General features: G+C 38.2%; 1 protein-coding gene across 3 annotated transcripts; it reads right to left on the reverse strand.

The window, feature by feature from the left end:
• Nucleotides 1-1,494: 1,494 nt before the first annotated feature.
• ST8SIA4 (ST8 alpha-N-acetyl-neuraminide alpha-2,8-sialyltransferase 4) lies at nt 1,495-52,488 on the reverse strand. Of its 3 annotated transcripts, none has more exons than XM_080362644.1 (5): nt 51,289-52,488; nt 44,789-44,920; nt 34,164-34,421; nt 22,425-22,718; nt 1,495-2,396 (listed from the first exon to the last, which is right to left on the reverse strand). In XM_080362644.1, exons 1-5 carry the CDS (start codon nt 51,399-51,401, stop codon nt 2,114-2,116), a joined length of 1,080 nt encoding a protein of 359 aa, XP_080218770.1. In that variant the 5' UTR covers nt 51,402-52,488; the 3' UTR covers nt 1,495-2,113. The 3 variants fall into 3 exon arrangements, with proteins under 3 accessions (XP_080218770.1, XP_080218772.1, XP_080218771.1); XM_080362646.1 differs by lacking the exon at nt 51,289-52,488 and adding an exon at nt 51,124-51,243; XM_080362645.1 differs by lacking the exon at nt 44,789-44,920.
• Between the last annotated feature and the right edge of the window lie 19,601 nt (nt 52,489-72,089).

Below are 72,089 nucleotides of genomic sequence, written 5' to 3' on the forward strand. Positions count from 1 at the left end.
GGGAGTAAAGGAGTATCCGGAGAGAGGAGAGATGTACCTGTGAGAGAGAAGGGGATAGAAGAATAACATGGATGATAGAAAAATTAACCAATGAGATGTTAGTGCTGTAACTTGTGAAAAGCCACATGAACTGGTAGAATTGTATAAAAATGCACTTGTAGCAATAAATGGCACTCTACTACTTTCATCTTGAAAGAACTTGGTCCATGTCGTTTGTCCATCTCAACCGCGACACACTCTCTACGAAGAATTTTTTCCTAATATCCAATCTAAACCTCCCCTGGTGCAGCTTGAGGCCATTTCCTCTTGTCATAATCACAGACATCTAGTTAGGCATAATGAAATACATGTGAACTCAGAGGAAAAACGGCTAATAAATGGCACTTTTAACTAGTAAATATTTGTGAGTGCTTTGCTACTTATGAAATTGGTTCAAGGTAGTTCAAAATATAATAGATATATCTAATATCATATTTGGAGATGACGACCTAACCTAGAGCTGAAAACATAACAAGAAAATAGCCATGCATTGTATCTGCATGTCTCCTTCTAAGCCTAGACTGACATGAAAATGGTGGAAGCACGGTATTCTTCATTTACCTGCTCCATTAGTGCTACAACATATCATATGCAGATAGGTTTTGTATCTTAGAATATGCTGTACTGTAATTCCACCTTCTCCTACCCTCCTGTAATTTCTTATTCTCTTTTTTGAAAGACGAGAGTGAAAGAATTCTTGGTTTTGTGGATAAACAAGAGCGATGCTCAGAAAAGCCACTGTGAGATAATGCAGCTCTGTTATTCAGTTGATTACACATAAGACCATCAAGCTGATACAAAAGAGGTATATTAGAGAAAGATATCCAACGCCATTAAAAAATTAAGCTTTAAAAGAACTGTTTGATGTACAGTGTCACAATTTTCCGTTTAATTGGTTAGCTTTTTTTTCTTTAGATGTGTTCCAATGTCACCTGAGTTCCTTTAGCTTTTGTGTTTTCTTTTTGAACAGGAATAAAAATTGTGTACATACATATGCTTGAGTGTATGAAATAATTTTACTCCTGCAAATTTTTCTGAGGAGTAAAATTCTATATGCAGTCAGTAAAAAGGCTTTGCTTTGAGATGCTTAATTCAAAAATTTAAATAACATACAGAATATGTTCTCTTCAGCAGCAGAGAAACATCATAATAAATCTAAATTATTTCTCCAAGGAAAAGAAAAAATGTGTATAAAAGTAATCTTTGGTACAAAAAATAAGGGGACTTTCTCATATGTCTTCAAATCTGAACACAACAGAAAAACGTGTCTTTAAAAATGGATCGAAATGACCGCTGAGTGGTTCCATTTAGTGGGAATTGACAGTGGTAGCTGGAAAAACAATTGGGATGGTAATGGTTGTGTGACAGCAAGATACAACACAATAACAATTGATAAAATATTTGATGTTTCCCTCCACCCTCACAAATTTTTTTTCTAAGACAATTCAGTAAGATACATACTTTCAATTACTCATAACATCCTCAAAATCCTTTAAGGGCTCCCATAAGGATTGGAACCCAACCAACAGCAATAAGAAAAACAGCAACAAAAGCTGAAGTTATTGTACAAGATCAGAAAAGTCCTCTGACTGAAGGCATTTACTGATTTGTTTGATCTTGCAGGCTTCAGTCTCTCTACACAATTCTGATAATGATTCAAATCATGATCTTTTTCTGCCAAGGTCTGGTTTATTTGCTCAAGAAAATACTCCATCCATTGAGGATTTCTTCTGTGGGCTGTCTGACCACAGTGCAAGTCAGCAGTAATTACGCTATATTTTTCTTCTTTAATTCATGACGACTGTGTCACTGGAACCTGAGTATACACTACTGAGTATACATTCAAGCTCTGTTCTTAGTGAAAGTGGCACTTACTTGAACCCTTGCAGTCAAGATAGCTTAGTTATATAGCACTTTACAGGTATAATAGCTGGTTACGTACTTCTGATAAAATTATTTTTTTCCAATGGCTTAGTGGATATTGAAACATATCCTCACAGGGATTGCGTTGCCATTCCACAACACCTTTATGATGAAGTGTGTATTCTATTCTTCTTCTTTTTTCACATATGCTTTATTGCTGTACACATTTCCCTGTTGTTAATTTAAGTGCTCCTCTGTTATGTAATACATACAATGTTTTGAACTCTAATGGCATCCTGTGAGGACTGGCATTAGAAAAGTATCGATACTTCAGATCATCATAATAATGATACTTTACTGGTTTTCCATGTAAATCCTTTGGGAATGGCCAAAATCCGTATAGGTGAATTTCGTCACAAAACCTGGTGGCAAGCGTATACATGAGCAGACCAGTGCTGGGTCGTTTAATGTGGACCTTGTTTGTCAGCCAATAGCTGCAAAGAAGGAAAAAGTACATTAGGAAACCCTCACACAACTTCATGTGAATAAATCCTGCAAACTTATAAGGGAGGTAAGCAAGTTGTTAAACAGCTTTACTACACAAACCTGGATCATTGCTTTGTATTATTATATTATCTGTTAGTTATAGGCTGTGAATTGTTTCTACCATAGCCTAGACAGGGGATCAAGGGACACAAGCTTCATCAAAACAGAGTTAGCTTTGTGTTAAACAGGTTTACACTAACGTTGGAACTCTGAGTATACAACCAGACTGCTTTAAAGGCATTTAGCAGTGTAGCAGGAGAAACATTCCACCCACCGCTATCAGACAGGATTACAAAAATATGTCTTTAATTAAAGCTAAAAGTGTCTTAAAAGCATCAGATGCTGTACAACATTAAAAACAACCACCTCACTGAAACTGTCCTTTTCAATTCCACTCTTTGCCAAAAGCACAGGGCCTAAAGGGTGATGTTGTTGAATCACAGATACATACGCACGTGAAAGATAATTTTTTTTTTCCTTAACTGTACTTAGTTTCATTTTTGAAAGCTGAAGGACTCTGCAAACAGAAAGCAGTTCTAGGCTGAGCGATTGCTTCTCCATAGCCAACAGAGGCAATGACTCAGAATTTTGTTTGGCTGTTAAAAAAAAAGGATGGTAAAAAGCATATTTAAGGAGCAAATGCAATGGAGAATGGCTACATGTACAAAAGACAAATGTATTGCACATAATTTTTTCATTGTTTTAATGAACCTGGATTTTCAGACAGAGGTTTCTGAGATAAGACACTAAGTAGTTTGCTTCCTACCCTGAGAATCTGCAACTTCTTAAACAAAACAAGCCAAAGGAGAGACTTCAAATCCAGAAGATTTTAAAAAAAAATGTTTGCTTACAGAAAACTTACAGAAGACACTAATCTGACATCTTTTGGCACTTCATATCACAGATACAGTGAAACAGATTAAAAGGGAAAGCTAATGATTTAATTTTTGTAGAAGCTGGTATTTGTCTCTTCAGAAGTCAGTACTCACTCTAATCACATGCAATCAGCAATCTACATGAGTGTCTCTAGCCAACCAGCAACCAAATCTGATGCATCTGGTACTACAGGGCACAACTGCTATCATGCCAGCTGAATCTCACCCTTCCATGAATAGGATGATCATGGCAGAGAATGAAATTAATAGTAAACAGGTGGATCTAAGTATTTGAAAAGGACACTACATGTTCTTAGGAGTTTCTGTACAGGAATAAAGATGTAATGAGGAATAAGATATAATAAAGAGCCTCTCACAATTTCAGAATAAAAAATAAAATATTTTCTTCTGCTTGTCATATTCAGATATCTCACAAAAAGCAAGTTTATCTGTTTGGTTTCTCTTAAAAATGAAAAATATATCCAAACTCTGTACACAAAATATGGTACTTTGCAACTTGTGATCAAGTCTACTTCAAATGAAAAGAACATAAGTAATGCAATGAATGAAACAGTTAGAGGCATTCATCACACTAGTCTGAAGATTCCTATAGATCATTTGATATCCGCAAATCTCTGGCTCCCAACCTTTGCTTGAATTCATAAAAGTGGTTGTCTGGTGTTAGTAGCCTTTGTGATTTTGGTCATGAAATATATGTGTCATCACCTTAGTCAGTCAAGTAGCTACTCTAATACGAAACTTAGTTAAGGGTGACTTTAGAGATTCATTGATGCAGTAAATGTTTTAAATAATAAGCATTTTTGCACCTTCTTTCAGTTTCTGGAGTCTTGTTATATCTTCAGTTTTAAGCCTAAAGATACCCTTCTTAACTATTTATCTGGCATGCAATATGAGGGAAGCAACTTATCAGACATACAAAAGGTATTATATTTTTTCTCATAACCAATATTTAGATCTTCACCCATGACCTAACACTGCTAAGTCCAACTCTAAATCACGTCCCTGTCATGTCCCTGAGAACCACATCTATGCGGCTTTTAAACACCTCCAGCGATGGTGACTCAACCACTTCCATGAGCAGCCTGTTCCAATGCCTGACAACCCGTTCAATGAAGTCTTTCTTAATACCCAATCTAAACCTCCACTAGCACAACTTGAGGCTACTTCCTGTTGTCCTATCACTTGCTACTTGGGAAAAGAGACCAACATCCTCCCTGCTACAACCTTCATTTAAGTAGTTGTAAAAAGTGACTGGGACTCCCCTCAGCCTCTGTTTTTCCAGACTATTTTTTCTCCTGCATCCACTAGAAGGCAGAGATTCTCCTTTGCCCTCCTTTTGTTGCTCATGTACTCTTTTGTTGCCTTTTACAGCAGTAGTCAGATTCAGCTCTATTTGGGCCTTCGTCCTTCTACTTTTCTTCCTGCATAACTTCACAGCATCCTTGTATTCCTCTTGAATAACCTGGCCTTCTTCCAAAGGTTAAAAATTCTCCTTTTATACCTGAATTCTAGCCAAAGCTCTCTATTGAGCCAGGTCTTCTTCCCTGCTGGCTCGTCTTTCAGCACATGTGGACAGCCTGCTCCTGTGCCTCTAAGATTTCCTTCTTGAAGAGCTACCAGTCTTCCTGGACTCCTTTGTCCTTCAGGACTCTGTCAACCAGTGTGTAAAGAAGTCCAATGGGGATTTAATTACTACTTTAACACAAGCACTGTAGCATAAAAAATACGGACACAGTGGAGTTATTCAGCGGTAGGTCTAAAACAAACAGATAAAAGTGGAATTCATTGCAACAGGATGTTTTGGATGCCTACGACTAAAAAGATACAAATTGTTAAAGTTCACAAACACAGTGGTGCAGATGAAGTTCCTTCTCAAGGTTTTGCCCAGCTGTTACCATGGCAGCACACATCACAGAGTAAACGCTTGACCTTTCCTCTGTTTCTAACTTTCCTCCTAAGCCTCTGTGTTGGCCCCTGGCACTGCTAAGACCACAGGTTAGAGAGTGTACTAGCCACTTTCATGTTCTTGAACCCAGTGTCTGCTTTGTCTAGAAAGTGTTAGCTAAAGTAACTTCCTCAAACTTAATAAAGCCTTTGCTGGTGCTTTCATGTTTTCAGTGGGGTTAATCACAACAACTATATGAACAACCATTCAACTGACCCTCTTAATTTATGTAAATATGTTAATTAAAAATGCATTATTTGTCCTCTTCTTAATGACATATGCCATGGGCAGGGGGCTGCACACAAGTGATCTAGAGTGTGAAAGAATTAAAGTGTGAACAATAACACCGAGAGTGTGACAGCCAGAACAGAAACACTGATGAGTGTATTCTAAGATCTACTTTACAGTTTTCAATGTACAATATTTTGAAATAGGATACAAAAAACCCCAGTTAATTAAAAGGAACAATGCACTTTGTGGAGAGCTGAAACATGGCCCAAAATTCTAATTTGCTTTTCGACAAACTTACTTCACTACTTTAATGTTAATAGCTGTTTTTTTGTTTGGGGTTTTTTCCTTTACCCATTCATCTAATGCTGTCAAGCAAATTCAAATTCTTGCATACAAAGCAGATTTCAAGGATCACCTGAGTAGTTTCACTCTGCCTAGAAATCTTCCTTGGCAAGAGAAGAAAAAGACCAGTGGTGTCAACAGTGAACACAGTCATGTTACATTTCTTATATTGCCATAGCTCAACAAGAGCATGGCCAGCAGGCTGCCATTCAGTGCCAATGTCATTGCAGAGAATTTTAATGACTCTGAGCATAGTCTTCACTGGCTATGGGAAAATAATTAAGAATATATTAACGCTCACCTTTACCTGTCTTCAAATAAAATTATTCAGCTTCCCTGGTGTATGAGACTATTCTGCTAGATGTCCAAAATTCTAAATTTTGGAAAAATCCAAGCTGATTCCCATAAAAACTTATGCCTGTATACAAAACTGCTTGTACAAAATGTGTTTCAACTGATGCCAGATCACTGTCTTCAATTAGCCATGACACTTTGGTAAATGCTCTTTCATTTTCATGCTATTATGAGGCACACTGTATCTGTGAAATTGGTTAATGCCTATGTGCCCATATGGATAAAGCCATTCAAAACTCAGTAGAGTAAGTAGATTGGTGACTCTTTGTCAAAAAATAGCAACTTTCATAAAGATGCTATAAAATGTCATAATTCCTTGTTTTAAGGTGAGCCTCACTTGGTTTGTTACAGTAGCACATAGTAAACCCCCACAGAACTGACTTCAAGCAACAGGAGCGGCAAATCTTACAGGAAAAAAAAAAAAGAAATTAAAATGAACACAAATTTAAGCAATAAACAAAGCACATTTATTGCTGTCCAAGACCACACAATCTGGTTAATTTTGCATTAATCCACAGAAACAGTTGGAATACTTATCTATGCATATTTTTAAAAAGCAATTTAAATTATCTTGTAAAAGACTGTATGTGGGAAAGTTAATGATTTAACAGCTAGTTCACTGATGAAAATAGCTGCCATCAGTGTAAATAGTAATAATGCACTAACCTTTTCTAGAAGGTCCATAATGAACCAGGCTGTAAAGTAATATCTTACATTAAATTTCAATCTTTATGCTAAATGAAAGCAACAGGAGTGCAGATGCTAGCCTAGGCCTATGTATCTTTTCTTTTGCAAGTTACAGATAGCACTAAAATGAAATGTCTCCAAGTGCTTCTGTGAAAAGAGAACTGATGCAGCTTCCAAAACACTAAAACATGTCAAGTTAAGAATGTATGTCTTTTTTTCAAAAAAGACAGTAATGATGTGATTGAGGGTTATTTGATTCCCTGAGCAATATACTAATGATCACACTGTCTACACATTTCTCAGGTTTTAAGCTTTGGTCCTTTCAACATTCCCTTAGTAGCTTCCAAAAGCCAAGGTCACTTTTGTTATTTATTTTTGGTAGAAGAGCTTTTTTCCTGATTATAATTTGTCTTCTAGACAAGCTATTGACTGTCATGTGTGATTAGCCACACAATATTTTTTCAGTGGTGAGGGAAGGGGCATCTTCTCTTACTTTATTTTCATGGTTTTCTCACAATGCAAGTAACATTCATAACAACCTTTTGTTGACATCTGTGGGATACTTCAGTCTTCAGGCTGTGTTTAAATGCTCAGCATTTTCAAGGGAAAAACCTGAACCGAGCTCTTCACAGCTCCTTTTCACCTTCTCCTTTCTGAAAGTGTTCAAGCACTTAGATCACTTATTATTGTGACTTTTAAGACACAGCAATGACTCACTGCCACTTGTTACTTCTGTGAAAAGCCACAATCTCTATACCAGCCCACCAGTCAGTATTCCCTACTGCTCCAATAAGCATGCTGAGTTTGCCCAGACTGTTGTCTTTCTCCCTCTCTCAAAACACCTTGGAAACACTGATCTGCTGCTTAGGCAGTTAGAAATATTTTTTTTCCGTACATCACACTACAGGAGAGAACGGGAGAGTAGAGACTACTTACTTATGTAGCTAGTTAAAATCACAAAGAATATCCATAAATATGTTTTTTGAAGTAGTAGGTGCAGAAACTTTGACAGTAAACATGGTTAGTCCTGTATTGCATAGCATAGTTCCCCAGGGGTCAGCATTAGGTACAGCCCTATTCAATCTGTTCATCAATGACCTGGATGAAGAGACTGAGTGCACCCTCAGGCAGTTTGCTGATGATACCAAACTGGGAGGAAGGGCTGACAGACCAGAAGGCTGTGCTGCCATTCAGTGAGAACTTCTTTCTGTGCAGCTTAGGATATGACTGGCTTTCTGGGCTTCAGGCATAAATTGCCAACTCATATACAAAGATACGAAGATATGTTAATGTTTCCTTCAGGCTAACAAATTCTGACCTGCTCAAATAAACCTTTTTTTCTTTTTCCTTTTTCCAATTTCTGGCCGTAAACGAGAACCTACCACTGATAAAAAATAGAACTGCATCAATTTATTTTTGTTTTACGCCATCCTGTCATTATAAATGAATGCACTACCTTCACACTTAAAATATAAAAGTCCGTGTGTCAGTCTGTGAGTTCAAATCAACCTGTTTTTGATTAATATAGACAGAACCTGCATCAAGTACATTGTTTTGTATTACACATGGGTTATAAGCTGCAGCATTAATGGGCTTTTTTTACCCTTAACTTCCAACAAAGACTACCTTTTCATATATTTTATTCTTGCCCCATGGAACTCCTTAACACATGCATATATTAAGTGCTAAGATAAAATCGTAAAAAAATTACAGAGAACACTTGAACAGAGTGACCCTTAGGTGTAAAATTCACAATCAAAAAGCATCTATGAGAATTTATGAGGATTTGAAATGGAAGGTGTGAGATGTGTTTATACGGTTCATAAACAGCCAAATGTAAGAAAATACAAAATAAATGTCTGTAGCAAGGCAGAATAGCACTGATGAGAAAACAGCACAAAAGCAAAAGCACCTGACTAACTATGAAAAAAAACAGAACCGACAAGTTGAATAACAAATCCAAGCAACTATTTGCCATAATTTGATAGTCCTCCTTTTTCCTTTGTTTCATTCTTTCTGTGTGAATTCACAGAAGAGAAACTATTTTCCTACGTCTAGAGCTACAAAGCACAGCTACAAACTGACTGAGGGATGTTCCCATTAAAAACTTTTCTGTGACTTGTCAGTGTACTAATTTAGCAAGCTTTTTCTTTCTTCTCAGCTTTCATCCTGCTCCACATGCTAGCGCTGCAAAGGTCAGGTTAGAGCAAAAGGTGTAATCTCAGTTATATGGAAGTTCATAGGTGTATTGTGATTTGTTTCAGTAGGGCTTGGGTTTCATCCACATAATTTAACAGCAATATTTCCTCATTACACCTTTTCATTAATGCTATTCTCTCTGTTACACAAGTATCTCCCAATTTCCTACAACACATTTGGAAAGACATACCTGGTTGGAACGTCATAAACAATCTAGAAGACAGTTCAGCTGAGTCCCTTCTATGGTCTGCAGGTTTTTGTGAAAGTCCAAGCTTTCACTACTTGGCTGTCTTTTATGACCACAGAGGAAGGTGCAAAGCATGCAGGAAATATTTTCTGAGTTTGTTGACTGGAAGGATGCTCCTAGCATAGAGTTTTACAGAGCTACATAACAGCTAGTGATAATAGCAACAGTCCTCTGTCACTCATCATTGGAGACAGCAAGACATTCAGAGAATTTGAGTTAATGCTAATGCTCATGACCAGTGAATATGCCAAGCATAACAGGAGAAAGATGCTGTGCTGCTTTGCTTATGCAATTGTGCTAATGTGTTTCAATTAGAGCATGTCTCTGCTATTCCAGATGAACACACTTCTTCTGACCAGTGACTTCAAGTAGTGCTGAGCAGCGCAGTTTTCCTTTGTGATTAGACATACACTAGGGAATATGTAAACACCTCTAAACCCCTTTTAATGGGTTATCAAGTCAGACTTCTATACAAATCTTTAGAGACTAAAGATTAGAGCACCACTATGTCTCCATTCCCCAATCAACAGTTCAATACAAGCAAATAATGCTTACAGAAGTTAAGCATACTGATAGTGCCAACGGAATACTTTGGCAGGAAAAACAGATGTTGGATTACTATTCTGGAAAAGCACAATTGGCCCAGTCCTAACAAAACAGTTATAAAATTAAGAAAAAGAAAGCAAATTTATTTTAAGTAAATGGTGCTGACAATGCAGGTATGTTGAAGAGGGAGTCAATTGCTTTTTTTCCTCTCATATATATTGTAAATATTACTCATTTCCTTCTCTAAAAAGAGCATTGGCATAAGCTTGGATTAAACAGAAGTGATGAAGCAATGGGCTGCATGGAAGGAAGAGAAAAATGATAATTAGATTGGAGATGGCACAAGAATATTTTGTTGTAGAGAAGGATCTGCCTTTGCATTCACAACTGATTTTCTATTCAGTAAAAACAAGACTACCTACCAAACTCTTTCACACAGAGAAACATACATAGAGGCAGCGGAAATAAGGCAAAACAGAGCGTCAAATCATGGAAAAGTGACAGACAAAAGAAGTCTGTAGTGTATAGAAAAAAACACATTTCCTAACAGCAAATGAGAAGGCAGTCTTAGAAGACAGGTATTTTACTTCACTGGGATTTTCAAGTTTTTAGGACACTTATAGCCTAAGCTTATATTTTGATTGATAATTACACTGTCTCTGTTTCTGAAGCAGAACTCCCTCCTCCACTAAAGGAAAAGCTCTGCCTTGAGTGGTCACCACTGCTGAAAAACCTTCCTTTCCTCTTACTGCCTTACTGTTACTTACTGTTAGGCTAAAAGTCATAGTATACTGCCAGTGGCTTTACTAAGTTACCACCTGTCCTGTCCCACTTAGTGGGGTGATGGAGGAGTTAACTTTTGGATACTCTGTGTGGTAGCCTGGACTAACAATAGTTACTCAAGATGTTCAATTAAATACCGAATTTACTAAAAACCTCAGTGGAATTACAGTGAATAGTGGCTTGGCAAAAGTTTGTAACTAAATCATAAAACTTAGTAAGACTTCAACAAGAAAAATCAAAATGATATTACACTTAAGTGCCTAGAATAAAGCTAGAAGAAGAAAAAGGAAAAGAGAGATAGATTAAGATATCAGAAGAAAGCTAAGATTTCACCACTCTGAGATCAGTTGTTCCAGCAACGAATCTCAGGGGCATTGTGGTGCTATGAGTCCTCAAACTGACAGTACAATCAATCACTCCGCTGCCTCCCACTCTCCACCAGTGTCCCTAGTGAGAAAGTTTTATAACCCTGTCCATTGCCTTGCGAGATAGAAGAGGGTGTCTCACCTCCTCCCTCTGCTCACTCTTCATGCTAGTTAAGAAAATTGTTCCAGAAGTGAGTCAGTGGTTTCAGTGGTCCCAAAAGTGTCTAGAAGTGAGTAGTTTTGACTGCTAGGGGTAACTGGTCACTTGTGATTTCTCCTAGTGGTTGACTGTCCGCTAGATGACCCCTCCCCATTATCCATGCATGAAGCCTGAGGCCTTGGTAGGCCTCAAGGAAGAAACACTGTTAATTGCCTTTATCTCAAAAATGTATGCCTTTGTTTTGCAGAGGCCTTGAGGAAAAAGAGTTTCTGCCTTCACAGCACTTACGAATTTCCAAAGTTGCAAAAACCAGCTGTTTAATGCATAACATATAACATTAATAAATCCTTTGTTTTGCAAAGGATAGTGGGTATCTTGAAGGCTGTCACACCACCAGCCATGTAATTAGAAATTTAAAGCAAGATCTTCAGTCTGAAATCAAGCTACTCAACTTAAAGTCATCCCTGTTATAGAAATGGAGCGTGTTTACACATTGGCACATTTCCCACATATTTTGTACAGGAATCTTGCTTCACGTATTACAAACAAGTTTAGAGAAACTGAAAACAAAAAGAGCAAGACAGACTTCCTCTTCTCTTTCACCTCTGTTTCAGAGGATGATCATCAAAACAAAACAGCAACAGTGGCGTAGCAATCTCATGAGTTAAAACGAGGAGATTTCAGGAAAATTTTGCACTCTACAACAGCCTTTCTGCATTACCCTTTCCAGTGAGATGCCTAGTGTTCGCTAAATGGATTCAGTAGGAAAAGGATGGATGTTTGCTGCCACCAACATCAGAGAGCTGAGATTTCCAAATGCATGAGCCAAATCCTTGTCTACCCATATGCTCCCAAACCCATCCTTCTCGCTCCCAGAATTCATTCAATTCACCTTCTAACTGACTCCACAGCTGGCTAGGATCATCTCTAGGCATCTGCTCCCACCATGAAATGTCCCTGGGGTCTCAGAGAAAACCACAAACTACAATGAATCAGCTTCCCTGTGAAAACCCATGACAAACCCCTTGCAGGCAGCAGAAATCCAAATTGCCGTCAGTGGTCTACAGGTCAAGCCCTGTGTTTTATTTCCAGTGACAACTTAGAGCAATCTCTACAGCTGGCCACACTGCACCTTCCCCTCCACTGCATGGCCCACAACTATGCCTGTGAGGTTTCCTGCAGCCATGCAGCTTCCTAGCTGGTCACTGTTCACTGAGAGGACAACACACTGTGGCATTGAAGGAGGGGTTCCCTCCTTGATCCTGTTTTTATTGGTCCTCAAGGTTTCACTTCAGGGATTTTAAAATGACTGCTAGCTCTGCAAAAGAAGATAAAAAGAAACAATGAAACTATTTTCTGAAAGCTGCTTGTCATTCAGAGCTATGTTGCTCTGTTGCATCTTCTATATATATCTATCTATATATCTTCTCTGTCCCTTACAGGTTAAAGGTGAGAAAGGCCTTATCTGGGAAGTTCATGCCAAACATGTATCTTTCAAACAGTTTGCAAAGCCCACAGAGGGTTTTTACAGTCTGGAAGATAAGAAGATACTGCCCTCTTAGCCTTTCTGTATGTTTCATCTGCAGCTGAAGATTTTGATGTAAGCATAAGCTGTGCCACCTGTTGGTTTCAGTATGACTCTGATAAACGCACTACTTCCTCTTTGCCAACACTTCCGGTGAATGTGGCCACATTGATACTGAAATAGAAAAAATAAAAATAAAAATCCCCTCATGAGCCTCCAAAGTGTTCTGAAACCAGCAGTTGCACTTTTTCTCGGTAGGCGACATTTACAGGTCTTCTTTGCTTGCAAGTTGTAAGAAAATGATTACTCATTCTGGTTTGAAATTCCCCTGTATCCCACTGCTTACCAACAAAGTACAACTAAGTTAAAAATGAAAAGCAAGTTCTAGCAATAACTTTCTCTAGGTCAGCTTTCTTTGACTACTTCACTAAATATATGCTTAAAAAATGCAAATATGACTCTTGTGCTCACCAAACACAGAACTGAAAATGTAAATAAGTTGTCTCCACATTGCCCAGGAGGTATATCAACTCTTATAGCAATATAGAAATATTGTTTAAAAAAAAAAATGTGTTGGTTTTTGTGTTTGTTGGTGTTTTGTTTTGGTTTTGTTTTTTTTACATTTCAGAAGGAGCAGCTATTTCCTAATTTTTCATGTGGCCCATTAATTCACTTGTCAAAGACTGAAAGACAAATCTCAAAAGAGAACTTCAATATAGTAACCTTATAGTATTAAACTCATAACACACAATGTTAATCTCTTATACATACATGGAGATATCCTTATGTTTATGCAGCAGCATAAGGACAGCAGGACATGTAAGAACAGGATTCACAGGAACAAACTCTGCTGAAAGAGATGCATAAGAGAAAAAACATAGAGAGGCAGACACTTCAGTCTAGCCTGGGAAGGAAAATAGGACTGGTGGGAGATTTAAATCTCATTCCATCCAAAATGCAGGCACCTACCATCTAACTGTACCTTCTAACACCAAAGCAAAAGAATACAGACCCATCACCTGATGAATCCATTATTTTACAGCATCACAGAATGTTAGGGATTGGAAGGGACCTCAAAGGATCATCTAGTCCAATCCCCCTGCGGGAGCAGGAACACCTAGATGAGGTTACACAGGAAGGTGTCCAGGTGGGTTTTGAATGTCTCCAGAGTAGGAGAATCCACAACCTCCCTGGACAGCCTGTTCCAGTGCTCTGTCACCCTCACATTGAAGAAGTTTCTTCTCGTACTTAAGTGGAACCTCCTGTGTTCCAGATTGTACCCACTGCCCCTTGTCCTATCACTGGTTGTCACCAAGAAGTGCCTGGCTCCATCCTCGTGACACTCACCCTTTACATATTCATAAACATTAATGAGATCACCCCTCAGTCTCCTCTTCTCCAAGCTAAAGAGACCCAGCTCCCTCAGACTTTCCTCATAAGGGAGATGCTCCACTCTCTCAATCATCTTTGTGGCTCCACGCTGGACTCTCTCCAGCAATTCCCTGTCCTTCTTGAACTGAGGGGCCCAGAACTGGACACACTGTGGTCTCACTAGGGCAGAGTAGAGGGGGAGGAGAACCTCTTTTGACCTGCTAACCACCCCCCTTCTAATACATTCCAGGATGCCATTGGCCTTCCTGGCCACAAGGACACAGTGCTGGCTCATGGTCATCCTGCTGTCCACCAGGACCCCCAGGTCCCTCTCCCCTACACTGCTCTCTAACAGGTTGTTCCCCAACTTATACTGCAACCTGGGGTTGTTCCTGCCCAGATGCAAGACTCTACTCTTGCCCTTGTTATATTTCATTAAATTTTCCCCTGCCTAGCTCTCCAGCCTGTCCAGGTCTTGCTGGATGGCAGCACAGCCTTCTGGCATGTCAGCTACTCCTCCCAGTTTGGTGTTATTAGCAAACTTGCTGACAGTGCACTCCATTCCCTCATCCAAGTCATTGTTGAATATATTGAATAGTACTAGTCCCAGTACTAACCCTTGAGGGACTCCACTAGATACAGGCCTCCAACTGGACTCTATCCCAACTCTCTGGCTTCTTTCCTTCAGCCAGTTCACAGTCCACCTCACTACCTGATCATCCAGACCACACTTCCTCAGTTTAGCTTCCTTCAAAACATATTCTGTGCTTAAAACATCACCAGGCAAGACAGCACTGACCTCATCACCCAGCCTCTTTATCTCCCATGTGTCAGAAATACAGCAATGCTCACCCTTTTTCTCACTTTGTAACTTAAGTCTCTTAATTCTTTGATGAAAACTGCAACAGGCATCTCTGAAAAGCCTACACTTGGCTAATGTAGCAAATACAGCAATTTCATCCCTCGCATCACAGGCTGACAATGGCCAGCAGCCAAGCACCCACACAGCTGCTTTCTCACTCCCTGCTCCCTGCCTGGGGGAATGGGGGAGAGAACAGGAAGAGCAAGAGCAAGAAAACGGATAGATCAAGATAAAGACAGCTGACTAGGTGAATGAAAGAGTCGAGGAAAAAGGTAATCGCTTGCCACCACACAGAAACAGATCAAGGCCCACCTTGTCTCTCAGCAAAAGTCAACATAGAAAACCTCCACTCCTTCTCCTTCCGCTACCATAGTTTTAGTTCTTGCTGAGCATAATGTTATATGGTATTGCATCTCTCTTTAGTCAGTTCAGGTCAGCTGTTTTGCCTGTGTCGCTTCCCAGCTTTTTGCCCACTACCAGCCTACTCATTGGTAGGTGAGACAAGGAGAAGGCTTTGGAGCTCTGCAGTCACTGTTCAGCAACAGGCATAACACTGGCCTGTTACCAACACTGTTTTACCCACAAATCCAAAACACAGCACCTGTATTTTGGGACAGAGCTGTCATGAAGGAAGTTAACTCTATCCCAGCCAGACCCAGTACATCTTAGAAAGAGGAATGACCAGGAGCCTTTCTCCTATATGGTGGAGAAATACCCTAAACTTTGTGCTCTTTGTGTAAAAGGAAGAGACGGACTGATTTCCCACAAGGTGTGGATGTCGGAAAGGTAACCATTGGCCTTGGCATTTGATAACTTCAGACAAAATGCCCAAATGCTACTCAGTGCTTCTGAGTTGAAGCACTGAAATCTTTATCCGTATACAAACAAGAACCCAGAGACTTCAAATAAACCCATAAAAGCATTCTTGAAGAAACTCATGTGCACGAAAAAGTGAGGTTACAGAAGATACTACACCAAGTTGCTCCTTCCTATACTGATACCACTGTAAGGATTGTCCCAGTGTATTATTTCATTGAAGGACTGGGCTGTTTATTCATTTTCACAAGGAAGTCTATAACTTGATTTGGAGTATAAGATACAAGTATAAGGAGTATAAGGAAAACATCCGGTGGCATCTGTGCAGAAAGAAAAGCCATACTCTTTTCTTGGTACAGCTCTGCAAATGCCAATGTGGCAGCTAGAAGCATAATACTGAAGAATTACAAGAGGAACAATCTCAAGCATGTGCATCCATTTCTATCTTCTCTCTTTGGTTTGGGCTTCTTGTTTTGCCCCCATTGATGAAGCTCTCCTTTCCCTCAAAAAGTGACATAACTCTTGACAGATCTTGCTAAATCTTCCTGAAACACAATAAAATAGGAGATCTTTTGCAAAGGAAATAAAAGCACATCCTGAGAAACATTGAACCAGATGATGCGGCACCCTTATGAGGTGCATGGGCCCTGCAGCCCTGTTAATTAGCTGCTAGGTTTAAAGATCAACCCTGGAGTGTCTCCAGGAATCAGAGCATCACCTCTTGCTCTCCCATTAGGAAAGGATCCTGGGAATCCAAAGAACAACTTCACACAACAGATTAAGGTCTGAAAAACCTAACTATAACTGGCACCTCATTTGTTTGTGTAACTTACCAAACAAAGTCACTCTACTGATACGTTATGGAAGGGCAGAAGGGTACTGTAATACAGAACTCCAATGTTAACATCCACATATAAGAAAAATGAGATTGTACACTGAAAAGTAGGGAAATGTGGATTTTTTTTCTCAATATTTTTAATATTTTCATGACATGATGCAAAATACATTGTCATTTTATATTACATATAGTATAGTATTTTTTGCTTAATGGCTATTTTTAAACTATTTTGTTTTCTGCAGTGATTATTTATTCATCCATGTACTCCAAAATGTCTTTTCTTAAGAAATGCATTTTAGCAGTAAAGAAAAAACTGAAGTTGGTTAGCAGTAAGAAAAGAAAACAGAAGTATTTACAAAACAGATTGCTCCCAGCTGCTGGAGAACTACTTGATTTCTGCATGTTTGTGTTTCTCCAAGTATTTTTTTGTAATTCCCACAGCAAAGGACTCTGGAGCCATGGTGAAGCTATGTAAAAAGCCACCACACTGAAACAACAGCTGTTTGCTTTCACTAATAAATAAACCTCTGAACTGAAAAGTGACCATAAATAGGCACAACATACTCTTTACACACACAAAACAGAGATTTCAGTGGGAATTCTGCCACATTTAGCACAGGATCAACTGTAATATTGCTCTTTCATAGGGAGTATCAAGGAGGAAATGAGCCGAACACAGGAAAATCCCACAGGATGTCCATGTGATTGTTCTGTACCCAAAAGACAGGAAGGAATCTTATGTGAAGCAATTTCAGCAATATTGCTCGGAGTGACTAACAGTTTATGGAATGGCTCCAATAGGAAAAAAAGCCAAGAAAACATTCTCACACATGAAGATGAGTGTGAGAACTTTGTTTTGTGAAGTTGGGAGAGGAAATAAGAAAAAACTTCTCAGAAAACTACTGCATTCTAAAAGACTCTGTGGGGAAGTGGTGGTGTTCTGCCTCTTCAGTACATGTCTTCAGGTATGCGCCAGTAGAAGCAAAAGAAGAGCTGTGCAAGGCTCTGGGAGTTAACTTTGGTGTCTACCTAATGTACCAACAACACATTTAGTCTTGGGAGACCTCTCTACTCCTTCCAGGCAACTGCAGGGTAGGAGCCATAGCAGAAGGCATCTGCTGGTCCTAGTTTGAGGTTTGGTTGTTTGCTACCATTGGAAGTAAACAACAAGATCTGGACTCTGTTCCCAGCAGGCTCAGTTCCTGTTTGCCTGCTGGTTTATGCATATTCCATTAGAGCCCTGCTACTGAGACCAGATTCTATACAGACACTGTCCACACCTCAAAGAGTACCATCTCACTTGTAAAATAATATTTAAAATAATCCTAGTGAAATAGTTCAGCATTAAATCTCAGGCCTATTAAAAATCAAAGTTTCTGAAGTTTATTGTTAAATTCCATGTTAAAAAAGTAGTTGTGGGGTTTGCTCATTATATTTACCTTATAATTAATCTTCTTGGCAGTGGTATCAGAAAGTAGATATATCCTTTTAATCAATTAAGGTCTTCACTTCTATATTCTAGTTCCATCTTAAACCCTGTTATCTATTAATTGCCTCAATTACTTTATCAATAATACGTGCACAATTATGTTAAAAGTTCCATAAACCAGCTTTTAGAGACATTTTGTGAAAAAAACATGCAACTGCCCCCAAATCAGTTTCCAAATCCAATATTGTAACTTGAAATACAAACTTGTTGATCAAGAACTACAAAAGCAAAATAGAGAAAATTATCACACAAAAGCACTTGATCTAAGTCTATTGAAGTAAAAAATCCAAACCAAATGATCATTTAAGATATGCTACAGATTAAAAAAGTAGTTATCATGTTTGACTTAGTATTTACATAATCTGTTTTAAAACTTTTAATACTTCTGATATTTTAAAGAACTGGCCATCACTCACAGAAGTTTAATAAGGCATGAAATCTGAAAAAAAGCAATTTCTTTTTCCAACACCACATTACCTTTTTATGACCCAAAAAGTGCCTGAATTGACAAGAAAAAATGCAGTTCTAAAAAATTATCTCAGAATGTAGTCATTATTCTATTCTCTGATCAAGAACAACTCCCAAATACTGCGTGCTGCTCAGAAAGTTTATTTCGCTAAAGGAGAAGAAAAAATAGGAGGGAGAATTTCAATGCTGTGTATGACTGTGGCAAAACTGCCCTGTTATAAAACAGTACACAGGAATACAAAATTTGGCCTCACTAGATCATAATAGAAGTGTAAAAAAGTCAATGTTCTGTCTATAGAAACTGCCTATGTCATGTGCTTTAAAGAATGATGAAAGAAAAGTCTAATTTACCTGAACAATTTGGCAGTGTGATACACACAAAAAGAAATAAAGACAATGCTTCCCAAACCTTCTGCCTGCACCCTTCAGCAGTAAATGTCTCTATTAGTACTTCATATGTCAGGTTGGAATTATGAAATTTATTGATGACTAGTTACTAAATGATTTAGCCCATGATACACTACATTTCTGTATTTGCAATAAAATTATAGGTGTATTACATTAAAAACCTCTTGATATAAATTTAAATTTACGTCTGGTATTTGTTCTTAAAAAAAAAAAGCTACTTTATAATTGTGACTTTTTAGGATAGACATCTTATCTTTTTAGGCAGTTTTCAGGCCTGTTGCAGAGTTTTTAATATTTTTAGATTATGAAGACCTATAGTTGCAATATAATACATTAAAGTTTCACAGAAAAGCCTCTTTTCAACCAGCTGAATAATATGGATATGGTATAGCCCTGTCGTACACTGTATCTACAAGTATATCCGTGGTACAGGAAAAACAGCATGGGTGCATAAGTCTTCCAAAACAGGTGAATGGAATCTTTTAGCTTATTAATCATAAAACCGCACATATTATTTGTCTTCATAAGAATATGCTTTCAAGATGAGGACAATTCTTCAGTAGGCCCTCCTGGTATTGGATCTTTGGCACAGTCTAACAAAAATCTCATTGCGTTTAAATCATTAAAAGTTTGGGAGGATTTCAAGATATAAAAAGCAATATAGACGCACACTGACCTGCTTCACCAATTCTCTTATCATTAAAATATTATTTAAAATAGTTCTAACTACATTCACATAAATTATTTAATGCAAAATATGCATACTCAAATAAAAAGTAAAGCCATTATGCTTTGGAATTATCAAGGCAAGAAACAGGAAACAGAAGAAGTGAATACTTACTTGTTTGGAGGTTAAAAGGAGTTTGGGGATGTTACAAATATTAACACAGGACAGTCATTGCAAATGCTACATTCCTTGTGTCTGCTCTAAACTTTTGTAGCCTTTAATGTAAATCATTGAGCTACATTTGAGCACAAAGACAGCTGAGAATGCTCAGAGTCTACAAAACAAATATTGCAGATGCAAGTAATTTCCATGTGTAGAGTAAGACAGTCTACAAAAAACATTTCTCACAGTTCAGCTTTCCTTTCATGCTTTCATAAACCAAACTCCATCTCCCTCTTACAGCTGAAAAATGCATAAATCATGCATTCCCAGTCTTGCACATATGCTTAGGTACCCAATGAAGATCAGATAATCTGCACAGGTCTTACTGTGTCTTTCAACAGACAGTTGGTAGATTTCCTGGTTATATTGGCAGATCTCTTGGTTTTGCTTCTCATTCAACTAACAGCAATCTTCACATTCATTTTATTTTCCCTTTCTATTTTGCAGCACCACAGGCCTCTACTAGGTCATCATTTTTGACATAGTCACAAAGACTTAAACTTGCAAGCAGAGAGCCTGCAAAAGCATTAAATACACAAACAAATACATTAAATACATGAAAACAAATACGCAAAAATAGTTCAGATTCATAAAACAAGGAGTGTTGCATAGGAGTTCCTTCTAGGTAGTGTCTCTTCAGAGGCTCATAAGTAATCAATTTACATTGAATTTGAAATAAGCATGAGCACAATAGGCAGAATACAGTATTACAAAGATTTTCCTTAAAACTAAGTATATAAGTTGCACCCACTGTTTTAAATGGCAGCAGACTTGGCTGTCCATTAGTTGCAAATTGATATTAGCAGTTGTAACTTGCTTAAACTTTCCCAAGTTTTATTGCTCAAAATGAACTGATCTGATAACCAGGTTATGCAGCTTTAAATTTTAGTTTATTTTTCAAGTTATTTACTTATTTTTAGAAAATATTATTCTTCAGCTCAGGGACATTTTAATTTAAGAACAGTTTTTCTTATTAGATTCTTATACTGCCATGGTATTCCATTTGACATGAAAACCTAACAGATCTTAGAGAAATGTAATTCAACTCATAAAGAGATTATATGCTTCCCCTAGATTTAACTTTGCTGTAATACAAACGTCAGTATTCTGGGCTGGTGTTTTAAGACTGCTGTCTAAGAAACCTAAAGAATATTTGTTCTGAATGTGTTACTGCTAACTATATCACCTTCAAACTTGACTCACAAACACTTATTCATCTCATGCACTTTACCTACTAAAGTCAGGAGTTAGACCAAAGACAAATTTGACCTAAGATTTAGAGCACTGGTACAACAACCAGACAAAGCTGTGCAGTCATATCAGATGACACTGCTAAGTATAATCTGAAATACAGTATAGTCTAAATTTTCAACACCAATTGTGATGGCAGAGATTTTGTTGACTTTCTTTCAGAGACAATGTAGGTGCTAATTATTTTTTAAGACAAAGCGCCTAAAGGACCTGCACATTGGCCAACTGAAAGACTGCACATTCTGAATTACCATTCCCATTTAATAATTTTGTCCAGATTTAGCAGATGGAAATGAGAACAGCTATTATAAATGTGAAGTAATCTTATTTACTCATATTTTTACACACATGCAAAACTACCTATCCATGGATTATAGGCATTTTGAATACTTGAAAATTCCACACAATCAAGGCCCATATATAGCTAAAGTGTAATCATATAACAAAACAACTATCCAAACAACTATGGAAACTGAGGAACTCAGTAAAAAATAGAAGGATTTCCAAAGGATTTCCAGATTCCAAAGTGCACGGATTACTCCACAGACAGCATAATTCAAAGAACTCAAGCTGAATATTATAATACTCTCATAATTCACTGCACAAACAGATATTGCTCTACCATCATCTTCTGAACATTTTTCATGCATAGCCCTATATGCTCATACTTGTAGTAACAAAGAAACTGTAGCCTTCCGTTGATAAGCTTGTTTAATTATGGAGTTAAAAAGCCTCTGCACAAAGCATGGCTGTAACTTTTTTTCCAAGTGATCAATGTTTTTGATTTGCCCAAACATCTGGACAAATTCTGAAAGAGAAAGATTGCTACAAAGTCTTAGACATTTTGAGAAGGAGCTCATTATTTCCAGATCTGCTAGAGCTGATCATTTACAAGGTTGTTACCTCACCGACTATACTAGTTAAATTTTATTTATCTCCACAGTCTTGCCCAAAAGCAGACATGTAGCACTTTCATTGTTCTCTGATTTGATGACTCACATATATCCTTTGAATTCAGGCTACTTTTTAATTAATTTATGACTATAATTATCATCAAAATTTCTTGTACATAAAAGTGAAAAGTTATTGTGCTAATGCATTTCAGTTGTTTGCATTAGAGCAGGCTAAATAAGTGGACAACATTTATTACCCAACTTATTTTATAATAAAAGCATTTCATTACAACAATAATGGAAATATTGTACTCCTTCTAACATTCTACTTGAGCTTTATTCTGCCTGCTAGCAATTCTAGTTATGAGCTTCATTGTGCCAAGGACAGACCAGTCTTTTCCAGTCACTTACCCTCTGACAGCATGAATAAGTCTCAGTGATGGATAGGCGGTTCGCACCTTCAATTTATTCTTAAGGATTAATGCATTAACCCATTCCACATGCTTCTCTCCACCTTTGACCATGAAAGCAGGGATCCAGAGGACACTGTCATTCAGCATGGACAGTCTATGCACAAATTTTTCTCTGTCATTCTCATTCCGAAAGCCTCCAAATGCTCTTTGTACAACTGATGGGTTCATGGTTATAAAATCAGATTTAGTTCCCACATCGGCAGCAAACTCCACCACAGGAGCTAGATTGCACCTGTAGAGGAAGAAATTAATGGAAAATGAAAATAAATATGAAATATTAACTCAGAAAATTATATGCATGAAGGGAAAGCTGAAAGTGAACATGCAAGTCCATATCAATTTAACATTAGAAAGAAATACTAGTGGTAATAGCGATGATAACATGTAGAGTTTTACCCAACATGGACATGCATTAGACAATTTGAAAAAAAAAAAAACAATAACCATTAAACATACATAAAGCTGTGAGGAAAAAAACAAAGTTTTCTGTACATTTGAAAATCATGTCATCATGCTTTAAAATGTATCAACAGCTAGTAGTAGTATTAATGACTGTGCTTTCTATGGCACCTATTAACTTTCACTAGTGTTAATCTGTCAACACATTACCAATAGCTCACACTCAAAGGAAGTCATGCTAGCCAATTAAAGTATAAATGATACAGGTTAGTCACAGCATTTTTTTACAATACACTATTAAAATATATTTTACAAATGAATGTTACCCCATGTTAAATGAATTTTTGGCATTTGGGGTTTTGCTATTGTTACTGAAGCTGATTGCATGTTTCAAAAATTAGTATTTTAATTTCCCTTAGAAATTGATTTATTTTTCCTTGATGTTTCATTTTCAAACCTCGTTTAATTTTGTAGTAGCTTTGTGCTTTTTTCTAGGCTTGAGAAAAAGGTCTCATCAAGCCTTCTTTTCAACAGTTTTTTACCTCACTTACATAAATACATATATATGTAATCACATAAAGATAGTATTCTCCATGGGCAGCATTGGATGCGGGTGATAAAATGCAATTCAAAAACTATTTGTGATTTCAGTGATTGAAACGGATCACCTCCACAACATCCTCAGTGAATTAGCCTGTAGCTGGTATGCCCCAAATAAGTATCCTGATACACCAAATTTTCACAACGTAACAAACTGCTCTGTAGAGATGAAAGATGCAAAGCAGCAATGTGGGTAATAGGTACTTCAATACATGTGCATGTTATTATACCTTGACTATAAATAGTGTTCCATTAGTTCTGCAATTATTTTCTGGTACATTAAACTTTTTACGTCAGCTTATCCCCTAGCATCTTCTAATGGGCAGATCTCCAATGTCATATAAAAATAACTGAAGTCAGCAGGGCAATATTAACACCACCTGATGACCTAGTCCTGACTGATAATACTAATTCCTCACAACATAATGTTCATTCTGTAATTATCAGCTAAAGTTTGTGGTCCTGTATTCTTCAGAGAGAAATGTTCTTAAGACCATAAAGCCTTCTATGACAAAGTAACCTGCTTGGTCGACAAGGGCAAAGCGGTGGATGTTGCCTGACTGGATTTCTCCAAGGCTTTCTGTACCATTTCCCACCTCCTCCTCCTAGAGAAACTGATGCATTATGGTCTAGACAAGTGGCCTCTGCAGTGGGTGGGGAACTGGCTGACAGGCCATACCTAGAGGGTAGTGGTGAATGACTCCTTTTTCAACTGGAAGGCTGACACTAGTGGGATCCCCCAGGGATTGATGTTGGACCTAACTCTGTTCAACATCTTGATAAATGATCTGGATGATGGGATTAAGTGTACCTTGATGAAGTTTGCCAATGACACCAAACTGAGTGGGGAAGTAGACACTTCATAAGGGAGAGCCACCTTGCAGGATGACCTGGACAGAAGAGTGGGCTAACAACAACCTTATGAAGTTAATCAAAGACAAGTGTAAGGTTTTGCACCTGGGAGAACTTAATCCAGGAGTGCAGCACAGGCTGCACTCAGCTGGGAAGCAGTTCTGTGGAAAGGGACCTGGGTGTTCTGGTGGACAAGAAGCTCAATATGAGCAAACAGTGTGCTGCTGTGGCAAAGGTCAACAGGATGCTGGGCTGCATCAACAGGGGCATCACCAGCAGAGACAAAGAAGATATCCTGCTACACTGAGTGTGTCAGTCCACATCTGGAATACTGTGTTCAGTTTTGATCCCTGCTATACAAAAATTATGTGGACAGGCTGGAGAGGGTCTAGAGAAGGGCCACAAAGATGATCAATGGACTGGGAAGTTGCTATATGAGGAATGGCTGAGAGAACTCAGCTGGTTCAGCTTTGAGAAAAGCTGGCTTAGTGGAGACCATGTTCTTAGTGGATCACCATGTTCCAATATTTAAAGGATGGCTAAAAAGGAGACTCCCTTTTTGCAAGGAGTTACATGGAAATATTGGGGGTGATGAGCACAAGTTACTCTTGGGGAGATTCTGATTGGACACAACAGGGAAATCTTTGCCATGACAACAATTAGCCGTTGAAATAATCTCCCCAGTGAAGTGGTGGATTCCCAACGTTGGACACTTTTATGTTTCAGCTGGACAGGATGCTGGGCCATCTTGTTTAGACTGTGCTTTTGCCAAGAAAGGTTTGACCAGATGATCCTTGTGGTCCCTTCCAACCTGGTATTCTATGATTCTATGAAATGAAACTTTTCTTTTTTTTTTAAGTTGTAATTGCTATATCAACTCTATCAGGAATAATAAATAGAAACTGTAATATACTGAGATTCCTCTTTCCCACAGGCTGCATTACAGACTGCAACTATATGATTGCTTACAATTTTACTCAAACCCACAATTTTTTGTAATGTACCATCACTTTCCATTCATTCTAAAACAACTTCAGTATTGCCTTCATCTTAGTCTACCTACTGGTATCTGGGCTGCAGTTTAAAGCTGAGCCAGACAAACTTGCTATGAGGTTACTGAGAATATGAGAACACATTCTAATTACCAGTCACACATAGCACTGAAGATTTACTTAGGCAATTAAGCAACCACCTGTAAATATGAGCATTGAGAATATACTCCACATATATAAAGGTTTGTAAACCTCCTTCTCCTGAGCCCAGGCTACTGACTCTTTTCACACAAAATGATTAAATGTGGCTTCTCCCAGCAGAAAATAATTTTGCAAAATAATAGCTTGCATGAGTTCCTTTGGTTTCTTTTTTTTTTTCCTCGCCATAACGATTCACTGTAAGTGTATTTTTTTAAGACCAATGAGCTTATGGCTATTTTTTTCTATATAATTTTGTTTAATCAGAAACTCTAGCTCCTTCTTTTTTCCCTTGCACTAAACTAACAAATAATTAGAGTAATTATTTGCTGTGTTACTTCTTCTAAGCACTATCTATAGTAGAAGTGTTCAGAAACTGGTCTAACAATTCAAAGATTGGTACATTTGGGAGAGAAGGTTAGGAAAAAAACTAAGTGGGAAATGTTCCTAATCTGGGTGATTGGTACTATCTTAGGCAATAACATGTAAGGTACTTCAAATTAATGCTGCAGTCTTTGTCCATGACATCAGCATGACATGACATGTCATGTCCCATGACATCAGCACAGACCATACCTAAAACCTCACTGCAGCCATTTCAGCAGGGTAGTCTAAACTTACTATTAGGCATCAATTATGTGATTTAGGTAATCAATAAGTTTACAGGGTCATGTAATTTACATACTATTCATGTATAATCATGATACTGAAAGGCAAATACACATATAGAAAATATTCATAGTAAAAATGCAGAAGTTACCACACATGAGCTTTCAGTGTGACAGCATAAGATTTTCAACAGGAACATGCACTGGAATGCTATCACTAAAAAGAGACCTGAGGTAAAAAGGAAAAATCAGTTCATGTCTGAAATATCACATAGTATTTGGGTATCTGCAGAATAACTGTGATCCTAAGATACACAGACCTGAAAGTCTCAGTGACTGAAAACATGCTTCTTCCAAAACTGTCTATTGCATATATTAGTTACAGAGGGATATTTAAAGAAAAAGAGTGTAGAGGGAAAAGAACTAAACTGCCAATGGCTGGGGTTGCATGCCAAGAGAAAAGATTGAAGAATGGAGTAAGTACTGCTGTACCACACTTATATCACAGTAAACCAACCCTGGGTTTGCTGTGATACCTTTATGGCCCAAATACCTGTAACATACTTAGTCTTTTATACAGCAGAGCTTAACATAGAAAATAATGAAACCATATTCACAAAAATACACTCAAATGAGGTCAGTTATTCCACAGAGATTCAGTTGAATTTGCCTGGTCACTAATAAACATACAGCTCATGTACATGCACACAAATGTCTAATATGTAATATTAATAGGCCATATGTTATTCTTCAACTTTAAACAAAAGTCATAAAATTTGTTTGAGTAAAAGTGATCACTATTTCCATTTTATTTGACATTGGGAACTAGAAGAATATTATTCATAGAGTGATAATGCAAGAATTGGCCATGAATCTGTACACTTGTTAATCCTTTAACAATCTGTGCATTTGAGGTTTACAGGTTAAAATAAATATTTAGAAACCATGCTAAAGTCCAGGCTACATAAAAGTGCTGTAAAAATGTGCTTTGTTACATATCTTCTCCTTGTAGAGCAAAGCCAAAAACAGTGATCACACAATATTAACCACTTACACTCTGAGAAGCCAAAAAATGAAAATTATATTGTTGCTGGTAGACACGATATTAAACCTCTTGGAAACATAACGTATTATCTAAACTAGAATCAATAATGCACACTCTTTCCTCAATAGCCTGCAAGCTTTAATATTTGGGTTCATATCCAGATTCCTGTAAGAATCAAAACTGCAATCTCAAATTCAGAGATTGTTGACATTTTAAGAAACACTTGCACATGAAAGTAAAATTTAAGGATCAAGAACATAGGGAAGAAGTTAAGTTCATGGTAGCAGACAATCTAACACTTGGAGTACTCTCTACCCAGTTTACTTGCAGGAATTATATCACTGTAATACCTGTGTATGCATAACACATAATTACACCTGGTTCTGCAAATAAAGGTGTGCAGCAGCACTGTTATAACCTTCACATACACCCCAAAAAAGGGAGATTTACCAAAAAAACTCCATGCACAAAGCCACTACCTCCCCCTGCTGAATCTAATTATTAGTAAAATATTCGGATTCTCACATGTTCTGTATGCTTGTCTGGCTCTTCATAAAACTGAAATTGCTTCAACTTAACTAAAAGGATATAGATTGGCAGGGCATCACCTGACATATCCCACTCCATCCTAGTCATTATCCTCTGCATGACAAAAGAGAAAATGTCTCATAAGAGCTGCAAGCTGTGTAAAGGCTCAGCATAATTATGGATTCTATTCAGAAAAAGGAATCACAGCTGTCTTTTAAATGTGCCATGTAAAATATACCATTATTGACCTGACATCCCCTTTTATAACACAAGTCCAGAAGAATCCTGAATTTATGACTGATTTTGCTTTAGTCAGAAGATGCATTTTTGTAACATGATCTGCTAATAAACTTAGTTTCTTCTTGTTGCCCAAACTAGTACCTATACCGGTATCATTACCTTCTTTCTTCCTAGCATCTTCCTTAATGCTAGTGACTGAAATGCAAGTTATCCTGACACAGCACAGGGAAGTGACAGAAAAGGTGTAATTGGTATTTTAGAATCAGTGGCAAAACACATACTTACATCTTTACTGTTAAGTGCTTGCTGCAACATTACCCATGAATTACAGAGTTTTACTATTATTTCCAATACCATTACTTTGACACCAAAATAAAGGAATTTCTATCACTGAAAATTTGTTGCATATGAAAAAAAAGAACTACAGCAGTGAAATATTTAGAATGATATTTTAACATATATTTTAACAATATTTTATTATTCTGATATGGGAAACTGTAGAACAGTTCTGCAACACTGTGAGGACAGAAAGAGTTAAAAAACGTTATTATCCTTGCAATAAATTTAGGCAAAATTATAATTTTCATTGTTTTGGAGAAGCACCTTGCGGTTCTGTGTTTGGAATGTAGAAAAAGCAAGAGTTTGAACATTCAAAAATGAAGAGGAGCAAACCCCACAATGTTTAGACTGAGACTGTTCTGAACATTAGCACACCTCTTAATTGAAACACTTTGTCAACAAACAAATGCATTAATGAAGCTTTCCTGCACTTGAAACTGTTCAGAAAACTACTGAATTAAAAGCGCTGTATTATCAACAACAGGAATAACCAACTTTAAAATAATTTTATCCTTTTATCTCAGGATAATTATAGAAAGAGTCAAGTTAAGCATATGTGCTCTATGTTTGGATGCTCATAGGACACCTATTTATATAAGAAATCACTTCGGAATGTCTGATCATTTGTATATAGGTTTACAGAATCCACTTCCTAATAATGTTTCCTTAGTCTTCTGTGTCCTTAAGTCTCCTTCCATATCACCCATTGAAGATCTAACTTCCTTTTTTTTTAAAAAAAAAAAAAAAAAAAGTTGCACCAAAGTGGGAATTATAAATGCTTATGGAGAGTACCCAGTTCTGTGGCCCACCAGGATAGGTAGCACCAGGTGCTACTGACTAAGCATGAGATTCAGCTTCCTAAGATTTCTCTATATCAGCTCTCACACCTTGACAGGCTGACTGGAGCAGCAGTCATACAAGGACCCTTCCAGCAGCTGAAGAAGTCATGAGTTAAATCCAAAAAGAGAAAATGTGGCCACAAAAAGTAAGGCCTTCTTCAAGATGCTCCTGAGATGGACGCTACCCATGTCTAACTGGACTGGAAACACCAAACAGCTACACTGATGCTCCTCCTTTCTCAGGCACTCAAATCACTGAGCCAAAGCATCTGAAGACAATGGCTTTCTGGCTTTCTTCTGCTTTCATTTGATGTTTCAATGTAGTGTAACGATTTGTAGGAAGAGACAGAGGGGCAAAAATAGAGCTGACACATCTGAGAGATGAAAAAGGTCTAATGAGCTACTCATGATATATTCAAATGTTATTTTTAAGTGAAGAATCATGTTTTAAAACAAGTCTGTTAAACTGGCAACTTTGCTTTCAACATATCTCTGGTATCTCTGGTTCTGAGCATCTAGGTCTACTGGCACAATGGTTATGCTCCAAGCAAGGTGTATTAAATAAATATTTGGACATAAAAGCTTATCCAAGCTACCAAAAAAAAAAAAAAAAAAAGTTCCAGAATATAGGTACATTGATATCTTAAATATTTTTGTTCTGACAAATTTATGATTTTTTTTCCTATCAGCACACAGAACAAAGATACTACTACCACTCTCTGCTTACATATTAATATTATCAGAGAAATTTAAATAGTTTTTCTGAAACTAGCAACCACACCTCCATGGTACAGAAGGTCTGTCCTTCTTCCTGAACAGATATGCTGGTTTCTGCTCACCTCACAGTTGCTTGCCCACAAAACCAAGACATCAGGAAGAAGTCAGAGTATGCTCCTCTTTGCATAAGATAAAGCAACAAATCTGCTAAAGGGCTACACGATTTTTCCATGTCAACTTCACTAATTACAAGAATTGCCACGTTAAAAAAAAATGAAAGTCAAATGGCACTGGAAAAATTAAGAGTTGCATTTGCCCAGTAAAATTCTGTCACCAGTGATGACAAAAATATTCAGCTTGATTCCTAGATGCTGACAGAGTTGGCAGGAAAACAAGAGGAGAAAGAAGAGTTTTAACATACAAACTACACACTTCAATCCAAAGAAAGAAGAAATTAATATCCTCTCATGGCTGTTCCTTGTCAGAGCAGCCCTAAGCTTATTCAAACAGCTTCACTCAACAGGCCTATTTTCCATATAGTCCAACTGAAATGACAGGGCCTTTTCCAGAAGCAGAAAAGAAGGCAAACCCCACAAGATTATTTACTAGGTTTGGGGGCTTTTGTTTGCTTGGTTTTTAACCAAATAACTGCAAAACTCTACTTGGGCTCTCCTTCTGAAAATTTCCCATAATGAATCAAATTAATTAAATAAAATTCCATTAATTAAAAAAATCTTCTGATCTTTGACATTGTTCGAATCCTGAACCCAAAGCTGAACAGAATTCATTTTGGTATTTATTGGTTGCCAGAAGTAAATCCAGGAATCTGAGAGTTGGTACGTGGCCATGTTTAGTATTGTTATTTTACATTTACCTATAATTCAGTTATGTATTTCAGGAAGCCCTATGTAACTACTGTATTTCAAAATGTACCACTTACTTAACAAGTCAATCCGTTCTGTAAGATGTTAACAGCTAATATAGACATGGCATGAGAACTTCAGCATGAGAAAGGGTAGCCAATGAGGAAACAGGATGTAGTGTATTTAAATCTCACAGGGAGTGAGCACCATATATCTGACCCAACAGCTAGAGAAATAGCGGAGAAAGGAACCACGCAAAAACCAGCTCCTGCGACAACACTGTGCCATCTATAAATCTTAAATGTAATCTGGTTGATTATCTCATATTTTCATTCTGATTTATTTTATGGAATCAGAGATTTTGAAATGCTTCAGACCCTTTCTGGGTATAGTATCAAAATGCAGCAGGCTTTTGCTTACCACTACAAACGTAGTAAGAGGTGCAAATATCAACAGTCACTTAAAAGGGTATAAGAACGTAAGACTTAATAAGGAAGGGAATACAAGAAACAGGAAACAGTTTATAGACAGCACAGCTTTTTTTTTTTAATAGCAGAGGGTCTCCTTGCTTCCTGTTTTCACTAGATGGGTCACACTTTCTACTGTCAAAATAGGCGTGACTTCACTAAACTTGTGGAACTAATCCATTTTGTCCTAGCAGAAATGTCCCTTGACTCCTGATTTCTGATGCCGTGAGAACAAATAAGGCCTTATGCTATCAAGTAATTAAAACCAAGCCACTTTAAAACATTCAGTAATACAGTAAATATGCTTATGTTAACAAGATACTATCTTGCTTGCAAAAATTAACCTTATTTATGCACTTTCAGAGATGTCTAAAGAATTGTATTGTTTTACTTGTAAAATTTGCTGACAGAATTATATCTTGGCTTGTAGGCATGCTTATTATTTGACTCTAGCTTAGGTGCCTATTTTTAAACATTTTTCATAATAGAAGTATTCTAATTATCCGCTGTTTCTATTGGTCCAATGGTCTATGACAGGCATTGTTATATAGAAGCTACTGAATATGCTGGAATATCTCAAAGGAAGATGGACTGTTGTTAGTCACTTTAGATGACGTTCAAACACATTGACAAATACAATCAACCTTAAAATAACTAAAGTTATAACTAAATAACTAGGTACTGACATTCTTTTTTACCCTTAATAAAGTATATGTTCTGTTATTACTAATATCTTCATACCACCTTCACAGGTCCATTAAAATTCAGTATATTGAGTTTATTGTACTATAAGACAAACACTACTGGATGTCTGTTGTGCCCTTTTCACTTTCATAGATCTTCACTATCAGTTTTATCATTAAATTTTTGGTGTTAGATCTAACTTTAGAACTGCTGCTCTAAGTAACAACTCTCTCAACAACACACACTTTTGTTTCAGATGTCAAAAAGAACATACAGTACTATCAAAATCAACTGGAAAATACATTTAACCAAAACAGTATGACATACTTGTCATAGCATGTAGGCATAACACTCAGCATCAGGATGTTCTACAAAAATGTTGTTCATCAGGCTATACACACAGCTGCCTACAGTACAAACAGTAACTGCTTTTCAGAACTCCATCAGGTGGTGAGTAGAATGAGTGCATTTTACTTCCACAGAAATCAGCTGAAAGTAAAGGCAGTAACAGAATATCATGGTACATTTTAACACCAGAATCCTAATAGCAATGGAGGTCAGTGGTTACCAAGTATGCCAGTACCATTAGAGCATGTGATTACATGTCACGTCGCATACAATTTTTTTTTAATGGAAGAAGAGCAATGTAGAAAACTATAACTCTGAGGAATGGTTTGCCTTTAACTTGAAATACAAATGAATTAATTGCTATTTACTTAAAACAGATCTTATGTACCTATGCACCCACCCACACATACAAAAATAAATATCATATAGTTTAACCTATGAGATAATCTGACAACTTCTAAAATGTTTTAACTTTGATTTGTAAATCCAAAAGTTTCACTATATTAAAACTCTCTGTAGGCTGCAGGGTATAAATATTCTATTCCCAGAACCTTATAAGGATTATTATCTGCAATATCATCAGACTAACTAGTTGAAATACTGATCACTTCACTACTCATACACCATATGAGAGATGTTTGTCCGGTCTAAGTAACTGATTAGCAACATAAACTTCCTGATGCTCTCATTAAGCTTCGCCATTTTTCCTTTATTCATACACAAATCTTTAAGAATATTATCTTTACTCCACATGGGTTAAATTAGTTAAAATCTCCTAGCACCTGGTTTCATGGCTAGTTGAAACATGGGGAAGAGCATGATTTAAGTAAAAGTATGTACCTTGCTTCCTGAAAGAAAATTTTAATCTAGAAAACCTATTATCTAAATTTTTCTGTAGTCCTGTTAAATGAATCAGATCTAATCTCTGAGAGAGCACAAAAGCATGCTATATGCTAAATGTAGTTTAAAAATGCGGTATTTATTTTTAGATTCCTTCTGCGATAAGGATGTATATTTGAAATACTACTGGTACTAGCAAAACAAATACAGAAAATGAAAGAGTGGTGTTTTATTGTTTCAGTTGCCACTTGCTAATACACCTTTCAAATAAAATAGAACTTTCATGCATATATCCTGTTTTGATTTATGTACTGAAAAAATATATTTTTTATGTTCCATAGCCCTTTTTTTTTTTTGCTACCATCTTTCTTCAAAGTGAGAAAAGGCAAATAACTAGCAATGACAACTCATTCTATTTTGTTTTCTGTCACTGCCCGTCTGTTTTCTGCCCTTTCACATTTCTCAAACTAAAATAATTGAATCTTCTGCTTCAAAAGCAAGAGGACCTATCTGTTGTTCAGCCTTCTTAATATAACGTCTGGCTGTCAAATGAAGTCAGATATTGATCTTTATTTCCTATCAATATGTAAAGTTGAAAGGTATTCTGTTGTGCATACTTGAAGATGGAATAAAAAGTGAAGCATATCAACATTTTTGCCTAAACTGCAGGGATGTAATTTAATGGCAGCCATCTGGTTCAACAGCATTACATCACATTGAAATTCTATCCCATGTTGCAGGTAACTAACGTAGTAATTTACAACTGCACATCTTCATTGGCCAAGAGCTAAGAAAGAATATTTTTGAAAGATAAAACATTTAGCATTTATTCTACCAAGGACTACATAACCTTTGTTTTGCCTGGAATAAAAACGAACAGCAAAAACAGGTAGCGTAAACCTCTCTCCTCTGGCCCTTTTTTGTTTTCACTGTAAAAGTAATCCTCTTGTCAATAATATGGGCATGTATTTAAATTTGGAGAATCACACAGTGAAAAATACTGTTTCAGATTTATTTCAGATAATGCCTGAAATTTGTATCTCAGATTAAAACACTTCTCCCAGCTTTTGCCCAAGAAATATAGCAGGCTGTAACTTTAATAGCAGATGAAAACTTACCTTATAACAAAGTCATGGCTATCAATGTCTTTTCCACATCCACTGTCCAGAAGGATGCCAGAATTCCCAACAACTGCACAGTTTTTAAATCGACGATTTTTCATTGGGGAAACTTCAGGGAGAAGTCTGTGCAAATCCTGAGAAATGTTTAGGGTGCGACGTCTGTCCAGTACATAATGGATTACATCTCCTGGCTTGAAGCTACTTTTCACCACTGAGACATCTCTTTCAGCATCCAAAAATCGAAGAATGTTCTTTCTGGGTTGAGAGGAAAATGCACAGATAAAAGCCAACACTCAACTGCTTGCATGGAGTTTATCCAATAGTAATACAGTCTGTACAGACCATACAACATAAAGCAGAGGGTAGACAGTGTCAGACAGACTAAGGCCATTTCCCATGCTCTAGGATGGAGTTAGAGCAAAGCTGTTAAGACAGAGTTCAAATCTTGGTTACAATATTAAATGTAAATACTACAGCAATAAAGCTTAATTACTTCCTATGAACAAGGGCTCTGAGAGACCAAGGGAAACTAGAAGGAATACTATTTTTGAGTATTTTACAAAACTTTGGAATAAACACATATTTGAAAAATAATGAGCACAGTTTGTTTTCATAGCAACATAGTTTAATATATGAGTTATTTATGATTTAGAAAATAAATGCCCTACTACAATCTCATCTCTCACAAATCAGCTTGGTTCAGGAATGGCCATGTTTTCTTACAGGTTCTTACTTCAGCATAATAATAACATACTCAGTTTAGCATCAACTTGCTCATAATTAACTTGAAATAAGAACAGTCTTTAGTGCCACTTTAAACAAAGAACAGCTTTTAAACACTGCAAATTAAATTACTGAAGCTCAGGGTCCAGTCAAGCTGTGATCTGAACTCATAGAAACACTTAAAAACTCTATCATGTTTTAAATCAAGTGTGTCCAATCCTTTATTTTGCCTCTCTGCAAATTATTGTTTAAACTGTTAGCCAGGTTCAGAAACACATGATCAAGACATGAGGGTTTAACAAGCTACCATGCGTTGAGTGAACTATGACAATTAAACAGTTGTATACTCCAAGTCCACAGCAAGTAACAGGTGAAGAATGTTCGCTTAAATGCCAGCTGAAGAAGTCATGGTTATTGTATCTGCTTATGAGGGTGAGGGCTGGGGTCTAAAAACTGACACATTTTCAATACACAAGTTCAAAAAAAGATACTTTGAATGACTGCAGTTTTCACTACACAGTTATCCTTGCTATAAATAGCTGGGAGGGATTCCAGACCAGAGCTGCAGGAGCCACGCAAAGCCTTACAAGCTTGTGTCTGTCTCTGCCCTGCAAAGCACGTACGTTTGTGAAGAGGTATAAAGACCGCATCTGAACTTAAGCATACCCTGAAGTACAACACACTTAACGAACACCCGGGGAGGGCTGAGCTGGACAGAGTGTTTACGTGTTAACTCAAACAGAAACATTTGCCTCTGCAACTCTAAAAAGACAAGAAGAAAACCAATAACTCTACATGTTCCACTGCTATCTTCAGGTAAGGTGCAATTTAAAAAAGAATAGACATTTCATTAAGAGAATGCTATTTTTACATAGTAAGCTTTTAGAGCAGAACTTCCTTAGAGCAGATCAAAACAGGAAAAGGTAACTACAGATGCCACTCCAGTAGTTGCAACACCCACTGAGAGGCATAAAGGAGAAATAATCCCTTGCAAGTGAAAATGGATGAACTACAAGAACACCATGCTTACCAGCCAGCTTGTGTCACTGCCTCAAGAGGGAAGAATATGTCTGAACCAGTGGCACAAAATACTTATCCTGGAACTGACCTTAAAAGTGTTTCCTCTCATCTCTTAAACTAGGACAAAAAGAAAAAAGCAAACAAAACAAAACTAAAAGGGAATAAAAATCTAAAATCTTGGGCTGTTTATTACAGCTGTCGTGTGTGAATGAAACAATACCAGAGCAAAGGCAGCTTGTGCTGAGGCATATGAGGGACTCAGCATAATGGAGCAGGACAGAAAATGTAAAAATCTCGAGTGTCTAAAGCTTTTGGTAAGGCCAGGCAAGGAACTTTTGCAAAAGAAATGATGAAGTTTTGCAAACAGTACCAAAAAAAAAAAAAAAAGCACATTGATTTCCATTATTAATTCAGTTACTTACAGTCAAAGGTTATCTATCTATCTGTCTATCTATCTATCTGCTCACAGAAGTCTTCCAAAGGTTTTCAAGGGGACCTGAATTAGAGTCAGATAATCAACCACTTATTTAACAGAGCTGAAATTTCAAAATGTCTATGAAATTTATTTTTCAATAAAATTTTGAGATGGGCAAGTCACTGAATCCTAATGTCTTCTCACATATTTAAAAACGTTTTCTTATCTGAAGTTGTCAGTAGCATATTCATTAAAATATATGCACACATATTACAGTACATATAAGAAACCTTGTATAAGAGATGTGTAATAATACTAACATTTAAATATTTAAATTGATTCATCTCACTGTACCCAGATATCTTCTAATACTGAAAGAAATATGATTAAGAATGGCTCATGCTACTCTTTTAAGTTCCTCTGTGCTACTGACTCATCTGTACCATGTGGATAGTACTACTTCCCATTTTCACGTAACTGCTAAGAGACAAAAAAACGCTAAGGAGTATGACAAAAACTGAAAGTACAAACATGGGTGTCTAAGTGAGTCTTGATGCTACTTGATAAGAAGAACTTGTTTAAACATCTGTTCTGCCCCACAAAGAGCACCGAAAATAGCACAAGGTTATGTTGATTAAACAAACGTAAAAACAGTTTTAAATACGTGCTAATCCACATCCAGTTGCTTATAAAATTCAAAAGTAAAGTTAATTAGATGAAAGAAACCAGCATGAATTTTAGTAAACCTTGAAGCAAATGTGTTCTGCAACCTTAGGCTAAAAAGTGTAAAGAAACTGTTTTATTTGAAGTGATCTTCAAGTTTTGAAGAATAAAACTGTATGTGGAGTGTGGCCTGAGCCCTTTGCGGTCAGGTGATGCAGACGTGGCTCACCCTTATCTGAAGCTAAGCAGCTGTTTGTAACATGTTCACATGATTCAAGCAAACATAATGTCACAATCTATGGTTGCCCTAGGGTATTTTTTTGATAGCCATAAACAGATGTTCCTAGTATTTAAATACTAACTACAACTTTTCCAGAGAAATATATAAAAATTATATTTATATATAAAGAATATAAGTATAAATATAAAAATATAATTTATAAGTATATATTTGTTTGCTGCAAAAGTAATTGTGGTTTTGGACCGTGAATTTTAAATCGTTATAAATAGGCTCAAACACATCTTTATTAATCAAAACAAGAACCATCACAATAAACACATTTGGTCAATGAGAAATAAGTTTGTTTATTCCTGTAGCCTAAAAATCTCTGCTTTGGGATTCAACGAACTTTTGGAAAGCGTTTTCTGCATCCTGCTGGTTGTGGAAGCATTTTCCCTGCAAAAAGTCTTCGAGATGCCTGAAAAAGTGGTGGTTGGTTGGTGAGACGTCAGGTGATATGGCGGATGAGGCAAAACTTTGTAGCCCAATTCGTTCAACTTTTGAAGCGCTGGTTGTGCGACGTGCAGTCGGGCATTGTCATGGAGAAGAACTGGGCCATTTCTGTTGACCAATGCCGGCTGCAGGCGTTGCAGTTTTCAGCACATCTCATCAATTTGCTGAGCATCCTTCTCAGATAGAATTCAAGATTCAGAAAGCTGTAGTGAATCAGACCAGCAGCAGACCACCAAACAGTGACCGTGGCCTTATTTTAGTTCAAGTTTGGCTTTGGGAGGTGCTTTGGAGGTTCTTCTTGGCCCAACCACTGAGCTGGTCATCGCCGGTTGTCGTATAAAATCCACTTCTCATCACATGTCACAATCTGATCAAAGAATAGTTCGTTGTTGTTGCACAGAAGAAGAGGACGTGACACTTCAAAACAACGATTTTTTTTTTATTATTTTTGGTCAGCTTATGAGGCACCTGCTTATCGAGATTTTTCAACTTTCCAATTTGCTTCAAATTCCGAATGACCATAGAATGGTCAACGTTGAGTTCTTCAGCAACTTTGCGTGTAGTTGTAAGAGGATCAGCTTCTATGATTGCTCTCAAATGGTCATTGTCAACTTTGGAAGGCCAGATACTATATTCCTCATTCTCAAGGCTCTTGTCTGCTTTGTGAAACTTCTTGAACCACCACTGCACTCCATGTTCGTTTGCAGTTCCTGGGCCAAATGTGTAGTTGATGTTGTGAGCTGTCTCCACTGTTTCACGACTCATTTTGAACTTGAATAAGAAAACTGCTCAAATTTGTTTTTTGTCTAACATCATTTCCATAGTCTAAACCAAATCTAAAATAAATAGCAAGTAGTAAGTCAGCAGCAAAAAAATATAAAGCAAGAAAAGCAAATTAAAATAATGTATAATGTAACCACATTTATTTAAGAATGTATTCCAATATCAAACTGCAAATTTCAACAATGCAAAAACCACAATTCCTTTTGCACCAACCTAAGATTACTCTGGGGCAACATGGTCACATTTTTCTATTTCTGTGCACTTTACTGGCTTTAATTTGTACTGTAGTCTTAGTACTACACAACTATTATTTAATGGCAAACTCTCCCTGCCCTCCCTCAGAATTGTGTGGATTAAGGAAAGAAAATATATCGCTTAAACTTTTGACTTTTAAGATTACAAATAAATTTATATTTTTAGACAACTGAAATGATCTCCAACACTTTTCCTAGGAAAATAATTCCTTTCAAGCAAGGCAGAAATCCTCACTGCTGGGGCATTTGGTCTTGTCTGGACCGCAACCATGAGGGGAAGCCCCTTAAGTGCATTGTCAGTGTCCAGGATGCTAGGCAAGCTCATCGGCAACCACATCATGGAAAGAGAGATCAACTAAGTGATTACCTAGTCCATGCTCTCCTCTCACTGAAGATGTGCCTTTATCTACATCATCCCATGCCATGTTTGTCTAATACACTTTTCACAACCTCCCATGCTGAGGACTCTGCCAACTCCCCACAAAGTCTACATCAGTGCTTCCCTAGCCTTATCAGCAGCACAACATTCCTTGAGCTAGCTCAGATCATTCCCACAACAACTGAAGCCTGTTCTTGCTCCTCATACCTTGCCTGTGGAAGACAGACTATTCCATAGTCTTGGCAATAATCTTCCTTGACGTGAGGCTAAGAAGCTGTCCAACTTTTAAGAAAACTTTTACTTTTGAATTGGACAGATCATGTGTTATGTATCTCTGACCCCTCTTGTTGCTTTCCTGCAGGCTTTCTCTGATTGATTCACACAGGTCTTCAAACAACTTGATTTTCTAACCCTAGCAAGTCCTGATGCTGCTTCCCACTCCCCAGCTGGAAGGCAGAAGGTGGTCTCAGCTTTTGAAATCACCAAGGACTATGACCTAAGTAAAGCATACATTTTGCCAGTTGAACTGGTTTAATTAAAAAACCAAACAAACAAAAAACCAAAACAAACAAAAAAACAAAACAAGGACGAACTGTGTGACAACACAAGGTCACAGCCTGCCCTTCTAGATGGCTACACCTACAGCTCCTGTTGGCCTCCTGAGAAGGCAGTGGAGACTGTGAGTGTTCACACCCATACTGGGTTTGGCTTCAGTCTGAATGAAAGGGAGTTTTAAGAAAACATCTTCGAGGTAAGCAGCATTTAAAATCACAGAATCACACAGTAGTTTGGGTTGGAAGGGGATTCTAAAGGTTATCTAGTCCAACTCACAATTTGGATTTGTTAAAAACATGCCTAACTGCAACTAACCATGGAAAGGTTCTTGGCATTGCCAAGTCCATGCAAGACCACACAATCAGGAACACTGTAGTAGGGGAAGTTGCTGTCTGGTTCTGCCTCCATTCTAGCCCTCCTTGTGCCTTTCAGGACACACCACTCTCCCTTGACTGAAAAGGTCACTTCAGTAGCTGAAGCACATACCAATTGGGCACAAATCTTCAGTGAGCATGCAAAAGGAAAAGAGGGCTCTTAAATATTGAGTGTGACCCAACTACTGCTTGCCATATGAAGGCCAGTCATATGTTTGCTTTTCATTAAGTTAAGCAAGTTAGTGTCAAAAAACAGGAGTTAACCACCCCAGCCAACAATAAACACTGACCTTTCAGTTGAGGCAAGGGTCTAAGGAGGTGAAAACCACTTAAGGTTTATTATTACTTATTATGATTATATCATGACTAGAGAGCCCCAGTTTACATGTCTTAGAGACATGGAAGATCTGAAATAAACAGTGCAATTTGCCCTAAAATGTTGCTCCAAAAGCTTCAGAGCAATTGTACCGCTCCGTTGCCAGCTCAGTATTTACTGCTACCACTTCAAGGACTTGTCATAGCTGTTTCATATCAACTTGAAAGATAAACAATGATAATAATCTGAACTCTTCTAAGAGGGAAGTTGCACTTTTTTTTTTTTTTCCCATGATGCTGTTAACATCTTACAGGCTCTCACACTAGTCTGACAGGAAATTTCCACTCATCGAGTTCTCTGTTACATTGCAGAGATATTTACATTCTTTACTTTTTTATTTGTTTATTTTCATCTTGTCTTCCTGCAATTCAAACCTTCATCTGCTCCTTACAACACAAATGCCCTCGTCTAATCAAAAGCAAAAGAGACACCAGACTTTAGTTCATTTCACATGGGTCACAGATTGTGCACAGGCATCAATCCTGTGTAGAAGGTTTTCCCAGATAGGTTTGTACCATCTCAGTCACATCTCTCCTTCCTGCAAGTATGACCTTCAATAAAACTGAAATTTTGTAGTTTCCATAACTGGAAAACCTTTACACTGCTACACAGAGTAGAAAGGACTTCTGACACAAAAGCTTGCAGATGGTAGATTCTCTCTCTTCTTCATGACTGAAATAATTCAGACAGAAGGGGAACCAAGCAAGCAGCCTTCTTCCATTAGGCACACGAATTACCAATTATTCTTCAAAGACATTGTCAGCAATCAGAAGGTAATATCAAGCTGGAAAAATTATTCTCCCACCAGACCAAATGTGATTGGCAAGGCACTATATTTGCTACAGTTTCAAGTAATTAAAAATATGCATAATTTCCACCTAGTCTAGGTCTTTCTTGTAATGCCTACTTAACATCTCCAAGGGGTTGCTGTTCTCCCAACTGCTTCTTCTGGCTGCAAAGTCCCATAGAGCACCTTGTGACACCAGAAAGCTAGTGGAAGCTTTTCATCCTCCCTTGGGGTCTTGATAAAGGAGCTTTTTAACTCATTGACTCCTATCTGAGCCTGGCCTTACCAAGAATTCATAGGACCTTTGAGGCTGATAGACTTGTCACTAACCTGAGCCAGAGATGATTGATGCCCATGGTCAACAAAGTAAATAACAAAGCATAATATTCCAGCTGTCAGCCACCTAGGTCAACACATAATATTGATCAACAGCCCCACACAAAGTAAAACTCACTATCAAATATTTTCTAGGTTTTAAAACTACTAATGTGGGTGTTAAGCTGACATAAGACACAAAAGTAGCTGCCGTTCACGGATGTTTAATGTATTAGGAAATGTCTTTAGGCTGTACACTAATGGTTTCACAAATTATTTCTCCACTGCTAAGAACTGCTAACTGTTTAAACATTATTCAACAGGCGCTAGCTTTTTTGTTATTTCTCTCTTACCATTACTTGCTATGGTCAACCTCACATGAGACCACCACTGTTCATATTAATAGTTGCAATATTAGAGTATGAATCATCTTTATGGTCTACATGACACATGTAATGTACTTTGGAGGGCTGAACAGTTAGTTTAGCCATGAGAACACCCTGTAAGATTGCTAGACACATTTTAATCTAGTCCTGATAGGTCTTTTAAGTGTAAAAGCAGTTACGGCTAAGATGTTTCTTACTGCTGTGACAGGAAACAAAGATGTACAGCAACCTGCCTGTAAAAGTGAAAGAAGAATGCACATTGTTTAGTCAGCATTGGAATGGAACTCATATCACAAGTGGCTTCATCAGGGAAAAGCATGTCAAACTTCCCTCCCTCACCACTGAGTAACGTAATTGAATACAATATGCAGGTTAGCAGAAGATTTCTTAAAAGAATATGACTGGCTGTTAGCACTGATTCCTTTCATATAGTTTATATCAAAATTTAGCCCTATGTCACATTAATCTAAAACCTTTTACTGGTTCAGTGAAAACACCTGCTTACTGTGATGGGGTTCATGATGACGGTAGCTATTATATTTAATCTCAAAACAAGACTAGCAATGCGGACATCTAAATAATGTCAGCTCTTTCCTGTCCACTGTACAGAAAATCTTTACGCTGATGAAGTGGAACCTTTACTGCTTAAACCAGTGCACAAGATATGTGTTTTTCTTCACTGTACTACTGAGACAAAAAACATCCTTCACCACACAATTTTCAAAAACTACCACATAATCACATCATGATTCTTCTTAAGAGCACATTAGTAATTTCTAAAATTTCTAAAAATTTCTAAAATTTCTAAACTTTCCCCCCACCAGCCAAGAGTAAGGAAAAATCTGATTTTGAAACTCATTATTTTAGTAGACTGAGATGATACACATGTAGTAACAGGCTTAAAAAATCCTGAAGCATTCTCTACTGTTTTACCTCTTTGTCTGAACGATGCATTTTGCTTTTGAAAGAGGTAAAAAATGAGCATAAGCCAAGCTTCATTTTCTCTCTTAATATTAATCAAAAAGTTATTGTAATATTTTTTACTTGTTTGTTGTTTGGATTGAGCAACAAGGGGTATTGGTTTAAAATATTTCTGAAATACAACACCTAATTTTTCAAAAAAAATTACTCAAAAGAGCTATCATCTGTCTCTACTTATAGTCACTCAATGACTTCCAAAACAATGTACTTTACAGGTAAAACAATGTGCTACTTCCTCCTAATTGTTAGAACCATAGCCTATGATTTGAAATTTCAACAGTATTCTTCTGAAGTCACTCAGTATTTCTCCAACTTAAATTGTCAGTTATATGCATACAACTTTTTAATACTGTTACTGATATAAAAAAATCTCCTTATGTTTGGCAGACTACATTGGAACAGAACTTAGCCTTTACGGAACAACTAGTCAAACAGGCTACATCTGAACACATGGTCCTGGAAGAAACTCCATTCCTAAGCTGCACCTCAGCTGCATTTTAAAGTGACCAGCAGGTCTTTACCTGTAGGAAACTCAGGTGCCTGGGGAGCAGCTGAGTGACTGAGGGTCCCATGGTCTAGGCAGTCAGGTTGTGGGGACTCCACAGAGCAGCTACCAGGCAGCTGAGGAGCAGCTGCAGGCTCCAGAGTATTAATTTGCTGCCTACCCAAATCCTGCCAGTCTTTCCAACCCTGACGCTGTTCCTTGGCTTTCACAGTAGGGATGCACTATGTCCACCACAGCTCAACACTTCCAGAACATCAGTCCTTTACTACTTCATATATTTCTGAGCTACTCATATCTTCTGCATGTTTTAGAATTCAGAACATAAAATAGCAGTCATTAAAAAAATGCCCTAAGTTCCTCATTCAGAGAAGCCATGCTTTCATACATTGCCTGCTTAAGATTTCGTAAGCTGTCCTTTAATTAAGAAAAAAAAAAAAAGGTAGGAAGGGAAACAACATAGAAACCACATTATAAACAGATCAAATTCCTATTCAACAACTTTATATTCAGAAAATCAAGTCTACCTCGCTATGTGATTGCTGCTAAATATAGTTATTTTCTATCATTATTCACAGAATGCAACATTTCTAGCCCTCCACACTCTCAAACCATGCTCCATACACTTCTCTCACTGGCCACCTTCTTGATAAAGACAGGGAAGATATGATGACAATACAACACACTATGAGGTTTCCGCTTTCTCTTCTCTCAGACCCCAAGGTGAGTAGACCCACTGTAACTACTAACAGGCATCAGAACTATCACTCACTTTAACTCTGCTAGTGTATTTTGCCCCTCAGCAACAGCCTAAGGCTCTTTTGGTCCCTCTAAGTTCAGGAAAGAAAACTGCATAAGATACAGCTGTTTTCAACATCTGACCTTGTGACATGAACCATCTGGATTCACAGCACCTGACATCCTAGCTCTTGATTCCTATATTTAAGTTGTCTGTCTAAGCTTCGTTTGTAGTTAAGAGAGAAAAACTGATATGTTCAGCATATTTCCATGTGTTCTATTTCAGACCTTTCAGATGAGAGGAAATAAGGTCCTAAAAGTGCCCATTTCTCACCACCAACTGCAAGAGAGTTCTAGACAACCAACTCATTTGTGGACATGTATTATGTAGATACTGACTGCATGGGTCTGATTGACCAGATGAAAATATTTTATTTATTCTTATGAAAGATGACTTGATATTGGAGTCTGATGTACCTTAGTTGCATTTAACACTGAACTCTAAATATGTACAGTTATAAAACATCCACCTACAACCATAAATCAAATTATTGTCTTCCAGACCAGAAAAATTACAGACAATATGAAAAGAATTATAGGTAATACAAAACTGATTGTTTTTTATTTAAGACACTCACCTTATTTCCAGTACCAAAGAAGAATTGATTTTCCAGCCTTGTACAGCATGCTGGAAGATTGAGGAGTCACCCTTTCGAATTATCTTATCAGAGCTATTGATCATTGACCTGCTCAAACTCAGTTCACCATCTCTGCAATGCAACACAGAAAAGACATGATTACATCAAAGCTAACTCTACTTTTAAGTAATTTGCATCACACGCACTGGTGATATTTCCTTTTTTTCACAACAACAACAAAAAAGCAATTATCTGTTTGCCAAATCAAATAAACTGTACCTGTGAGAAATCTACGGGCCACCTACATCTAATGCCATTTAAGATCATAAATATGGTTATATCTGTAATGAAATGGACATAACAAAAATTATAATGAACTCCAAATTGTGAACTTGGATCAAACTTCAGTGTTTGTGAGGCAGATTCTGCATTTATGTGTTCCAAATTTCCAATACTAGACTAAGAATTAAGTGTTAACTTTCAATCTTTCCTCTAGCATTGCTCATATTCTACAGTAATGGCCTAATAGATTCCCTTTGGCTCCTATTGATACTAAAAGACTTTCATGCATGGCATTTTGGAGTTTAACAGCATACAAGACACAAAATTTCCTTGAGACTTCCTGAAACCTTTGTATGCGTACATCCAAACAACCTCAATTGTCTTATCCTGGCCCTTAGCAAGAGTTACAGCAACATCACTGCTGTATATATATGTGTGTATATATATATATATATATATATATATATATATATATGGTATCGGCATTTGGTAAATTACATAGCAGACTAAACTCAAACTAACCTGCAATGGGACATTAAATAAGCCAAATAAATGAAACAGGTAACATGTAGTAATGTGGAAAAAGCGCTACAATTGCAAAAACCCCTGTAAATAATAAACTAGTATTGTACACTTCATCAAAAACAACACAGCATTAGTAGCAATGCTCTCTCTCCCTCATCCCCTCTGTGCCAACATACTGCAGCACTGACATTGCACAGTCATAGGTAAGACCAACATCTATCAAAAAACCTACAACTTTAAGGAATCATGTAGGCACAAGACCTGTATGCAAATTAACAAGGTCATGCTAACTTCAGGGCATAGGATGCTGCAGAAGTTCCTGCATTCAATAACCAGAATGTAAATAATACTTCTTCCTATTTTAAAATAGGCACTTTGTTCTACCGTTAAAACAAATGTGTTCACTTACATGCTCACCTCTTTTTTATTTGAATTGCTCTACTTTATTTTCACTTAAAGTAATATTAAATAAACTAGCACCTAAGATGCTAAATTTACTCCAGAAATTTCTTAATTGTGTAAAGAACTGTGAAATAAATTCGTGCTACTTTGTATCTTCTACAATCACTGCAAATCCCCTCTGAGGTAAATTAAACAGCTGCCACAGCAATTTGTGGGTGACAGTGTCAACCTTCACTCTGAATTACCTTGCTTTGGTCACCCATCAGACCAATAATAAGATCTCTTCTCCTGAAGACACTTAATTAAATATAAAAAAACTATATTCAAGCATATAATATAACAGAAGATAAAACTGTTTAAGAAACACTGCATTCCACATAATACTCATGTTTCATTACTTGATCTGTAAAGGGTCATTACTATCCAGTTAAAGAAGGGCCATACTTTCACAATTATTTTCCTATCAAACTTTACTATGAGAACACAGCTGACTTGAGGTTTATCACATACTTTGGAATTGCACATACACATTTTGGAACATCTGGGACTTAACCTGCAGTGCCACTTATAAACATAAAATAGGCCACCTTGTGCATTAACAGTTCTACATTACTGGTACTTCTGGGAAGTAAAACATCGCATGGAAAAGTGATTCTGCCTTCCCATGTGGCCAGTCAAAAATGACCAAATGGCATGAGCCCTTCCTTTAGGAAAGAGGCAAGTGTAACATCAACGGTGGCATCAGACACTAGTAGTACACTCAGGATTTTGTTTCCTGCTTCATACAAGAACGGATGGGATGACAGGCTGGGAAAAGAAACTGTATTCCAATACCCTTAACCAAAGTGAGTAGCACCACATTGCACAATAATTTTCACTGATAGCAAGGAAATAGAGACATCACTTAAAGACCTGGCAGAAGTACCTTACACCTACATTTTAAAGTGTTAAGGACATACATACTTATGACTAAATACACATTTTCTTTAACAGAATCACAGAGTTACAGAATGTTAGGGATTAGAAGCAACCTCAAAAGATCATCTAGTCCAATCCCCCTGCTGGAGCAGGAACACCTAGATGAGGTTACACAGGAAGGCATCCAAGCAGGTCTTGAATGCTTCCAGAGTAGGAGACTCCACAACCTCCCTGGACAGCCTGTTCCAGTGTTCTGTCACGCTCACTGAGAAGAAGTTTCTTCTCAAATTTAAGTGGAACCTTTTGTGTTACAGTTTGTACCCATTGCCCCTTGTCCTATCACTGGTTGTCACCGAGAAGAGCCTGGCTTCATCCTCGTGACGCTCACCCTTTATATATCTGTAAACATTAATGAGGTAACCCCTCAGTCTCCTCCAAGCTAAAGAGACCCAGATCCCTCAGTCTTTCCTCATAAAGGAGATGCTCCACTCCCTTAATCATCTTTGTTGCCCTACGCTGGACTCTCTCCAGCAGTTCCCTGTCCTTCTTGAACTGAGGGGCCCAGAACTGGACACAATATTCCAGATGTGGTCTCACCAGGGCAGAGTAGAGGGGAAGGTAAACCTCTCTCGATCTACTAACCACCCCCCTTCTGATACATTCCAGGATGCCATTGGCCTTCCTGGCCAAAGGGGCACAGTGCTGGCTCATAGTCATCCTGCTGTCCACGTCCACCAGCAACCCCAGGTCCCTTTCCCCTACACTGCTCTCTAATAGGTCATTCCCCAACTTATACTGGAACCTGGGATTGTTCCTAGCAGATGTAAGACTCTACACCTTCCCCTGTTATATTTCATTAAATTTTTCCCTACCCAACTCTCCAGCCTGTCCAGGTCTCTCTGGATGGCGGCACAGCCTTCTGGCGTATCAGCTGCTCCTCCCAGCTTCGTGTCATCAGCAAACTTGCTGATAGTACACTCTACTCCCTCATCCAAATCATTGATGAATATATTGAATAATATAGGCCCCAATACTGACCCTTGAGGCACTCCACTAGATACAGGCCTCCAACTAGACTCTGTCCCATTGACCACAACTCTCTGTCTTCTTCCCTTAAGCCAGTTCACAGTCCACCTCACTACCCAATCATCCAGACCACATTCCCTCAATTTAGCTGTGAGGATGCTGTGAGAGGCTGTGTCAAACGCCTTACTCAAGTGAAGGTAGACCACGTCCACCACTCTGCCATCATCCATCCATCTTGTTATGTCCTCATAAAAGTCAATGAGGTTGGTCAAGCACGACTTCCCTTTGGTGAAGCCATGTTGACTGCCCCTAATGATCTTCTTATTCCTGATATGCCTTGAGATGGCACTAAGGATAAGTCGTTCCATCAGTTTCCAAGGGACGGAGGTGAGGCTGACTGGTCTATAGTTATCCGGGTCCTCCTTCTTGCCCTTTCTGAAGACTGGAGTGACATTTCATATTAAATCATCAGTTCATTTTAGTAGCTTTTAAATCATGTCAATGCATTATAAGCTGGAGGGGGCTATTTTTGCAAATATATATGAATTCTATCTAATGACTAATTTCTGAATCATTTTAGCAGCTACCTCTATTCTGACAGGAAGGAGTACATATTAGATTGGTGCAAAAGGAATTGTGGTTTTTGCATTGTTGAAATTTGCTGTTTGATACTGGAACACATTCTTAAACACATGCTTTTCTTCATTATTTTTTTTCTACTGATTTATTACTTGCTGTTTATTTTAGATGTGGTTTAGACCATGGAAATGATGTTAGACAAAAAACAAATTTGAGCAGTTTTCTTATTCAAGTTCAAAATGAGTCGTGAAACAGTGGAGACAACTCACAACATCAACTACACATTTGGCCTGGGAACTGCAAACGAACGTGGAGTGCAGTGGTGGTTCAAGAAGTTTCAGAAAGCAGACAAGAGCCTTGAGGATGAGGAGTGTAGTATCTGGCCATCCAAAGTTGACAATGACCGTTTGAGAGCAATCATAGAAGCTGATCCTCTTACAACTACACGCAAAGTTGCCGAAGAACTCAACGTTGACCATTCTATGGTCATTCGGAATTTGAAGCAAATTGGAAAGTTGAAAAATCTCGATAAGCAGGTGCCTCATAAGCTGACCAAAAAAAAAAAAAAAAACAACAAAAAAACAACAAAAAAAACCCCAAATCATTGTTTTGAAGTGTCGTGTCCTTCTGTGCAACAACAATGAACCATTCTTCGATCAGATTGTGACATGTGATGAGAAGTGGATTTTATACGACAACCGGCGATGACCAGCTCAGTGGTTGGGCCAAGAAGAACCTCCAAAGCACCTCCCAAAGCCAAACTTGAACTAAAATAAGGCCACGGTCACTGTTTGGTGGTCTGCTGCTGGTCTGATTCACTACAGCTTTCTGAATCTTGAATTCTATCTGAGAAGGATGCTCAGCAAATTGATGAGATGTGCTGAAAACTGCAACGCCTGCAGCCGGCATTGGTCAACAGAAATGGCCCAGTTCTTCTCCATGACAATGCCCGACTGCACGTCGCACAACCAGCGCTTCAAAAGTTGAACGAATTGGGCTACAAAGTTTTGCCTCATCCGCCATATCACCTGACGTCTCACCAACCAACCACCACTTTTTCAGGCATCTCGAAGACTTTTTGCAGGGAAAATGCTTCCACAACCAGCAGGATGCAGAAAACGCTTTCCAAAAGTTCGTTGAATCCCAAAGCAGAGATTTTTAGGCTACAGGAATAAACAAACTTATTTCTCATTGACCAAATGTGTTTATTGTGATGGTTCTTGTTTTGATTAATAAAGATGTGTTTGAGCCTATTTATAACGATTTAAAATTCACGGTCCAAAACCACAACTACTTTTACACCAACCTAATATTAAGAAACATGGTATCTTTAATGCTGCTGCTCCCTTACACATTCATTTTCACGTGTATTTTTGCATACATACAACCCCAAAATTTTAAACTTTTGTGCATCCCCTAAGTATTCAGATACCACAGCATCACAGCAGAAACAGGGCTTACATTCATGCTGAACAAGAGAGAAAGATACCAGCAAGTTATGAAAGACTTTCATACAAAGGGAAGCAAACATGGCATCATTAATCAGGCATACACACAGGTGAGGCCAACCCCGTGCTCCTGGGAGACGCCAAGGCCACAGCCACCCAGCTGTGCCCAGTGCATGCACCCAGCTCCCACACTGGCCTGCCTGGGCATGGGTCAGTTAAGAGGGATGCACTTTCTGGTTTAGACTCTGGGGACTGTGAGGGTGAAATGGGAACTAAGGTGGCTGCAATTGTCCCAGCTTCCCCCAGGCCAATACGGGAACTTTAAACCTCCTTATGCCTCCTCCTCAAATTAAGGCAAAAGCCAAAGGAAGAAAATCTGCTATGAATGCATCCCTCTGCCACCTAGTCGATTTGCACAGGAAAGTGTGAGCCCCTTCCCTGCCTTTGCTGATTTCACAGGGCCACCATGGAATTCCTCCCTGTGAAAACAAAAATTTATACATCTCAAAGGATAAATAAGCTTGGCTGAAATCACATCTTCACAGGATAGCTGCAAGCTGCGAGAAAAATGAGGAATACAGGCATGCACGTACACAAACCCAATGTGAGAGAATGAGAAAGCTGTGCTCACAGAAAAATGGCAAGGGAATTTCTCCTTTAATTTTCAAGCTCAGACTGGCAGAAGAGCGAAAATATGTAAGAGTGTCTCCGCGAGGGACCAGAGTTTCCACTGGAGGAGCCTCACGAACCTTAGGGGTATGTCTCGCACACTCTCAGAGCAAGCCCGGCAGCACAGCTCACAGGCAAACTTGCAGGACGGAGATAGGAGCCAGCGGTAGCTGCCAGCGGCCGCCCAGCCCAGTACGGTCACCTCTGAAGGGCCTCCCAAAGCAGCAAACGAGGCACAACGCACTCCGGCGGCCGCCACTACCACCTCCAGCTACGCCGGCCGTCGGGGAGCACCCGGCGCCCCCTATTACTGCGGCTCGGGGGGAACAGCATCAGCTGCAACACTGACACCAGCCAACCTCCCGCCCGGGCCCCCAGTTCGCCGGCGCTGAGCTCCGCCAGCCAAACCCGCCTGTCCCGCAGCAGTACCCCTGCTCCACACACGCCCCCCTCACCCAGCCCCACGCCCCGCTTCCCTGCGCAGACCAGCAAGGGTGCCAAGTTGCGGTGGCAACGCACGGGAGCGGGTCACGGCCCAGGGTGTGCCAGGGGACCTGAAGACCCGGGTGGGGCCCTGGAGAAGACCTCAGACAGCCACATCGCCAGGACGTCCCCTCGAGGAGCCTTCCCGGCGTGGCGCCCCGCAATTACCCGACGAGCGGTGCCTCCTGGCGCTCCTCAGTCCGCGCTATTTCTTTCGTTTTATAGAAGATGAGGAGGAGACTTATCGTGCACGCAGTCCACCTCTTCCTGACTGAACGCATGTCTTCTGCGAAACGCAGTCTCCCTCCCCCTTTTCCTTTGTTTGTCGGGGGTGTGCGGAAAAGAAGTCCACACGCGGCACAAATTGCCAAAAACACAGTAGATCTTTTTACGAAATAGCTGAAGAAAAAAAACCATAAAATCAGGAAGGCGCAGACGCTGGGCGACGTTTGGCGTTTAGTTTGTCTTTCACCCTGTCCCCGATAGCCAAGGACCAGGGCTCGCAGGCGGCAGCTCGCTCTCCTCGGCCAAGGAGATAAGTCCGTGGCGCCGCCGCGCCGCGCCCGCTGCGCCGCGCCGAGCTCCTCCCGCCGCTGCTCCGCTGCGCCTCGGGCCCCGGCTCCGCTGCAGCCCTCTTAGACCGCGCAGGCCGGGGCGCCGCTGGCACCTCCCTCCTCGCGGCGGGGCGGTGGCGGGCGGAGCGCTGCAAATGGGCGCCGTGTGGGGGCGGGCACCCGGCGTCGCGCCGCAGGTAGCAGCAGCGAGCCGCGGGAGACGCGGGTCCGGGCTGTGCGGGGTTGCGGACCGCGGTGCGGGAGGGCAGGGGCGGCACCCGCTGGGTAGAGGCTGGAGGTCCTCCCGCTCTGTAGCCCCGCTGTGTTTGTGGAGGGGTTGCCTTTTTCCCCTGAAGCACGTAATGCCCTGTCGCCTTTTGGACGTCAGAAAGTTTGAGTAAAGCACCGCCAGCTCAGTGCCACTAAAAAGACATGCTTCTTTTTTTTGAGAAGGATAAGGGTGGTTTTTGTTTCTGTTTTTTGTTTTGTTTTGTTTGGGTTTTTTTGTTTTGTTTTGTTTTGTTTTCTTCTCTCGCTTGACGGACGCTTGGAGCGTGAAAAGGGCATTGCAGGTTTATCCCAGCTTCGGACTACGGCCTGGGCAGCTCCTCCGGCCCCGACACTAGCGGGAGAATGCAAGGGGAGGGAGGGGCAGGGAAGTACTAGGGTCTCTGCACACCCGCGTCCGGAGGTTAACCCCGGAGTGTGGCCAAATCCACGGCCCAAGCCCCTCTCTTTTGTGCCCTGTTTCATCTATGCGGACTCAACATGGCCGTTATTTTTATACTTGTGCTAGGATGATTTCTCTGAAATGCACAAAATAACTCCAAATCTCGAAAGAAAATTTAAAAAAGCCCTTTAAAATGCATAATGCAACATGAAAAATAAATAATGAGCATCCACTTTTCTCAGTATTATTTTGTCCTCTTCAAAGTGACTGGGCTGCCTTGGATTATTCTGTGTGACAGCCATCTGCACACAGCCCTTAGGCTTACATTTATGGAACAGGCTTCAACACCAACACCACTCTTCTCCCATGGGGATCCAGATTTGTGACAAATCTGATGTGATTCCTCTCAGGTTAAGAGTGGGAACTCACAGTGTGACAGAACTTTCCCTGGGTCTATTTGATCTGATATGCTGTATTCAGAACTATTTGGTCACAGACATTTCATAGCAAAATGCAAGCAAATGTAGAGATAAGCATGGATTTTTCTTTCCTGAGAAAATATTACCTCAAGGCATTAAAAGTGAAGAAGGGTTGGAGAAATCCTTAATAATGTCAGGGCTGCTAGTAGTTATGTTCTAAAAATCATTTTTGTTTAAAAGCAAATATTTAATTCAGCCTCAGTGGAATAGAATGGATACTTTGCAACTTCCTTTCACACAAGCCACACCAAACTGTGTTTTCTGTGCCCTTCTCTGCTGAGGCTCTGGTAACCTAGTCTTGGAAACTGACCTCTAAATAGCATCGGCAGCAAAAGGAGTAAAACCCATTCTACTTGCGAGCATGAGCTTCAAATTTCAATTGGTATAATTCATGTCAGACAGTCCCTTCTAGATGAAAAGTGAATTCAAATGCAAAATCCTATTTAATACCATTGTAAAAACTGCATCACTTCTTCAGCTGAAAAGTTAGGATTCGATTAGTTGTCAGTCCTGTTGAACATCTGCAAATACTCTTTTTTACATGCTTATATTGTTTTTGTATATAAGATTATTTTTATAGTTAGATGGGCTTATCAACAACAGATACTGAAAACGTATACAGAGGGTCCCAAATTCACCCACCTTTGGTGGTGGTTTTACTTGGTTCCAGCCATAGCTACCAATGGCAGCTTACACTTAGCCACAGCAGCTTTTGGTTTTGTACCAGGCTATGTGAACTTTCAGAAAGTAGTATGTCTTCATCTTCTCCAGCTTCTGCTAGGCTTCCTTCCACCTGAAGCTTAAAATCCATCTCCCCTGCTGCTTCATGTGGACTAATTGTCACCTCACACAAGGAATCCTTGCTTGCAACCAGGAGACTTGAGGACTGCTGGTGATGGGCATCATGAAGTACCTTGCCCATCACAGTACACTTTTGTATCTGTGCTCTGTCTGCTTGCAACCAGTCTGAGTGAAACTGAACTCCGCCACTTCAAGAGGCCTAAAAAGTTGACACCAAACTGATTCTATGTACAAGTAGCCACAGCAGCCTTATCCAGGCAGGTGGACACTTCTGCAGTTTGTGGGTTTTGTTTTTTGGTTGTTTTTTTTTTTTTTTTTTTTAATGTCTCTGTGTTTTTAAATATCATGAGCAGTACTAGTGCATTCTCCATGATGGTCCCAGCACCCTTGAGGAACCTATCTAATATTTTAACTACAAGCTCCAAACCATCAAATCTCCCAAACTGTTATTCAGTTGTTAAAATGTAAAACTGTCAATTTACACTTGAGTAAAATATGAAGAAAAAACACTTATCCAGAAGCACACATTGGTAATCTGTGGCTATGATCCTGAAAATTCAGGCTGTTCTCATGCCTGTCATTCTACTACCATGAGAACACACTACTGGGTCAGAAGAGAACTATGGGATCTTGAGAGACAACCCAGTGCATCCCCCGCCACAAGACAGGATTTATGATATCGCTCATGTACCTGACTTATGTAGGCTAACTTGCTCTTGAAGACTGATTGATGCTGTTTGCAACTCAGCCACCTATTGTCTCCATTGATCTGATCCTGCAGTGATTCACCATATTCACCTTCTGTGTGTGCTATTCTAAGCTCTGACGTTATCTGTATAGGAGGGTCCCAGTGCCACTTGAAAGTTGACCCAGGGCAACTTCTCAAAATCTTCAGTGCTCTCCCAAATCAGTCCTGATCTCTATTTCAGAAATAGCCTTACAGCTGTGACTACAGTGCAGAAGGCTACTCTCATAGCTATTTTGATCAGGATTCCCTCCTAATCTATACTCTTATTCTCTAGCTTTCTGATGTACTCAAGTAACGGGGCAGATGCGTATAGTATATAGGTATATAGCATATATATAACATAATTGAGCCAGGTGGTACATTTCACTTGCCATGACAAATTTTGTTGTAACACAAAATGAGTTTACTGTATACACAATTTAAACATACATATCACCACTTCATTTAATTACCTTTCTTTAATATATATTAACAGCACTTAATAAGTCTAATGAGCTATCTAAATTATGCCTTGAAATGATTTCCTCTTTCTCATACAATCTAATGATATTTAAGTAATGAATAGAGTTTATATCAAATTGTATGGTTTATTTTAAATGAAGTAAGGGAATGGTTGAGCTCTGTAAACCTAGAAATACATTTAGTAAATCCTATTTTAAGGCAGCTAGTGATGTCAGTATAATTTATTTTATGAAGACTACTGGAGGAGCAAAAATATGAATAATATAAATAATAATACATTTGAGCATATCAGGTTTCAGAGTGCTAATTGGTTCCTATAGCAAAGTGTTCTTGAAAGGCCGCATTTCATGCTGATGAAAGCGTTTAGAAACTTCAAACATTTACATTTGCTAAAACATACTATCATATAAAGTCCTTTTTGTGTTAAGTGTATTTGATGTTGTCTGTGGGTGCTCAGAAATATCTTCTGACTTAATTCTATCCTTGTTACCACTGAGGACAGAGAAACACTATAAGAGATTGCCTAGGGAAGCCATAGCATTTCCATCACTGGATGTCTTCTGGACCAAGTTACACAGATCCTCTGAATTCTAAACTCAAGGTGAAAGGATGGATGAGGTAACTTTTTCAGGTCCCTTCTGACTCTTTTTTTTAATCTATAATTTTAATGTAAACCTGCTCCATTTACAGCAAGCAGAGCTTTCTGGTTCTTATATAATAATTTTTAACAGAATACTGAATTCTGTGGGAAGGTCATGTGTTTCAGGAATAGGTATGGCTGATGTTTTATTCTTATATTTGCTTAACATTTTGAACTCTGATTTAGTCCTATGCAGTGTGTTTATTAGTCTTAACTATTCAAATTTTATTGTAAAAAAGAAGCATCAGTTAAAACAATAAATAATTATTTAAGGAATTTTTAAGTACTCCTCATACTTAAATCTGTTTTTGTGCAGACATCAATGTCTTTAAATATTTTCATTGATAGTTCAAGCAGAGACACCAGACATTCACATTTTTTGCTTAATGTTAATGTGCACAGAACACTAATACTCTGCAGGAGAAGTACTCTTATAGCCAAAATTTGAATACCTTCTATGCTTCTATTTGTAATCATCCATCCATACTTTTGTTGAAACATCTTCCTCTTTGAAATATAGTCTATTTGCTATTGTAGTAGAAGTATTGCATTTTTAACATTCCTGGCATTGCAAATAGCAGTATTTCAAATACCTCAGCTTCATAACACAAAAGCTTTTCTATAGGCAGCACAATTAAAGATGATGCTGTGAAATGCATTTTTGTATAGTTATTCCACTGTACAGGACTCGAGGTGTGTGTTGGTGGTGCTTAATTTCTCTTGATGTTTAGATACACAAAAAGCAGGTCAGAATCCATATTCAGGTTCACCTCCCCTTTCATTTTCATGACTAACATGCAATGATGACCTAGTGTTTGCAATTGCCTTGCAAAACAGTCACGAGATCAGTAATGTGGAGACAGTTGCAATAAGCTTACCTGAATCTCTCAGCAGTTTCTTTTTGTGTGTGGTAGGAAGAGAACGTATTTTTCTCTAGAATAAATGCTACAGCAATTCTTTAGAAGGCTTGAAACTAAATCTCAATGAAGCCATATCATCTGTTTTATGTTCTTTTTTGCAGTTGTGTATTTACCTAGTGCATTGCGGACTTCTCTGATCCAGGCAAACTTGTATATTGTAATTTTTTTTTGTTTGTTTGTTTGCCTTTGTGTGTGTGTGTGTGGTCTTTTTGTTGGTTTTTTTTTTTCCTTTTTTCTTCTTATTTATTTATTTATTTATTTATTAATTTATTTTCAAGTGAATAATCACAGTTATAAAAGCAAGGGAGACACAACATTGAATGAGTTTTTCCTTTGTTTGAAAGGCTATGCTTTGGTTTCATTTACTTATAACACTTCATAACTCATTACTGCACGCTGAGTAATATATTTCCAAAACATATTGTAGTGAAAATACAATATGAGATATTACTGCATTAATTTTCCATGTCAGAGAACCGGAAAGAGATTTTTCTGAGAAGCTTTATGTTGAATTTATGAGGTTCTGCTATATTTTAGTAACTGTGAATGGCCTCCCAGTGAGAGACATCATCTTACTAATGGTTTGCAGCAGGGTACACACATAGGCTATATAGATTTGGGGGTGAGGAAAGGAGCTTTTTGTCTGAATGCAAACCACAGCAGGAGATATTCACTCTTTGGGAGCTAATGCCCATTTTTATTATTGCTATTTTCAATTTTGCTGAATTCAATGATGGTTAAACTGTATATAGACACATACTAAGAGAGCTTCCCATATGCCCTCAGCTATATTTTCTCACATATCTCTTTGGCAGTAACACCTTGAGGCATTTGCTGAGATCAAGTATACAGCTTGTTGTGAATTCACTGCCTCCCCCCCCACTTTTTTTTCCTAATTGGAAAACTGTAGTTCAACAACACTTTGTGTCCTCTTTGTAAGTTTCAACAAAAGGAAATGCTCTCCATGTCAAAAACTGAATTTCTGGTCAGTGAGAGAGGTCAGACCTACCAGCAATTTAGTCTTTTCTGCACTCACGTGGCATACAAAGTATTTGGACTCAGATCCTTGTCAGAGGAGGTTATTGGCTGTCTTCATCAGCTGCTTATAGACCTTTTATGGTCAGATGAACAAACAAGCCCTTTTTGTTAGTAGCTAAAGTACTCATATTTGCTGCAGACAAAAGCATGCATGCAAACTGTGACTGTATAATAACCATCAGATGCTGTAAGTTCATAGTATGCCCTCTGCTGTGGAAACTTGTTTGTGAAGCTGTACTCTCAGCCTGCATTGCTATGACTAATTTCATTTTTAATGATAGCTTTCAATGACAGTTTTACACCAGTGGCTAATGCTTAAGACATGACAAAATGCTCTTCTACCACATTCCAAGCAACATGTTCAAACAGCAGCTCTTTAGGGCAAGTCATTCTCTAAAATGCAATAAAACACAATATTTTTTTTTTCCCCTTGCCCCTTCCCTTCCCTTCCCTTCCCTTCCCTTCCCTTCCCTTCCCTTCCCTTCCCTTCCCTTCCCTTCCCTTCCCTTCCCTTCCCTTCCCTTCCCTTCCCTTCCCTTCCCTTCCCTTCCATTTCTTTGCAAACTTGTATTTGGTAATCTAGTCACAGATGATCAGGGTCCTAGGTCTTTAAATTTCCATGGGAAAGCCTGCCTCAGAAGTTGGAAGTCCACAGAGAAGACACTGGCACCAACCAGGGAAAGAAAAAAAAAAAACACAAGGAAATGGGAATTTCCATACAGCATCCAAGTCAGTGGGTAGACATGTGAAGCAGATCTAAGATTAAGTTCTGACTCCAATGAAGTAGATACAAAAATTTTGATTGGCTTCAGCAAGGTTAGGTTATAAGTTCAGCTCTCCTGCCTTACAGTTCTATACTCAAAATAGGAAGACACTAAATGTAGGCAGAATATATCAAGAGAGATATTCCATAATTTTACTTAGTGTATTTCATTAAATATTGTCTCTTAGGCTAAGAAGTTTTAAAAAATTACAAAACGTACAAATGTATTCCATAGAAATTGCATTCATAATCTAATACTACTACTTGTAGTCTGCTCAAAGACAGTGTAGATGGAAATAACATTTTTCTATATTTTATTGACTCAGGAAAGCATACAAAATCTTCACCATTTGCAGTTACAGAAGTCCTTCAGAAGCTTCTCAATGTTTTTCACTGGAGGAAATGTAAGCTCTGTATCAACTTCAGAGACTTAAAAAAAATATGATTTGCATTAAACAAAAGGCAGAGTACTTTTGAGTTTTGCTTATAATACTTTATATTTTAGTGCTCTTTAAAGGAAGTTACATCACAAAATCAAAATTGGCTATTTTTGGCAGAAACAAATGACACAAAAACTATAGTTCAGAGAAATTCTGTGGAAAGTAAATTTGATTTACCAAGCTTTTCACTGACTGTGAAATTTAACATTAAGGTGGAAAGAATGTTTCATTTTGAAAATACTGGTTCAGCCCTGACTGAAATAAAATAATCTATGAAGGAAATAAATACCAAATATGTATACACATGTAAAGTGCTATAAGTCACAAGATGTAAATATTCTCTAATTACAGAGGAAGGCAAAGACTCAAGTGTGATGTGCTTGAACAGGAAATTGCCACCTAGCTGTGCAGAATTGTAAGAACTTATTTTCCCATGTATGTTTTGGATGATTGGAGGGTGGAAAAATCTGTCATGGTCTTAGGTTAGACAAAAGTATGTGACTAATGTAGATTTGTGCCCAGAAACAGGTCATTTGAAAAGATTTTGCTCAGTTGCTGCAAAGTGCTCTAGTTTGGCTCTTTGCTCTCAGTGGAGATTTTCCACAGTGCAAAGCACAGTCATGCCACGTGCTTTCCCTCCATGTGCTTCCCCTCCACCTGCTTGCCTCAAAATGAAAAAAATGCCAAGCAGAGGTAAGAGGAGACAGAGAGAGCTGTAGTGTACTATGTCCATCCTCACCTGGTGGTGACTGGAAATTACTTTGGAGCCAAGTCCTACCAGCCCAAGCCCTGGTACAGACCACAGGAATAGTCTGTGTTCTCAGGGAGAGGAAGGGCTTAGGAAGCGCTTTTGGCAGTAACAATATAATATTTATGGTGAGTTCCAGGTGTCACTTGCTTCCCAAAAATCAATAGCATGCATATTTTATAGTATAATAACAGAGTATCTCTCAGTATGAGTGTATTGATACTCAGTTTCATCAGCATCTATGATGCCTTATTCTAGTTTAACCACACCATTCCAAATGGGCTTCAACAGCACCTTTCTCAGAATCTTTGTCTGGACAACTTAATGGTGGTTGTGTCTTACACCTGGACTCCTTTTAGTATTTTTGTTAGCATCTCAGATTATCAAGTCTTGACCTGTACATCTTGCAATGCAGCGTTTTTAGGACAATTACTTTAGAATTCAGGCTGATGGCTTTCAGGTCTGTCCCGTCTTTGTCGGTCTGAGCATCTATAAAGCTTTTGTTTTCTTCTTGAAGCAAATCACCATGTAGAGAAACTGGATATGTGAAATTCTACACATTTAAAGATTCAGGAACCTATGATGTATTGCACCAGGAGCAGGAAAAAATGCTAGGCTAAGTTATTAAAGATGTAAAGAGTTCTTTGATCCATGCAAAAAGGTTTGGTTTGGGGGGAAATTGCGAGATGCCCTGTGAAACAGCAGAGCTATCTTTCTGCAAGCTAAGTTGTATATATTTTAATATCTCAGCTACAAGTTAACCAGTGACCACATTCCACATGACATAAAAGGCAAAATATAAAGTTAGTGTGTGTAAAGGGACTTGCTCTGCAAATCCTAACAACTATCTCCAGGGCCAGTGAAAACTGTGCTTCACAAATCATGGAATCATAGAACCATAGAATAGTTTGGGTTGGAAGGAACCTTCAAAGATCACCTAGTCCAACCCACCTGCAATGAGCAGGGATGTCTTCAACTAGATTACGTTGTTCTGAACCCCATCCAGCCTGGTCTGGAATGTTTCCAGGGATGAGGCATCTACTGTCTCTCTGAGCAACTTCTTCCACCCTCATTGTAAAAAATTTCTTCCTTACATCTAGCCTGAATCTCCTTTCTTTCAGCTTGAAACCATTACCCCTTGTCCTATCATACCAGCTAAAAAAATCTGTCCCCATCTTTCTTACAGCAGAGCAGAGGGGCAGAATCGCCAGCCTTCACCTTCTCGCCAAACTTCTTTTGGTGCGGCCCAAGACACGATTGGCCTTCTGGGCTGCAAGCACACATTGCTGGCTCATATGCAATCTTTCATTCACTAGTACCTCCAAGACCTTTTCTGTAGGGCTGCTCTCAATCCCTTCATCCCCCAGTCTGTACTGCTACCAGGGATTGCCCCAATCCAGGTGCATGACCTTGCACTTGAGTCTTGTTGAGTTTCATGAGGTTTGCATAGCCCCACTTCTTGAGCTTGTCCAGGTCATGCTCTTGTTAGAAAGCAGAGTAAGAAAGAAATTCCACCTAATTAAACATAGGTATCAGAGAAAAAAAAAAAAAAATAGGGTAAACCACTGACTGAAACAAGCTGTCTGTGCAATAAACGGGACAGTTATCTAAGGAAAATGCTGAGGTGTGCAAGACAAGAGGCAACAGATCACACAATCAGTAACAGCAACATCAACAATCTGTGCTATTAAAAAATAACCAACCAATCAACCAACCAAACAAAAACAAAACAAAAAACCCCAAACCAAACTGACAAACATACAAAAACTACTAATGAAAAAGCAAAGAATTTGAAGTTGTCAGTGATACAGAACCAGTTGATTGTCTGCACTTGTTGTAGGTATACAATGATTCATCCTATAAATAATTTCCTACACCAGACTAAGCAAGAAAAGACAGGTTTCAATTAATGACAGTGACAAACTATTTGAATAAAGGCCATCCAGCAGGGACTGACTAGTCAAAAGGAGAAAATGGAGATATCAATTTCGCAAAACATTAAGAAAAAATTGTCCGATTCTCTTTAATTTAAAGCATGCATGTTTTCCTAAGATGTCCTATGCATGCAGGTGAGCTCATTTTAAGAAGTTTTGGATTCAGTCCTCAGTCATTATTCTTGAGGTTTTACAGAGCCAAGACCTAAAGTTCCCTTTTTCCTGGGTGCATTTTGCTTTCTGGTAGTAGGTTGAGCTATTTTATAACTCAGTACTTCAAAAAGTTTTAACATTTTAGGCAAAATAAAAGCTTGCTAGAACAGAGTCCATTCCAATAAACTAGGTAGACCTAGATCAGCTCGCCACATTGAAGACTGAGGACAATGCACCATTTGAAAAGAACCTCTGTTTTATGAGATACCCTACACTAAATTATCTTTAATGTGTTTAAATTTGTTGTTGGCCCATCTGAAAAATTAAATCCATTCTTCTGCTAAGTAAGACTTTTATATATACTAAAGCACTTACGTTGTAACATTTTATCTGGGTAGTAACTGAATCTCTAAAAGCTGACATGGTTGGGATATTACCCGAATCATCTCTGTTTTCTCGCCTCGTGTTTTAGGATTCTCGGGGAAGCAACAGGATTCTCAGGGAAGGCAATTATATTCAGTAAAGGAGGCTATTAAAGATATTTTTTAGAAATCCTTTCCTGATGACTGGCTTTGTGGACACACCCTAGGCATTAGATTAAAGCATATTTATGGACATGCAAACATTTATGAAACACTATGCTTAGATTTTCTATACTGACCAATCATGCTATATGGAATGATTCATGTGTCAATGTCAACAATGTTCTTTACTGCTGTTGTATAGTTGGTCTATGTATGCTGCAACAGCTGCTGTCTTTGCTTGAAATTCAAAGTGGTGCATGAGGTACTTCTTCAGAGAGGACTCTACCACTTTACAGGTGGCAGAGAAAATCAGGCATATTTATTTTTCAGTAGGGGATGTTCTCAGGACCTTTGGCTATGCTTAGAAAGCAGCAAACACATAAAAGAAGACAGATCCAAGCACTGGACTGCAGTACGTAATGTACTGTATTTCTTCCTGTATTAATTCAGAAATTACATTTGTAATAATTTGTATGTATTTTTGGTAGGGCTTCTTTTAATCACAAAAAGTTTGGAAGGATTTCAGACTAAAATGTCCTGTTAAGGATACTATTTATTTCTTAAAGATATTACATGTGTTTCTATGTTTTCTTCATTTTTTTTTTTTTGTACATTTATGAACAGATGGAGATACTTTTAAAATTATATAATTCTATTCATGATCTAAAATTACTAAGAGGGTGCATATGTGGTCTAATGTTTATAGAAATAAATACAGATTAATGAAAAGTGCCAAATACAGGAGTTTTTTTGGGTGTTAAAATCCATAATCAAGTTCTGTGTCTGAAAAAAGAAAATACCTCTAATGCATACAGGAGACTACAGTCACCACATTATTTTCAAAGGCTGCACTTTGGAAGGATTTAAAGATAGACAAAATTCACTCTCATGGTGCAGATATGTAACAACATTCTACATTACCTACAAGGAAAGTTTTAACAAATCATTGAATTAATATATCAAGAAGTCAAAGTGCTAAAGCTGAGCAGCATACAGCCAACATTACAGAACCTGTCTCAGTCTGCACCCACAAATACCACATGATCTGCAAAGGGCAGAACCAATTCCTATCTCACTTGAATTTTATCTCAGTGTCATCCTAAGCACCTACTCATCAGCCCTGGTCAACTTGCTGTGCCGTGCTTTGGACTTTGGGACCTGGATTAAAGACTGAAGGGTGACTAATGCTCCAAATTTATGTTGCTGCATCTTAATTTCAGCAAAATTTCTGCTAGTGAGAATGCAATCCCAATATTATGTTTATGTTAATCCCATCATCTAATTATAGATTAAAAACACAAAAAGTACAAAGGTAGACTGGGCAGATTGATATTACTGCAATAGGATGCTTTTCAAATGCAATACTGCATTTCATTGAACAATTTCCAAGAAAACTTACTCTGATATTATCTGTTGTGTTAGATTCTAAAAATCAACAGAAATAGCTTATCTTCTAGTATGCAAAGGAACTACAACACTTGCCATGAAATATACCCAAGCTCTAAGTAACAACTCAGGAAAATACACCTGGGTGAATTTTAAGGTGTACAGTTGCCTAGTAACTCCATATTTAAGTGGAGTCTAAACATGATATTTGAATATTTAAATGTTTGAGCTCTTCTGCCAAAAAAAGCCAACTAAGTCCTTTTCTATATGTATCACATGCATTTTTTTTTCAATCTATGTCTAAAGTGCTTTATCTTCTCATTAAATCATACATTTTGTTCTATTTTTAATATGTTAGCATTTATCACTTGCATGTTTCTTTGCTTTTTTCCTCTGTAGACCTAATTCAGAGAATCATTAACATCACAACCATTTTATGAACAGGAAGGCTTTTTACAGTCAAGACCGGAAAAAAAAAACAAACCAAATCAAACCAAAAAAACCCCAACCAAAATAAAACAAAAATAACAGAAAATAAAAATGTACTTATTGAACTGCTAAATTATTTAACATCATCCCTCCCTGTTTTCAGTATGTCTTCTATAGATATATTAATAATTTTTACACTGAAAAGGAGGAATCACAATGTCAATAAATTGCAACCTTATACTAATACACAAACATATTATGTATGTCTGCAGATGATGTTCTTACTCTTTGAAGAGGTAAAACAGGCAAGGGAGAAAAGTCTCTCAATTTGTCAGCTTCAGCTGTCTAGTAACTATGAAAAAGAATTTCCATTCTGTTTTTCAGTCACAGAGTCACTGGATTGTTAAGACTTCTGGTAGTTCATATCATCCAGACAGTATTTGATCTTTGATGTTCAAACACAAAAAAAAGGAAAAAAGGAAAGAAGAAAAAAATTAAAAAGTAAAAAGAAAAAGGGAAAAAATAAAGGAAAATGAAAAAAAGAAAAAAAAAGAAGAAAAAAGAAAAATGAAAAATGAAAAAAGAAAAAGGAAAAAAATAAAAAGGGAAAAAAGAAAGAGAGAGAGAGAAAAAAGTGACGTGTATATCCTTGAGTTCACTGATAAATTTCAACTTATACATAAATCCTAAATTATGTGCAATTTCTATTTTTTGAATAAAAGTTGTCTCTAATGCCATATGACTTGTAAGGCTTTCCTCCTTTTCTCTGCTAAAAATGCTGTAAATAATTTTTTCTCTTCATGCAAATCTGGAAACATGTCAATGTGAACACACAGAGTGACAAATGGGATGCAAAGGTGATTTGAAACCTTAGCTGAGAATCAGAAATTAAGTTAGCACTTCACAACGTCTACTTTCAACAAATGAAAAAAGTTACAGTCAAGTTAAAATCCTATCACTTTGTGTGCAACATGAGTAAAACAGGCCAATCATTTTAGAATTTGTCAGGGTGTCAATTATTCCTAACTGTTACAATAATAACATCTCAAAGGATGACCTTTTAAAGGTGAAATAAGATTGCTGGGACCTACTTTGTCTTTCATTTGTCTGAAAATAATTCCAACTATTCTGAATTTATTTCTGGAATTATGACATTGTCAAAGTATTAGGGGAGCAATTTTAAACACACATTCCTGGGACCAGAAGAAAACATGTAATTTAAATGGGACAAACTTGCAGCCAGATTAATTCAGCCTCTGGAGCCTGGATTTCTGGTAAACTACCATTTTTACCAATACAAAGTTTTTCTCTAAATGGCCTATGTTAAATATAAGATGGAGAAAGATCCTAAAATACCAAGTCCTGCCAATCTGAATACATCTAATTTATGCAAAATAGTTTCTTGTATCTTCTTTTGATATTCCAGGCAGGGATTTCACCCCTTTCCCTCCACTGCTATTCGGCTTACCCAGCTGCACACAATTAGAAAAGGGAAATATACCATTACCACAAAAACCCTTTAGCACTGAATTGTATGATATAAAAACCAATTAAAACAACAACAAAAACCCCATTGCTTTTCTGCTGCTTGTAGCTAGCTGCCTTTGAAATAAAGCAGATACTTACCAGACTTCGTTTGTTTGTTTATTTGATACTTTTCCCAGCTACAAGGATATTTGAGGTTGCATGAGAGTGTTTCCACTAATGAACACACTAGAAAAACTGAGACTCATCATCATAACTTACCAAGCTGTCTATAAAGTGATATTTTAAATGTCATAACAATCCTTTTTATATGTTATTCAATTTTAATTTAAAAAACTGCATTTACTTCCATGATAATGATGTGTAAAGAGATTGAGTGCAACAATTCATCTGTTTGAGAGTTTCAATTTGAGAGGATGCAATCATGACACAATTTAAAGCTTTATTTTCATATAGCAAAGTCAGAAAGTTAACGTGTTCCAGCTAATACTCTCCTTATACTTTCTTTGAAAATTGCTACTGTAGGAGCATGGCGTACACATTGAACATTACACATACTCATGTCTGGAGCTCTAGGCCAGATAAGCGCTAACTGCTGGATCGAATAAAAATATTTTTTGAGGAAAATTATGTTCTATGCAATTTCCACATTTTTTTTCTTCTGTGGAAAAATGAAACTTCCAGTGAAATCTGGAAATGTTACTGTAGTGTCTGATGGGGATCTTTATTTGTCACCATTCAGTGCATTATTGTCCCACATAGTCAAAATATGCTGATTTGGACAATGCCTTCTAAGTAATACCATACTCTATCTTCCTTAGTCAATGTGATACAGACTGAAAATCAATTTATTTAGGTTATTCCATGGATGATGTAGTCCAGTTTAAAAAAATACATACTTGTATATATAGATAAAGATAACTCACAGGTACTTTCAATGACAGATTAACTTTCGAGTGGAATTTTCTTCAGTGTTAGACCAAAAATAAAGGTGCTAATTTCTTTGCCAGAGAGCTAATATTATTCCATTAGCAAATAGTTTTCATAAGGGAATCCAAGAAGCTGAAGTTCTGTCCAGGGGGTCAAAATTATTTTTTGATTGAAAATATTCAATTGTCTCAAGCTAGGATATTGTAGTCTGTTATTTAGAAAGAAAGGCTTTTCAGAAATCATACAAATGAAATTACCAAATAGTCAAAATACAATTTCATAAAATAAGGGTAGGGAAATGCACACAAATGACAGGCAGGCAAGAGAGAGAAAAAGATTAAATTGCACTGATTTCCCAGGTATTACAGGAGAATGAGTGAAAGATCAAAAGTCTTAAGAAAAATTACACTACACAGAAAAAATAAAGATCAGCATTGAATTTACTGGACTGATAAGCCTTAATAAGGCTTTGAGGAATCAGTTACTAAAGGAGAAGTATACATAGATTTCTGGAATCCCGAATCAGTATCTGTGGAAACAGAAAACATGGAGGCAGAGAGAAAACATGAAGGACTATAATGTCAAACTTCTTGGAGTAAATGAAAGGAGAGAAATAGGCAATGAAAACGAAGTAAAAAGAATAAAATCGTAATGGAGCTACAAATACAAGATGGTTGTCTCTCAAAGAAAACAGCATTATGTATAATTGCCAAAGCACAAAATTCATGTATGGTTTAGGAAATTAATGGTTTTAAGCTGGATTTAGGCCATAAAATCATGATCATAGAATCATAGAACCGTTTTGGTTGGAAAAGACCCACAGGATTATTGAATCCAATCATAACCTAAACCTAGCATTAAACCTAATACTAAGCCTGGAGGATGTTCCTGGGGAACACCACTGTGATCAGCCACCAACTGGATTTGGCCCCATTCACCACAACTCTTTGGGCCTGGCCATCCATCCAGTTCTACACCTGTCCAAACTGTGAGCTGCCAGCTTCTCCAGGAGAATGTTGTGGGATATGGAATCAAAGGCTTTACTGAAGTCTAAGTATACAACATCCACAGTATTTCCCTCAACTGCTAAGTGAGTCACGTTGTCATAGAAGGAGATGAGGTTGGTCAGGCAGGACCTGCCTTTCATAAACCCATGCTGAGTCCAATCACTTGGTTGTCTTATATGTGCCACATGATGGAACTCAGGATGATCTGCTCCATGACCTTCCCTGACACCAAGGTCAGACTGACAGGCCTATAATTTTCCAGATCCTCCTTCTGGCCCTTCTTGTAGATGGGCGTCACATTTGCCAACTTCCAGTCAACAGGAACATCCTCAGTTAGCCAGGACTGCTGATAAATAACTGAAAGTGGCTTGGTGATCACCTCCGCCAGCTCCCTCAGCACTCTTGGATGGATCCCAACTGGCCCCAGAGACCTCTTTGTGTCTAAGTGGTGTAGCAGGTTGCCAGCTATTTCCCCTTGGACTACTGGGGCTTCATTCTGTTTCCCATTCCTGTCTTCTGGCTCAGGGAGCCAGATTGCCAGAGAACAACTGTTCTTACTGTTAAAGGTTAAGGAGGCAAAGAAGGCATTAAGTACCTCAGCTGTTTTCTCAGCCTTTGTCACTGTATTCGCCTACATTACATAAAGGATGGAGATTCTCCTTAGCCTTGCTATTGTTGACAGTGTATTTACAGTAACTTTTTTTTTTTTCCTTTTACAGTAGTAACCAGATTAAGTTCCATTTGGGCTTTGGCCCTTCTAATTTTCTTTCTGCATAACCTCATGACATCACTGTCAACAACAACAAAGTCTTTATATTGAATGTCATTCCCTCTTCTCTCTTGAGGAGAGAGCTGCTTTCTTAAAAAAAAAAAAAAAAGGAAGGCCAAAGGGCAGCTGAGGCTGAACTTGGCAAGGGACAAAAAGAAGAACAAGGAGGGCTTCTACAGGTATGTCAAACAGAAAAGGAAAGTCAAAGGAAGCATACCCCCCTAATGAGCAAGACTGGTAAACTGGGAACAATGGACAAGCAGAAGGCTGAGGTACTCAACAACTTCTTTGTCTCAGTATTCACTGGCAAACTCTCTTCCTGCACCTCTGGAGTGGATGAAATGCAATCCTTAGCCCTTCTATTGTTGCCGATGTGTTTATAGAAGCATGTTTTGTTGCCTTTTATAGGCGTAGCCAGGCTTAGCTCTAGTTGAGCTTTGGCCCTTCTAATTTTCTCCCTGCGTGACTTCACAGCATCCTTGTATTCCTCTTGAGTAGCCTGCCACTTCTTCAAAAGGTTATAGATTCTCCTTTCATTCCTGAGTTCGAGTCAAAGCTCGCTATTCAGCCAGGCCAGTCTTCTTCCCCGCTGACTCATCTTTTGGCACACACAGATGAATTATGGTATCAACAGTTATAATTATGAAATAAATTATCAACTTTTAAAAAAGACTTTCAAGCTCAAAGAAACAATTTTATCTGTAAAAACAGCAGACATCAATGTCAACACTGCAGAGCACAACCATGGCAAATATAACTGGAAAATGTGATGTAAATTGCCACAGCCAGGATGCCAGAGGTGTTAAAGAAGTGCAGCTGATATCACGGCTTTCCTGAAAAGAACATTGTCCATACAAGCATAGGTGTATGTTCCCAGTTTGTTCCAGGACAAAACAGGATAAGTCATTTTAAAAGAAAGCATGTACTGGCTTTACATGCTCCATTAACGTAGAAAACTATAACACAAAGACCGGTGTCAAGAAACAATTTTCCAGTTTGCTGTAGAGCTGACTGGAATGGTATTGCAATCCAAAGAGAAAAATCTATGTGCATGTGGCTGTATATGTAACTTGGCTAACCAGCTTGTGTAGTTAAAGTGCAGAGGTAAGCGAACAGTTTAACGAGAACAGAAATGATAACCACGGCATGACACTTTCTTTCTTAGTATTTATGTCTGCCATTAGCTGTCTGATAGCTGCAAGACAAATATCAAATGACCGGAAAGAGTATATGTGCTTCATGTATGTTAGAAGCACTACAGCTTTCGTTCTATTACATGCACATTACACATGACCACAGTTTCTCTCATGATGAAGTTGATATCTCTTGATAGTACCTTGAATTGTAAATCAAAATTTGCATTTCATTGTTGTCATAACTACATGTTGGTGCTATCAAAATTCAAGCAAACTGGTCGTCACCCTGAAATGGCATATTTAATAATGTTAACCTTAACATGTTTCAATGGAAACAGTGTATTAGCAGCCAAATAAATACAACAGCCAAATGAATGAACAGTCAGTTCACATGTTCAGCAATAACTGTACACTAGTTGGGGTATGTAAATGTAAATGTAAATAATGTAACAAAACGGCAGGTGTTTTCAGCTTATATGGTTTCATCAACTCATTTAGTCAACAGAAAGCTAAAAACTAAAAGCAAAACTAAAGGTATGCATTCTCAATTTAATTATTGTTTCCAGATTAACATGTGGAAATGAAAGCTGGGAATCCAGAAGACACCCAGAAACATCTAATTACCAGAGGAAAATACTACATGTTAGAAAGAGTGTGTTTTCAACACATGCTAAGATTATCAGAGGGCTCAACAGTTCATCAGCTCTGAAATTACTCAGAAGAACAGGTTGGATATATTTGGGATTTATTAAGAATAAGGTATCGGTGTCTGAAGTGCAGTTATGTGAATGGAGAAGGTTGAAAAACTCATTATGCTGAGTAATATTTAGAGACATAAAACCTATGAAATCAACAAGGAAGAGAAGTCCAAAGTAAATAGGATAAGCTGAACTTTCTTGTGCCTTAAATTATAAAATTAATGTGCAAAAAAGATTGAAATGCCTTTTTTAACTACCTTGTTTATATTATACAATATAGGTTAATCAGTCACTAGATTGTATACTGAATAATAAACCAAAGCATACCATTGCAGTCAATACTGTATTTACAACGACATCCAAACGGGACAAAAACATGCCATGACAGACCATTTGCAGAGAAGCAAACAGAAGTTTTGAAATATTCCTCGGGTACAGCTGGCTCCTCCTCATAATAGTTTCATTAATTGTGTGATTTCAAAGGAAGTGTGGTGATTTACGGTGGTGTCAGCGTCCAATACGCTGTCCAGATTCTTTTAGATATTTTATGCGTAGAGGGATATCTTTAATATAAAATTTAGTTATTTGAATATAGTTGATACACCATAATTCTGATTTAGCAGAGCGATATGCTAAAAACACGATTAAGGTACATTTAGTAAAACATAACAGTTGCAAAACAGAGTTCAGTCACAGTACCAGTGTGGTTCCCACTACCAGTCTGTACAGCATACTCGCCATGACAATGCTAGGCCTCTTAGGTCACCAGGAAGGCATAAGTGTGTTGAAGCCAGCTCAAGCCCATTGCTCTCTTCAAGATAATTTTGCTAGTTGACTGATTTTTATAGTCCATGTTGGGCTGACCCAGATATTCCCTCCTCCCATGCTGGTCTGGTGAGAGAGTGGGACTTCTGCACTGTTTTAATGAACTCACGAGAAACATCAACACAACCAGTTGATCCACACAACTGCTGATAGCTGTTCACTCAAAACAAAGGCCACCCTCTGATCTCCTTGGTGTCAGGATAAAGTCTTTGCCAAAGCTGTGGTCAGTCACAACTTGCATTACTCTCTGAGCTTTATCACCCTGGCCCATCTCCTCTGAGCCTTCTTCCATAATAGGGATTTATTGGTCAGTAAAAAGCTGTAGAGCTAGTACTGAAGTTTTATTTTCATACTGTCCTCTCTTGCATTTTTCTGGGGGAAAAAACATAATGAAAATAAAATGCACAACTAAGGCCTACCACTTGTCAACAGGAGAAAGATAGAGAAAAGGAAGTAAAATGGAAAGACTCTTTTCTTTAGTACACATATACTTCAAAAGAATTAGTCCAGGTCAGGTTACTCCCTACCTTTTGAATGTAAGGACTGCTGTATTGGTTCAGACCACTGGCCAATAACTTGCTTTCAGCAGTGTCCTGCAACACCCTTGGTCTCTAAAGCAAATACATGCCTTCCCAGGAATCAGTCATTTAATGACATCGTAACTCAGGTGACTGCATTCAATTGTCCCCATGGACTTCTCTTTCACTGACTTTGCAAATCTTCTTTTTCAGATTCATTTACACTTTTTGCCTCTGCTACCTTCTGTGGAAATTAATTTCACCATTTAATAGGAAGTACATTGTGAAAAAAATGTTTCCACTTAAAAAAGTCCCAGAAGAAACTGCTGCCTGCTTGTTTCAGTGGATGCCTGCCAGTTTTTGTGTTAAAAGGAGTAACAAACAGTCTATATTTACCTTCTTACCATACCTGATTTTGCAAGGATCTGTCATCTCTTGCTTTTATTTTTGCCTTCCCAAGTTGAAGAGTCCTAGCTTAACTAGTTTATTTTCCTGGAAAAAACATGCCATAACTTCAGTTATCCTTGTTACCCTTCTCTATATTTTTGTAATTCAGTATTTTGAAACAGGATTACAAGGCCTGCCTGCATATGGTGTTTAAAATGTGACAGTATAGTTGTGATAATGTGTGGTTTATTCTTTGTTTTTCCTTGACATTACCTAGGTTTTTGGACTGAGCATTGAGCTACCCACTACCATACCTGGCCATCAAAAGTGCCCTTTAATTTGGATTTCTTCATGGAGCTGGAGCAAGTTCAGAGAAGGGCAATGAAATGGCTGAAGGGTCTGAAGCATAAGTGTTATGAGGAGCAGCTGAGGGATCTTGGGCTGTTTAGCCTGGAGAAAAGGAGGCTGAGGGGAGACCTTATCACTTTCTACAACTACCTGAAATGAGGTTGTAGCACAGAAGGT

This window comes from Nesoenas mayeri (genome assembly GCF_963082525.1).
Source record: "Nesoenas mayeri genome assembly, chromosome: Z".
In the NCBI taxonomy this organism is placed as follows: Eukaryota; Metazoa; Chordata; class Aves; order Columbiformes; family Columbidae; genus Nesoenas; species Nesoenas mayeri.

Coding starts and splice junctions, on each gene's coding strand:
- ST8SIA4 (XM_080362644.1), bottom strand. CDS start 51,401: ATGCGTTCAGTCAGGAAGAGGTGGACTGCGTGCACGATAAGTCTCCTC. Junction 34,422..44,788: donor TCTTTGGTACTGGAAATAAG/GTGAGTGTCTTA, acceptor CTCTCAACCCAG/AAAGAACATTCTTCGATTTT. Junction 2,397..22,424: donor CTTATTCATGCTGTCAGAGG/GTAAGTGACTGG, acceptor CCTTCTTTGCAG/CTATTGGCTGACAAACAAGG.